General features: G+C 44.8%; 1 protein-coding gene and 1 long non-coding RNA gene across 2 annotated transcripts; both read left to right on the top strand.

Moving 5' to 3' along the window:
- The first annotated feature begins 32199 nt into the window (after positions 1-32199).
- LOC123081914 (uncharacterized) lies at positions 32200-33511 on the top strand. Its single transcript, XM_044504418.1, has 3 exons — positions 32200-32640; positions 32733-32831; positions 32946-33511. The coding sequence occupies exons 1-3, from the start codon at positions 32220-32222 to the stop codon at positions 33239-33241; spliced, it is 816 nt and encodes a 271-aa protein (XP_044360353.1). The 5' UTR covers positions 32200-32219; the 3' UTR covers positions 33242-33511.
- A 650-nt stretch (positions 33512-34161) lies between these two features.
- LOC123081913 (uncharacterized) lies at positions 34162-35367 on the top strand. The gene is made up of 4 exons (XR_006438841.1): positions 34162-34389; positions 34552-34812; positions 34938-35007; positions 35180-35367. It is a non-coding gene; the product is annotated as an uncharacterized lncRNA (long non-coding RNA).
- Positions 35368-72089: the final 36722 nt, after the last annotated feature.

Raw genomic sequence — 72089 nt, 5'->3', positions numbered from 1 at the left:
GACCTAGTCGTCTATGCCACAACCAACCTTTTGAGGATTTAGCAACAAAGCAAGTTTTAGGTTGTGCCTTTTTAGAGAAATCGACAATGTAAAGATCACCTCTACGCATACCCGTAAAGACCATTTTATGATTGTCTCGATGAAATACTTGGCAATCTACCTCAGTAAATAGGACATTCAAACCGAAATCAGCAAGTCTAGATACTGAAAGTAAGTTGTAGCCAAGAGATTCAACGAGCATGACATTTTGAATGGAACTATCATGTGAGATGGCCACCTTACCAAGGCCAACCACTTTACCCTTTGAATTATCACCAAAGGTGACATATTTTCGAGGGCCGTCATTTTCAGCAAGCTCACGAAACATCTCTTCATCTCTGGTCATATGATCAGTACATCCACTATCAAGAACCCATTCCTTTCCTCCTGATTCATATCCCCGAAGATTTGCCATAAGACCAAAATGTCTCATTGCATCATCAAGATCGAAGTCACTATCATCATCATCATAGTATCCATGTTCATCATGATCTTGTGACTCATCATTTCCTAGAGAGGGTAATTCATTAGATAAATGATCATCAAAGTGGTCACTTTTATGAATTCTTATAGCTTCGAATATGATATCACTAATGATTCCAACATCTCCTTTAGCATGCTTAAGATTGGTAAGTTCAAATAGACAATTACCAAAACTAGGATCACTAGAGTTCATCTTACTCAAGGCAATAGATTTATGGAGAATTTCATCCAAAGTTTTCAAGGAATGATCGGGAAATCGTTCCTCAAGAAATTTCCATATAGTATAGGCACAATTAAGAGTAGGCAAACTAGCAATCAATTTTTTGGGCAATCCTCTAATGATGAGCTCAACAGTTCTAAGATTGCGAATCATGTCAATATCTTCATCTAGGGTAGGATGCAAATGATCAATATGAGGTGCACAAGGACTAGCAATATACTTGTTCAAATGATATTGATTGAAGATTACAAGCATCTCATTTTTCCACTCATGAAAATACTCTCCATCAAGAATAAGCACTCTATGTCTAAGACTCCCTAAAGTAGACACATCCATCTTCCTCCAATGGTGATTAAACCAAGGCAATGGAGACCAAAGCTCTGATACCACTTGTAGGATATAGAAGTAGATGTGTCTAGAGGGGGGTGATTAGACACTTAGTGCTAAAGTTGTAATTTTTAGGCCTTTTTGGTTTGAGTGGAGTTTTAGGCACAATTTCAACATACACAATACATATCAAGCAAGCATGCAAAGAGTGTATGAGCAGCGGAATGTAAAGCATGCAACTTGCAAGAATGTAAGGGGAAGGGTTTGGAGAATTCAAACGCAATTGGAGACACGGATGTTTTTCCCGTGGTTCAGATAGGTGGTGCTATCCTACATCCACGTTGATGGAGACTTCAACCCACGAAGGATAACGGTTGCGCGAGTCCACGGAGGGCTCCACCCACAAAGGGTAACGGTTGCGCGAGTCCACGAAGGTCTCCACCCACGAAGGGTCCACAAAGAAGCAACCACCCACAAAGGGTCCACGAAGTAGCAACCTTGTCTATCCCACCATGGCCATCGCCCACGAAGGACTTGCCTCACTAGCGGTAGATCTTCACGAAGTAGGCGATCTCCTTGCCCTTAAAAACTCCTTGGTTCAACTCCACAATCTTGTCGGAGGCTCCCAAGTAACACCTAGCCAATCTAGGAGACACCACTCTCCAAGAAGTAACAAATGGTGTGTAGGTAATGAACTCCTTGCTCTTGTGCTTCAAATGATAGTCTCCCCAACACTCAACTCTCTCTCATAGGATTTGGATTTTGTGGAAAGAAGATTTGAGTGGAAAGCAACTTGGGGAAAGCTAGAGTTTGCAATCCAATCTCGGTGAGACCGAGATCTCTATCAGTAGAACCGAATTGCTAGGGTTTGGCAGTGGCTTATGAGAAGTGAAACTCGGTGGCGCCGGATAGAAAGAATCGGTATGACCGAGTTTGGCTTAGGGTTTAGGTCATATGAGGATATGGGAAAGTAATTGAGGGTTTTGGAGCATATCACTAAGCACATGAAGCAAGAGGCTCATTAAGCAACACCTCATCCCTCCTTGATAGTATTGGCTTTTCCTAAAGACTCAATGTGATCTTGGATCACTAAAATATAAAATGAAGAGTCTTGAGCTTTTGAGCTTGAGCCAATCCTTTGTCCTTAGCATCTTGAAGGAGTTCCCACAACCTTTAGTCCATGCCACTCCATTGTTGAACTTATCTGAAACATTCTAGATAGAAATGTTAGTCCAATAAGAGATATCTTGTCATCAATTATCAAAACCACCTAGGGAGCACTTGTGCTTTCAATCTCCCCCTTTTTGGTAATTGATGGCAACATACATCAAAGCTTTTCCCGTGGTTCGGATAGGTGGTGCTATCCTACATCCACGTTGATGGAGACTTCAACCCACGAAGGGTAACGGTCGCGCAAGTCCACGGAGGACTCCACCCACGAAGGGTCCACGAAGTAGCAACCTTGTCTATCCCACCATGGCCATCGCCCACGAAGGACTTGCCTCACTAGAGGTAGATCTTCACGAAGTAGGCGATCTCCTTGCCCTTACAAACTCCTTGGTTCAACTCCACAATCTTGTCGGAGGCTCCCAAGTGACACCTAGCCAATCTAGGAGACACCACTCTCCAAGAAGTAACAAATGGTGTGTTGATGATGAACTCCTTGCTCTTGTGCTTCAAATGATAGTCTCCCCAACACTCAACTCTCTCTCATAGGATTTGGAATTTGTGGAAAGAAGATTTGAGTGGAAAGCAACTTGGGGAAAGCTAGAGTTTGCAATCCCATCTTGGTGAGACCGAGATCTCTATCAGTAGAACCGAATTGCTAGGGTTTGGCAGTGGCTTATGACAAGTGAAACTCGGTGGCACCAGATAGAAAGAATCGGTATGACCGAGTTTGGCTTAGGTTTTAGGTCATATGAGGATATGGGAAAGTAGTTGAGGGTTTTGGAGCATATCACTAAGAACATGAAGCAAGAGGCTCATTAAGCAACACCTCATCCCTCCTTGATAGTATTGGCTTTTCCTAAAGACTCAATGTGATCTTGGATCACTAAAATATAAAATGAAGAGTCTTGAGCTTTTGAGCTTGAGCCAATCCTTTGTCCTTAGCATCTTGAAGGAGTTCCCACAACCTTTAGTCCATGCCACTCCATTGTTGAACTTATCTGAAACATGCTAGATAGAAATGTTAGTCCAACAAGAGATATGTTGTCATAAATTATCAAAACCACCTAGGGAGCACTTGTGCTTTCAGGTGGGTATCGCAGCATGGGCATAGCAAAAGGGCGAGCAACTAAGCAAGCAAAGATAGAAGTGATTTCGAGGGTATGATCATCTTGCCTGAAATCCCGCAAGGAAGAAGAACGCATCCATGACGAAGACAAATGAACATAGTCGAACGAATCCTCACAACATGACGTTATCAGAACCAACCCGAAGAAGCAACACCAGAAAAGAAGCACACAACATAGTAAACAACCAACACATGAACATGATATGATATGCGGGATGCGGTATGCGATGCATATGCATGATTTGACAAGAGATGAAAGAACCTGGCCTCAACTTGGAAATCCAAGTGTGCCACTGGAAAGGTGAGATGAAATCGTTTGAAAACGATATAAAGAATGCCGGAATCGGAGTTACGGTTTGGAAATGGCAAGTGATTCAAAAATGACACCGGTCTGCGATTTACAGCAAGTAGCCATCTAAATGCAATGAAATGAACATGCTACAGCACCCAAACATGCCAACAAAATACATGGCAGGGATGCATTCAAGATGCTTAACAAAAGTCTAGCACTGAGTTACGGCCAATTCATCCGTTAACAGGTCCAAACAAGCATGGCAAAAATGCATATGACAAACAGATCTCAGACTTCGGTGAAATTAACACTTGTCTGGAATTTCAGATTAGGTAGCCCACTTCGGAGCAACAAAACTACATGCTACAGGACCTGATCATGGCAAAGTAAAGCATGGCATGGAGCTACTCAAAGATCTTAACAAAAGTCCCTTAGTGACCTTGAGCCAAAAGGGATCAGAAAATACAATTGCAAGCATGTGAACATAGCAAAAACATAATCAGTTTTATACTTAGTGAAAAACTGACACATGCTGAAATATAACTCAAGTAGGCATGTTCGAGCTTGATGCACTCACTACGGTGCAAGTCATGGCAAGACAAGCATACACCCATCAAGAAAGCACAAAATGCAAGCTAGACATGGCAAGAACAATAGCATAGCATGCACGGATCAACTACAACATCACCGGCAAAATTGCAAACAAGTTGACAATCTGCCCAGATTTAAAAAGTAGCAAATGTAGAGCTCGATTGACTCAAGCTAGGGTGCTCCATAAATGCAAACAAAGACATGGATGGATAGAGCACTATAAAATTAACAAAACTCCCTTACTGATCATCCTCAAAAGAGGCACGGATCACTAGGAAACAACATGAACATATGGCATCATGAGATAAACAGCTCCAGGACTTAGTGAAATTACTAAGTCCCTGAAAACAGAATTAGCAAGTGCACCACTTTGCAAGCTTGCACAAGTCACCTCACACATCACAAAAATACATGGGTTGCACATCTGGAAAGATGACAAAACCCTTAACAAAACACATGTAGAGCATCAGGGCATATCATGCACATATTAATCATGGCAAAAATGACAAAAAGCTAAACGGAGTAGCAGATCTAACAATTATCTCAAGTAGCCCTCTTCTAACAGAATTTCGGGCATCAAGATGAGCTCAAATGAAAATGATGCAATGGTATGAAATGATGTACTCTCTGAGATGAACATTTTGATATGCTATATGGATGAATCGGAGCTACGGATGCAAAGTTACGAGGCCATGAACATGTGCATGTGGATCTGGGAAACTCAGGACTTAGAAGAAATTTACCCCGCGGAAAAAGTCAATGGCGGACGGGGATATCCAGGACGGAGCGGTGCGGGGACGGGCGAGGGCGTTTGGATCGGGGACCGGTGGATCTGGTCCCGATCCGGATCGGATCCGGCCGGAGCTCCGGCGAGCGGTGGAACTCCGGCGAGGCGCGGTGGAGCTCCGGCGGCGGGGAGCCTCGGTGGCGGCGGCGGGGCCGCGCCGGCAAAGGGCGGCGCCGGCGGGAAGGAGCGGTGGCGGGAGCAACGGCCCGGGCGGCGAGCTCGCGCGGCGGCGGCGGAGATGGCGGCGCGGTGGCGTGCGGCGGCCGACGGCAAAAGCGCACGGCAGGCAGGGCGAGCTCGGCGGCGGAGGAGCATGGAGGCGGTGGCAGCTGCACAGGGCGGCGCTGTTCGGGCCTCGCGTGCCGGATCTGGGCCGCGCGGGCCCGCGGCGGCGGAGGAGAGAGGAGGTGGTGAGGTGGCGGCGTCGGATAGGCTGGCGGCGGCGAAGAGGTGACGTGGCACGCTGCCATTGGGCGGAAGGAGGTGGCCGGCGAGATGGACGTGTCCGCCAGCGGGCGGACATGTCCGGCGGCGCGGAGGGAGTTGGATCTAGGGTTGGACTGCGCGAAAATTTCGGAGGAGAGCACATATTTATAGGTAGAGGGAGCTAGGAGAGTCCAAATGAGGTGCGGTTTTCGGCCACGCGATCGTGATCGAACGACCAAGATGATGGAGCAGGTTTAGGTGGGTTTTGGGCCAAATTGGAGGGGTGTTGGGCTGCAACACACACGAGGCCTTTTTGGTCCCTCGGTTAACCGTTGGAGTATTAAACGAAGTCCAAATGATACGAAACTTGACAGTCGGTCTACCGGTAGTAAACCAAGGCCGCTTGGCAAGTCTCGGTCCAATCCAGAAATGTTTAAACCCCACACATGAAAGAAAGGTAGAAACGACCACCGGAGGAGAACGGAGCGCCGGATTGCAAAACGGACAACGGGAAAAATGCTCGGATGCATGAGACGAACATTTATGCAAATGAAATGCACATGATGACATGATATGCAATGCATGACACGCAAGCAATGACAAGGCAACAACAGCGAATAACTGCACGACACCTGGCACATAGGTCTCGGGGCATTACAACACTCCACCACTATGAGAGGATCTTGTCCCGAGATCTAGAATGGCACCGGAGGGACAATGGAAGAGAAAGAGAAGAGGTAAGACTAAGTTGCTTCTTTGACAAACGAGTGAAACCAAAGAACCTTGAAAAGGTTAGACAAATTCGAGAAAAGAATACAACGAAGGTGAACAAGGTCGAAAACACTCCGTTAGCAAAGAGGGACAAAGAACATTTGCGAAAAACCTTGAAGTTGAAGGGAAGATATATATTGAAAACACGTCGGTTAAGGAAGGGGATCAAGGAAGACCAAATTCGAACAGCACTCCGGTTGAAAAGTGATACAAGACTAGATAAGATGAAAAGAACTTGAGCAGAGGACACGACACTCCGGTTAAATGGATAAGCACGAAAAGAACATGATCTTTGAAAAATGAGATGATGGGTTGAAAAGAGCAACATCACAATGACTCCGGAACAAAGGGAAACAAGATCTTGAGAGAGCACGGTTACAACAAATGCTAGAATGGAGTTGTTGAAAACCAACAACGAAAAGAATAATCTTGATATGGTCTTATGAAATACATCTCAAAATTATGAGGTGACAATCTGCCACTCACGGGAAAGAATTGTATTTATTTGAACAAGGAGACGAGAAAGTATTTCACCGGGAGGATAAAGAAGAGCTTGGATCATTTATGAGCACCATAGATAGCAACAATCCTTAGGGAAGGCTTTAGGTGAAATATAACCCAAGATAACTCCCATGACGAGCTTGATGGATTTAAGATATCTCAATCTTGACAACATGTGAATCATGAACCACATAGGGAAATCATCAAGAATGACATAATACCACCTCAAATGATACGGTAGAAGAATTGAACTCCGGATTGCAAGATGAAGAATGCTTGGGCCCTTTAGAAAAGAATCTCGATGAACACTTCGAGAAGGAGTATCAAACGAAAAGAAAAAGAAGTTGAAAACACAAAGTGAAACCTTGTAATGATTTAGATGGATCTCCGTGATAATTAGAGCTTGGAACTCCGGGAAAGAAAGATGAGCTATTGGAACCAAGAATAAGAATAATGAGCCACTCCGGAAAACAGGAATTAAATAAACTTGATGAAACAAGAATAAGAATTACATTATGCGTATCCTTCACCAATTAAAATTGATGACAAGCAATGGAATTGGCATACTACTTATTCTCATAGAAAGGATTATGATAGATATAGCGCCAACTTGAGAAAGTCTTTAGCAAGTCACCGGTAGGATAGAAAAACAACAAAAGAATTAGTATGACAACCAAGGAAGAGATCTTGAGAGAACCACCGTAAAAGTTGAAAAGGACGATGAGAAGAAAAAGAAACACCGGGTAAGAATTAGCAAATGAATGAAGAAGCTTGAGAGAATTTAGATGCAAGTGAACGAAAAATCGCGAGTTGAATAGAGGATATTTGAATGATGCACCGGCAAGATAGGAGAATGATAATTGACAGCTGAGAATGAATAAACCTGAATTGATGGACTCTGGATAAACAAACTGAAAAGGCTCCTGAATTACTCTGTTGTTTGAAAAGAATATCTCACAATCGCAAATAATTATGAGAGGATGGCAACAAGATAGAATCGTGAATCTTGAAGAGAATGGAGAAAGATTGAGAGAAACCAACGATGAAACACCACCAAGAATTATTGAGGCACACCGGAAGAATCAAAATGAAGAGGTTGAACCAACGATGAAAAGAATTTGGAAGATCTTGGAGAAGACATTTGACTGATGATAACTCATTCTTACGTCAAACTTTAAAAGTAATTTAGGATAGCTCCGGGAAATAAGAAGAGTCAGGTAAGATCCTGGGAAAAGACCTGTGGGTTAGGGCCCACTCAAAAAAAGCACCGTTGAAATGATTTAAAAGAGAGGTTGCACCGGTTGAATTAAATGACTTGAATGAGATAACAACCTCGAAAGAGCTTGAACGAATGCAAAGTGGAAACACGAATCTTCAAGATATCTTGAGCACTCCGGAACAATTAAATGGCGAGAAGTGAATGAATATGAGGTGCACCGGCATGAGAAGATATTTGAAACAAGGAAAAAGATATGATCAACACCGAAAGCTTGAATTGGTTCCACCAGAGAAGAAAAGAATGAAGAATGACGAACTAGTAGAACATCTCCTTGAGAACCACCGGGTAAGAATATTGACGAAAAAGAATGGAGTGACTTCACATGAATTGAATGGATACCCGATGAAGAAATCTGGGTCCTCGAAGAAACAAAAAGGGAGGGAGGGTGGGAAAAAGAAAGACAACTTGGAGATGGATGAAACAAACGTCGTTGAGAGAGCTGATACTTGATCTTGCAGATGTTGAAATGATCGGATCCACTTGAGGAGAGACACACCGGTTGAAAAGAAATTGAAATGAGAAACTCGATGATCGAGAAGGATTAGTATTCACATAGGAATATGAGAACACCATTTGGGGAAGGTATGGAATCAACATTTGACTTCGAAGCAACTCGAATACCACAACTCAAAACAAAACAAAGGATTGGCTTGCAGAATAAGCCAGAACAAACATATGATAGAGATTTCATCCGAAGTTTTCGTGGTGGGGCCTACACGGGCTCGATCGTACAGCACCATCATGTACAAGGCAGTGCACATGACATACGAAGCGTCCTCGAGTCGGCATAGCCAAGGACTCTTTAAGACACAACGAGACCACTGTAAAATCGACCGTGGATAGGCGGACCACTAGACGTCGAACCCCAATTTCGTATCATACATCTGTCGGAAAGATATCCTAAGAGGTACTTGAATTCCCACCTATGGAACTCCCGAAATTTTCCAGTTATGCGATCAGGTGTTGGGGATACAGGGGAAGCATAGTATCTCACCCAAACTAGCAAATCCTACATCCAGCTGTATCCATCCTTCAACACATAACCAAGAAACCTTCGGAAATCATCTACCTCAACTTTTGAAAAGCATCCGTTATACAAGTTATGGCAATACTCCTGAACTCCCGCCCCAGTACTGGGTGGCGTCGAGGTTATCTCACCAACGAATTGCATAAAAGAGATTTTCGATGTCGGCGTACTAAACTCAGGTATTCTAGAATTGCAACGATAAAATTATGACGACAATACCTCAGAGCTCAACTCCCCGGGACACTTCCACTAAACCCTTGACAGGAGGCACCAAGACAATGTTCTCATCATAAAACCATCGGAATGATTCCAAGATACCCGCATGATCCTAAAAAAAATTAGTGAAATTTGAGAAGAGAAGAGTCAAAACTCTACGTCAGGATGCCTTACCAGAGCGATGAGGAGACTGGGAAGTAAAAAGAATTCCTAAAATCTCCGATATATAATTCCTAAAGACTCAAAACATTTTTCTAGACACAACTCGGCCGCTAAAAACGATCAAGCAATGGGGCTCCTAAGGTCGGGGAAGGCTCTGATACCAACTTGTAATGCCCTCGATGCGGCTATATCTCCCACGTGTCGAAGCACGACTTAGAGGCATAACCGCATTGAAAGAAATGTCGCAAGTGAGGTAATCTTCACACAACCCATGCAATAAAATAGGGGAAGAAGTTACATAGTTGGCTTACAATCGCCACTTCACACAATTACAATAATAAAGCATTACATCATCCAAATACAATCAAGGTCCGACTACGGAACCAAAATAAAAGAAGAACCCCAAATGCGACACGGTCCCCGATCAACCCCAACTGGGCTCCACTACTGATCAACTAGAACAAAACCACACAAAGGACAAGATCTTCATCGAGCTCCTCCTGAGCTTGGTTGCGTCATCTGCACGGTCTCATCGGCACCTGCAAGCTGGTTTTGGAAGTATCTGTGAGTCACAGGGACTCAGCAATCTCGCACCCTCGCGATCTAGACTATTTAAGCTTATGGGTAAGGTAAAGGTATGAGGTGGAGCTGCAGCAAGCGACTAGCGTATATGGTGGCTAACATACGCAAAAGAGAGCGAGAAGAGAAGGCAAAGCACGATCGATAAACTATGATCAAGAAGTGATCCTAGAACAACCTACGTCAAACATAACTCCAACACCGTGTTCACTTCCCGGACTCCGCCGGAAAGAGAGCATCACGGTTACACACGCAGTTGATTCATTTTAATTAAGGTCAAGTTCAGGTTTTCTACAACCGGACATTAACAAATTCCCATCTGCCCATAACCGCGGGCACGGCTTTCAAAAGTTCAAATCCCTGCAGGGGTGTCCCAACTTAGCCCATCACAAGCTCTCACGGTCAACGAAGGAATAGACCTCCACCCGAGAAATTCCGATGAGACTCGGTATCCCGGTACAACAAGACATTTCGATAGGGTAAAACTAAACCAGCAACACCGCCCGAATGTGCCGACAAATCCCGATAGGAGCTGCACATATCTCTTTCTCAGGGCACACTCAGATGAGCCAGACGTCGGGTAGGCCAGCCCAGAGTTTCCCCTGGTAGCCCCGGACATTACTCAGTTGGACCAACACTCAGAGGAGCACTGGCCCGGGGGGGTTAAAATAATGATGACCCTTGGGCGCGCGACCCCCAAGGGAAAAGAAAAAGGCTAGGCGGCGAATGGTAAAACCAATGTTGGGCATTGTTGGAAGAGCTTTACTTAAGGCGAACTGTCAAGGGGTTCCCATTATTACCCAACCGCGTAAGGAACGCAAAAATCCGGGAACATAACACCGATATGACGGAAACTAGGGCGGCAAGAGTGGAACAAAACACCAGGCATAAGGCCGAGCCTTCCACCCTTTACCAAGTATATAGATGCATTAATTAAATAAGATATATAGTGATATCCCAACAAGTAAACATGGTCCAACAAAGAACAACATCTCCACGTTCCAACAAGGAACAAACTTCAATCTTCACCTGCAACTAACAACGCTATAAGAGGGGTTGAGCGAAGCGGTAACATAGCCAATCAACGGTTTGCTAGGACCAGGTGGGTTAGAGGCTTGGTTCGACAATATGGGAGGCATGATAAGCAAGTGGTGGGTATCGCAGCATAGGCATAGCAAAAGAGCGAGCAACTAAGCAAGCAAAGATAGATGTGATTTCGAGGGTATGATCATCTTGCCTCCCGCAAGGAAGAAGAACGCGTCCATGACAAAGACAAACGGACGTAGTCGAACGAATCCTCACAACACGATGTTATCGGAACCAACCCGAAGAAGCAACACCGGAAAAGAAGCACACAACATAGTAAACAACCAACACATGAACATGATATGATATGCGGGATGCGGTATGCGATGCATATGCATGATTTGACAAGAGATGATAGAACCTGGCCTCAACTTGGAAATCCAAGTGTGCCACTAGAAAGGTGAGATGAAACCGTTTGAAAACAATATAAAGAACGCCGGAATCAGAGTTACGGTTTGGAAATGGCAAGTGATTCAAAAATGACACCGGTCTGCGATTTACAGCAAGTAGCCATCTAAATGCAATGAAATGAACATGCTACAGCACCCAAACATGCCAACAAAATACATGACAGGGATGCATTCAAGATGCTTAACAAAAGTCTAGCACTGAGCTACGGCCAATTCATCCATTAACAGGTCCAAACAAGCATGGCAAAAATGCATATGACAAACAGATCTCAGACTTGGTGAAATTAACACTTGTCTGGAATTTCAGATCAGGTAGCCCACTTCGGAGCAACAAAACTACATGCTACAGGACCTGATCATGGCAAAGTAAAGCATGGCATGGGCTACTCAAAGATCTTAACAAAAGTCCCTTAGTGACCTTGAGCCAAAAGGGATCAGAAAATACAATTGCAAGCATGTGAACATAGCAAAAACATAATCAGTTTTATACTTAGTGAAAAACTGACACATGCTGAAATATAACTCAAGTAGGCATGTTTACGAGCTCGATGCACTCACTACAGTGCAAGTCATGGCAAGACAAGCATACACCCATCAAGAAGGCACAAAATGCAAGCTATACATGGCAAGAACAATAGCATGGCATGCACGGGTCAACTACAACATCACCGGCAAAATTACAAACCAGTTGACAATCTGCCCAGATTCAAAAAGTAGCAAATGTAGAGCTCGATTGACTCAAGCTAGGGTGCTCCATAAATGCAAACAAAGACATGGATGGATAGAGCACTATAATATTAACAAAACTCCCTTACTGATCATCCTCAAAAGAGGCACGGATCACTAGGAAACAACATGAACATATGGCATCATGAGATAAACAGCTCCAGGACTTAGTGATATTACTAAGTCCCTGAAAACAGAATTAGCAAGTGCACCACTTTGCAAGCTTGCACAAGTCGCCTCACACATCACAAAAATACATGGGTTGCACCTCTGGAAAGATGACAAAACCCTTAACAAAACACATGTAGAGCATCAGGGCATATCATGCACACATTAATCATGGCAAAAATGACAAAAAGCTAAATGGAGTAGCAGATCTGACAATTATCTCAAGTAGCCCTCTTCTAACAGCATTTCGGGCATCAAGATGAGCTCAAATGAAAATGATGCAATGGAATGAAATGATGTACTCTCTGAGATGAACATTTTGATATGCTATATGCATGAATCAGAGCTATGGATGCAAAGTTACGAGGCCATGAACATGTGCATATGGATCTGGGAAACTCAGGACTTAGAAGAAATTTACCCCGCGGAAAAAGTCAACGACGGACGGGGATATCCAGGACGGAGCGGTGCGGGGACGGGCGAGGGCGTTTGGATCGGGGACCGGTGGATCTGGTCCCGATCCGGATCGGATCCGGCCGGAGCTCCGGCGAGCGGTGGAACTCCGGCGAGGCGCGGTGGAGCTCCGGCGGCGGGGAGCCTCGGTGGCGGCAGCGGGGCCGTGCCGGCAAAGGGCGGCGCCGGTGGGAAGGAGCGGTGGCGGGAGCAACGGCCCGGGCGGCGAGCTTGCGCGGCGGCGGCGGAGATGGCGGCGCGGTGGCGTGCGGCGGCCGGCGGCGAAGGCGCGCGGCAGGCGGGGCGAGCTCGGCGGTGGAGGCGCATGGAGGCGGTGGCAGCTGCGCGGGGCGCCCAGGCGTGGGGCGGCGCGGTTCGGGCCCTGCGGGCCGAATCTGGGCCACGCGGGCACGCGGCGGCGGAGGAGAGAGGAGGCGGTGAGGTGGCGGCGTCGGATAGGCTGGCGGCGGCGAAGAGGTGACGTGGCACGCTGCCATTGGGCGGAAGGAGGTGGCCAGTGAGATGGACGCGTCCGCCAGCGGGCGGACATGTCTGGCGGCGCGGAGGGAGTTGGATCTAGGGTTGGACTGCGCGAAAATTTCGGAGGAGAGCACATATTTATAGGTAGAGGGAGCTAGGAGAGTCCAAATGAGGTGCGGTTTTTGGCCACACGATCATGATCGAACGACCGAGATGATGGAGCAGGTTTAGGTGGGTTTTGGGCCAAATTGGAGGGGTGTTGGGCTGCAACACACACGAGGCCTTTTCGATCCCTCGGTTAACCGTTGGAGTATCAAATGAAGTCCAAATGATACGAAACTTGACAGGCGGTCTACCGGTAGTAAACCAAGGCCGCTTGGCAAGTCCCGGTCCAATCCGGAAATGTTTAAACCCCACACATGAAAGAAAGGTAGAAACAACCACCGGAGGAGAACAGAGCGCCGGATTGCAAAACGGACAACGGGAAAAATGCTCGGATGCATGAGACGAACATGTATGCAAATGAAATGCACATGATGACATGATATGCAATGCATGACACGCAAGCAATGACAAGGCAACAGCAGCGAATAATTGCACGACACCTGGCACATCGGTCTCGGGGCGTTACAATAACATTGGCCGAAGTGTTTACGGCTTGACTTCGACTGTCGCCGAACACTACCGGGGGCTAGTAACTGGCCTCCCAAACTAAAATCCTCAATATTTTGCTCTTACATTAGAGCTGAGGTTTCATGATCATGCTTAGCATGACAACCCAAAGAAAGGGACCGATAGCGGGACTATTTTCTTTGGAAGACATTTCTTATGATAAACAGTAATATAACATATCTCTCTACGTACCTTTGTTTATAAAAACGTATGGCCAGATTGCCTTGTTCGTCGTAAATCTTTGCCCTCATAAAGGCTTTATAAAGTAGGACAAACACTCCTCGGCTACCAGCTGAGGAGGTGGAAGCCGATGGTCGGTCAACAAAGTTTTGTACAATGCGGATCCGAGCATTAATGATGTAAAGTACTTGGATACATAGAGTCATTACATATAATTTGTGATTTTACTATGGATATCGATCCTTAATTTGGCCACCCGTGCCCGCATTAAGGCTCGAGGGCTACTGGGCTTCGGGCTTATTATTTAAACATATTAAAGGGGTACATCGATCCCCTAATCTGATGTTGCCACCCGACCAGTGTCTCGGGGGCTACTGCATTGCCTGTTCAATGCAGAAAATTTTAAGTGTGATACAGTTGCTGAGGAGATTTTGATCCTTAGGTTGGTCAGCCGCACCCAACCCGAGTCTCGAGGACTGAGCACGCCGCATTTTGTGTCCCGAAGTATTCTGCCGAGCTAGGACTTGATCCTCAGGCCGATTTTGCAAATCAACCTGAGTCTCAACGGCTACTGGGATCAGCGGTCTTACGTCATCCTTCAAGTGCATCTCGGGTTTTAAACCGATACACACCTTGAGGGCTACTGGCTATATATCTCGGCAGAGAATAAATTGCACCAATCAAAAATATTGACAGAAAATCGACCCACAGTCGGGGTGGTGCACCACCTCAGAAGCAGTCTGGCATAAAGCTCGGGCGCTAGTGGCTGGCTCCATAGAGGGCATTTCCGGCATTAAGCTCGGCTAAACTCCTTCAACTTTTTTGAACCCAGGTGATATGACACCTCGGATATAGTCCTGCGTTGGAGCTTGGACACAGTCCAGCGTTGGAGCTCAGATATATTTCGGCGTTGGAGCTCGGATACATTCCGGCGTTGGAGCTCGAAAGCAGTCCGACATTGGTGCTCGGCTGCAAAAAATACCTCGAATGCAGCCCGGCGTTAGAACTCGGACGCAAGAGGACACTGCCTCCCGGGAACAACTTCAAACCCGAGGTGTGGCATAAAAATAACAAGGCATTGATAAAGGCCGAAAACTTAAAGGGGCTCCTCGGATACCCGACGTGTAAACTCATCGAATGCATTTCGGCAATCCTCAAGATCGAAGATGAGAAGATTTGTTGAACCAGTTTTCAAGACCGACAACCAAAGATGAAGAATAGTTCAAAAGAATCGAGGAGCATCCCTAACTTGAAGACCGATTCAGGGGGCTACTGACAGTGTCCTGGACTAGGGGGTACTCACCACGTCATCTCCCGATCTGTTAGATTGGGCCGAGGACCCCCATGGCTGTATACTCATAGGCCAGTTCGGACAGTTGCCGCATACATGGAAGATTCCACAAGACTTGGTGATCAAGACAAGGACTCCTCCCCACCGGCGTATTCGGCTAGGACTCTTGTTATCCTAGGCCTCTGGTACATTATATAAACCGAGGCCAGGCTAGTCGATAAAAAAACATACAATCATACCATAGGCTAGCTTCTAGGGTTGAGCCTCTCCGATCTCGTGGTAGATCAACTCTTGTAATACTTATATCATCAAGAATAAATCAAGCAGGACGTAGGGTTTTACCTCCATCAAGAGGGTCCGAACCTTGGTAAAACATCGTGTCCCCTGCCTCCTGTTACCATCCGCCTAGACGCACAGTTTGGGACCCCCTACCCGAGATCCACCGGTTTTGACACCGACAATGGGCCTTAGTGCAAATAGAGGGAAGCAAGGGGAGTGTGGGGTGTGCCCCCAAGGCCCAAACCGAATTGGTTTAGGGCAAGGGGGCCGGCCCCCTCTTTCCTTCTTCCCCTCTCTCTTTCCTTCTCCCGAATCCTATTCCAACTAGGAAAGGGGGGAAGTCCTACTCCCGGTGGGAGTAGGACTCCTCCTGGCGCGCCCTCTCCCTGGTCGGCCGCACCCCCCTTGCTCCTTTATATACGGGGGCAGGGGGCACCCCATAGATACAACGATTGATTGTTTGATCTTTTAGCCGTGTGCGGTGCCCCCTCTACCATAGTCCACCTCGATAATACTGTAGCGGTGCTTAGGCGAAGCCCTACGTCGGTAGAACATCATCATCGTCACCACGCCGTCGTGCTGACGAAACTCTCCCTCAACACTCGGCTGGATCGGAGTTCGAGGGACGTCATCGGGCTGAACGTGTACTGAATCGGAGGTGTCGTACTTTCGGTACTTGATCGGTCGGATCGTGAGGACGTACGACTACATCAACCGCGTTGTGCTAATGCTTCCGCTTTCGGTCTATGAGGGTACGTGGACAACACTCTCCCCTCTTATTGCTATGCATCACCATGATCTTGCGTGTGCGTAGGAATTTTTTTGAAATTACTACGTTCCCCAACAGTGGCATCCGAGCCAGGTTTTATGCGTTGATGTAATATGCACGAGTAGAACACAAGTGAGTTGTGGGCGATATAAGTCATACTGCTTACCAGCATGTCACACTTTAGTTCGGCGGTATTGTTGGATGAAGCGGCCCGAACCGACATTACGCGTACACTTACGCGAGACTGGTTTTACCACCATGCTATGCACACAGGTGCCTAGCGGGTGTCAGTTTCTCCAACTTTAGTTGAACCGAGTGTGGCTACGCCCAGTCCTTGAGAAGGTTTAAACAACACTAACTTGACAAACTATCGTTGTGGTTTTGATGCGTAGGTAAGAATGGTTCTTGCTCAGCCCGTAGCAGCCACGTAAAACTTGCAACAACAAAGTAGAGGACGTCTAACTTGTTTTTGCAAGGCATGTTGTGATGTGATATGGTCAAGACATGATGCTAAATTTTATTGTATGAGATGATCATGTTTTGTAACCGAGTTACCGGCAACTGGCAGGAGCCATATGGTTGTATCTTTATTGCATAAGATGCAAGCACCGCTATGCGATAGCAATAGTTGCAAGAGCAATAGTTGGTGAGACGACCATGTGACGACACATTGATATAGATCAAGATGATGGAGATCATGGTGTCATGCCGGTGACAATGGAAATCATGACGATGCTTTGGAGATGGAGATCAGAGGCACAAGATGATGATGGCCATATCATGTCACATATTTTGATTGCATGTGATGTTTATATTTTATACATCTTATTTTGCTTAGTTCGACGGTAGCTTTATAATATGATCTCTCACTAATTATCAAGGTACAAGTGTTCTCCCTGAGTATGCACCGTTGCGAAAGTTCTTCGTGCTGAGACACCATGTGATGATCGGGTGTGATAGGCTCTACGTTCAAATACAACGGGTGCAAAATAGTTGCACACGCGGAATACTCAGGTTAAACTTGACGAGCCTAGCATATAACAGATATGGCCTCGGAACACTGAGACCGAAAGGTCGAGCGTGAATCATATAGTAGATATGATCAACATAGTGATGTTCACCATTGAAACTACTCCATCTCACGTGATGATCGGACATGGTTTAGTTGATATGGATCACGTGGTCACTTAGAGGATTAGAGGGATGTCTATCTAAGTGGGAGTTCTTAAGTAATATGATTAATTGAACTTAAATTTATCATGAACTTAGTCCTGGTAGTATTAGCATATCTATGTTGTAGATCAATAGCTCACGTTTAGTTCCCCTGTTTTATTTTTGATATGTTCCTAGAGAAAACTAAGTTGAAAGATGTTAGTAGCAATGATGCGGATTGGATCTGTGATCTGAGGTTTCTCCTCATTGATGCACAGAAGAATTATGTCCTTGATGCACCGCTAGGTGACAAACCTATTGCAGGAGTAGATGCAGATGTTATGAATGTTTGGCTAGCTCAATATGATGACTACTTGATAGTTTAGTGCACCATGCTTAAACGGCTTAGAATCGGGACTTCAAAGATGTTTTGAAGAACATATGAGATGTTCCAGGAGTTGAAGTTAATATTTCAAGCAAATAGCCGAGTTGAGAGATATGAAGTCTCCAACAAGTTCTATAGCTAAAAGATGGAGAAGAATAGCTCAAGCAGTGAGCATGTGCTCAGATTGTCTGGGTACTACAATCGCTTGAATCAAGTGGCAGTTAATCTTCCAGATAAAATAGTGATTGACAGAATTCTCTAGTCACAATCACCAAGTTAGTAGAACTTTGTGATGAACTATAGTATGCAAGGGATGACGAAAACGATTCCCGAGCTTTTCATTATGATGAAATCAATGAAGGTAGAAATCAAGAAAGAGCATCAAGTGTTGATGGTTAACAAGACCACTAGTTTCAAGAAAAGGGCAAAGGGAAAGAAAGGGAACTTCAAGAAGAACAGCAAGCAAGTTGCTGCTCAAGTGAAGAAGCCCAAGTCTGGACTTAAGCATGAGACTAAGTGCTTCTACTGCAAAGGGACTGGTCACTGGAAGCGGAACTGCCCCAAGTAATTGACGGATAAGAAGGATGTCAAAGTGAACATAGGTATATTTGATATACATGTTATTGATGTGTACTTTACTAATGTTTATAGCAACCCCTCGGTATTTGATACTAGTTCAGTTGCTAAGAATAGTAACTTGAAACGGGAGTTGCAGAATGAACAGAGACTAGTTAAGGGTGAAATGACGATGTGTATTGGAAATGGTTCCAAGATTGGTATGATCATCATTGCACACTCCCTATACTTTCGGGATTAGTGTTAAACCTAAAATAAATGTTATTTAGTGTTTGCGTTAAGCATAAATATGATTGGATCATGTTTATTGCAATACGGTTATTCATGTAAGTTAGAGAATAATTGTTGTTCTGTTTACATGAATAAAACCTTCTATGGTCATACACCCAATGAAAATGGTTTGTTGGATCTCGATCGTGGTGATACACATTTTCATAATATTGAAGCTAAAAGATGCATAGTTAATAATGATAGTGCAACTTATTTGTGGCACTGCCGTTTAGGTCATATTGGTGTAAAGCACATGAAGAAAATCCATGCGGATGGGTTTTTGGAATCCTTGATTATGAATTAGCTGATGCTTGCGAACCATGCGTCATGGGCAAGATGACTAAGACTCCGTTCTCCGGAACAATGGAGCGAGCAACAGATTTGTTGGAAATCATACATACTGATGTATGTGGCCCGATGAATATTGAGGCTCGCGGAAGGTATCATTATTTTCTGATCTTCATAGATGATTTGAGCAGATATGAGTATATCTACTTGATGAAACACAAGTCTGAAACATTTGAAAAGTTCAAAGAATTTCAGAGTGAAGTGGAGAATCATCGTAACAAAAATAAAAGTTTCTACGATATGATCGCAGAAGTAAAGTATTTGAGTTACGAGTTTGGCCTTCAATTAAAACAATGTGGAATAGTTTCACAAAACTCATGCCACCTGGAACACCACAGCGTAATGGTGTATCTGAATGTCGTAACCGTACTTTATTAAATATGGTGCGATATATGATGTCTCTTACCGATTTACCACTATCATTTTGGGGTTATGCATTAGAGACAACTACATTCACGTTAAATAGGGCACCATCTAAATCCATTGAGACGACACCGTATGAACTATGGTTTGGCAAGAAACCTAAGCTGTCGTTTCTTAAAGTTTGAGGTTGCAATGCTTATGTGAAAAAATTTCAACTTGATAAGCTCAAACCCAAATCGGAGAAGTGCGTCTTCATAGGATACCCAAAAGAAAATGTTGGGTACACCTTCTATCATAGATCCGAAGGCAAGATATTCATTGCTGAGAATGGATCCTTTCTAGAGAAGGAGTTTCTCTCGAAAGAAGTGAGTGGGACGAAAGTAGAACTTGATGAGGTAATTGTACCTGCTCCCTTGTTGGAAAGTAGTTCATCACAGAAATCTGTTCCTGTGACTACTACACCAATTAGTGAGGAAGCTAATGATGATGATCATGTAACTTCAGATCAAGTTACTACTGAACCTTGTAGGTAAACCAGAGTGAGATCCGCACCAGAGTGGTACGGTAATCCTGTTCTGGAGGTCATGTTACTTGACCATGACGAACCTACGAACTATGAGGAAGCGATGATGAGCCCAGATTCCGCGAAATGGCTTGAGGCCATGAAATCTGAGATGAGATCCATGTATGAGAACAAAGTATGGACTTTGATTGACTTGCCCAATGATCGGCGAGCCATTGAGATCAAATGGATCTACAAGAGGAAGACGGACACTGATAGTAGTGTTACTATCTACAAAGCTAGAATTGTCGCAAAAAGGTTTTCAACAAGTTCAAGGTGTTGACTACGATGAGAGTTTATCACTCGTATCTATGCTTAAGTCTGTCCAAATCATGTTAGCAATTGCCGCATTTTATGAAATCTGGCAAATGGATAAACAAAGCTGCATTCCTTAATGGATTTATTAAAGAAGAGTTGTATATGATGCAACCAGAAGGTTTTGTCAATCCTAAAGGTACTAACAAAATATGCAAGCTCCAGCAATCCATCTATGGACTGGTGCAAGCATCTCCGAGTTGGAATATACGCTTTGATAAGTTGATCAAAGCATATAGTTTTATACATACTTGCAGTGAAGCCTGTATTTACAAGAAAGTGAGTGGGAGCACTACAACATTTCTGATAAGTATATGTGAATGACATATTGTTGATCGGAGATAATGTAGAATTATTCGGCAAAGCATAAAGGAATGTTTGAAAGGAGTTTTTCAAAGAAAGACCTCGGTGAAGCTGCTTACATATTGAGCATCAAGATCTATAGAGATAGATCAAGATGCTTGATAAGTTTTTCAATGAGTACATACCTTGACAAGATTTTGAAGTAGTTCAAAATGGAACAGTCAGAGAAAGAGTTCTTGCCTGTGTTACAAGGTGTGAAACTGAGTAAGACTCAAAGCCCGACCACGGCAGAAGATAGAAAGAGAATGGAAGTCATTCCCTATGCCTTGGCCATAGGTTCTATAAAATATGCCATGCTGTGTACCAGATCTATTGTATACCCTACACTATTTTTGGCAAGGGAGTACAATAGTGATCTAGGAGTAGATCACTAGACAGCGGTCAAAATTATCCTTAGTGGAATAAGGATATGTTTCTCGATTATGGAGGTGACAAAAAGGTTCGTCGTAAAGGGTTACGTCGATGCAAATTTTGACACTGATCCAGATGACTCTAAGTCTCAATCTGGATACATATTGAAAGTGGGAGCAATTAGCTAGAGTAGCTCCGTGCAGAGCATTGTTGACATAGAAATTTGCAAAATACTTACGGATTTGAATGTGGCAGACCCATTGACTAAACTTCTCTCACAAGCAAAACATGATCACACCTCAGTACTCTTTGGGTGTTAATTACATAGCAATGTGAACTAGATTATTGACTCTAGTAAACCCTTTGGGTGTTGGTCACATGTCGATGTGAACTATAGGTGTTAATCACATGGTGATGTGAACTATTGGTATTAAATCACATGGCGATGTGAACTAGATTATTGACTCTAGTGCAAGTGGGAGACTGAAGGAAATATGCCCTAGAGGCAATAATAAAGTTATTATTTATTTCCTTATATCATGATAACTGTTTATTATTCATGCTAGAATTGTATTAACTGGAAACATAATACATGTGTGAATACATAGACAAACAGAGTGTCACTAGTATGCCTCTACTTGACTAGCTCGTTGATCAAAGATGGTTATGTTTCCTAACCATAGACATGAGCTGTCATTTGATTAACGGGATCACATCATTATGAGAATGATGTGATTGACTTGACCCATTCCGTTAGCTTAGCACTTGATCGTTTAGTTTGTTGTTATTGCTTTCTTCATGACTTATACATGTTCCTATGACTATGAGATATGCAACTCCCGTTTACCGGAGGAACACCTTGTGTGCCAACAAACGTCACAACATAACTGGGTGATTATAAAGGCGCTCTACAGGTGTCTCCAAAGGTACTTGTTGGGTTGGAGTATTTCGAGATTAGGATTTGTCACTCCGATTGTCGGAGAGGTATCTCTGGGCCCTCTCGGTAATGCACATCACATAAGCCTTGCAAGCATTGCAACTAATGAGTTAGTTGCGGGATGATGTATTACGAAACGAGTAAAGAGACTTGCCGGTAACGAGATTGAACTAGGTATTGAGATACCGACGATCGAATCTCGGGCAAGTAACATACCGATGACAAAGGGAACAACGCATGTTGTTATGCGGTCTGACCGATAAAAGATCTTCGTAGAATATGTGGGAGCCAATATGAACATCCAGGTTACGCTATTGGTTATTGACCGGAGACATGTCTCGGTCATGTCTACATAGTTCTCGAACCCGTAGGGTCCGCACGCTTAACGTTTCGATGACAGTTATATTATGAGTTTATATGTTTTGATGTACCGAAGGTTGTTCGGAGTCCCAGATGTGATCACGGACATGACGAGGAGTCTCGAAATGGTCGAGACATGAAGATTGATATATTGGAAGCCTATGTTTGGATATCGGAAATGTTCCGGGTGAAATCGGAATTTTACCGGAGTACCGGGAGGTTACCGGAACCCCCCAGGAGCTTAATGGGCCTACATGGGCCTTAGTGGAAATATAGGGAAGCAAGGGGAGTGTGGGGCACCCCCCAAGGCCCAAACCGAATTGGTTTAGGGCAAGGGGGCCGGCCCCCTCTTTCCTTCTTCCCCTCTCTCTTTCCTTCTCCCGAATCCTATTCCAACTAGGAAAGGGGGGAAGTCCTACTCCCGGTGGGAGTAGGACTCCTCCTGGCACGCCCTCTCCCTGGCCAGCCGCACCCCCTCCTTGCTCCTTTATATACGGGGGCAGGGGGCACCCCATAGATACAACAATTGATCTTTTGATCTTTTAGCCGTGTGCGGTGCCCCCTCCACCATAGTCCACCTCGATAATACTATAGCGGTGCTTAGGCGAAGCCCTGCGTTGGTAGAACATCATCATCGTCACCACGCCGTCGTGCTGACGAAACTCTCCCTCAACACTCGGCTGGATCAGAGTTCGAAGGACGTCATCGGGCTGAACGTGTGCTGAACTCGGAGGTGCCGTACATTCGGTACTTGATCGGTTGGATCGTGAGGACGTACGACTACATCAACCGCGTTGTGCTAACGCTTCCGCTTTCGGTCTACGAGGGTACATGGACAACACTCTCCCCTCTTATTGCTATGCATCACCATGATCTTGCGTGTGCGTAGGAATTTTTTTGAAATTACTACGTTCCCCAATACAATTTGCTGCTTCTCAATGTACTGCAATGCCCATTCAATATCTGTGTTCTCCTTTTCGCGCACCCGTTCTCCCTGTTTCAAATTATCCAGTTTCTTCACATCAAAAGTAATGTTTCCCAGCTTCCCACCACAGAGCTTTCTAAATATGCTCATGATTCTTCTCGGTTTCACTCTGTGTTCTTGAAGCAGTTTTGACAACATGATTTCTGCCTCATTCATGTTTCTATGGCTTAAGAAAATTTTTGTAAGTGATGGAGACCTCACTAGATCATGGTTATGCTCGAGAGACATTGATGCAATATGCCACTTGTCATCCACCAACTTCACTGTTATACTCATTGGACAATTTGTCCCTTCAACAATGTTTCTCTTCCTTTTCCTCAAACCAGTGTTGACACTTGGTGTTTTCCTACTTTTGTTGCACTGGAAATACAACTTCCTGTTCTTATAATTCCTTCCTTTTATCATTGCGAAACCATTCAACTAAGCATAAACATTTACAAAGCGGGAAGCTTCATCCAGTGTTGAGAACACTTTACCAACTTCTGGCGTACTAGCATTGTATGTTTCGTCTGGTGTAGGGAACACATACTCTTCATTCACCGTACAAGCTATTGTGTCTTCATCAAAATCTTCGCTCTCAGAATTTCCTTCATAATCACAGTCAGAATTCTGAGCCAAAGAAAGTACCTGCAAAGGGAAGGAACACAACTATTCGACATCAGAATAAGAATCTTTAGAAAACAAAGTTAATATCTAGAAAGTCTTTTTTTATTCTTTTCCCAAAAATGCAGAATCTTACCTCACGGCAAATATTTTCCACTTCTTTTGTTGCTGTCAAAGGTTCACTGCACATGTTCTGTGACGCCCGAATAATTAAGCTACATCAACCCTCTGCTAATGACGCCACGTCACTTCGATTACTGTTACTAATCTCGCATTAGTTCGAAGCTGATTCAAATTCAAATTCAAAAAAACAAGCAAACAATAAAACTTTTCAAATATTAAAACTAAAATGTTCATCATGTGGCAAATAATCCCTAACTAGTTTTGGTGGTGGAGCCAACCTTTTAAAAAGTGTTTAAAAGCCCTAAACTAATTAAAACAGTGGCTAAAATAATAATTTAATTGCTTTTGAAAGTATAAAAGTAATAAACTAATTTATTTTGGGTCCAAACTAGGTTAGGCAGTGGCCTATTTTGGTGATACTAATTTAGGTGCTAACTTGGTATTTTAAAGAAACTAAAATATCATAAACTAAAAAAAGAATAAATAAATGAAAAAGGAAATAAACAAAAACCAAAAAAGGGGGAAAACCCCGCTGGGCCAACCGGCCCAGCTAGCTGGCCATCTCTCTCTCACCCACCCCCGATCCAGATCGGATCAGGCACCTCACCCCAGTGCCCTTCGCCGGTGTCCCGTCACCTGTCACCGACCACCGCCGCCCGAAACCCCCTCAACGCCGTCCCCATCGCCTCGTCGACCGGCGCCCACCTCCGCCACCATTGCCGTGCCGGCGCCTCGCCATCTCGGTCGCGTCCGTCGTGGCCCCGGCGAGCATGCTCGCGCCCAAGGGCTGCCGCCTTCGCCCCGCAGCTTCTCTGTCGTCCCCGCGTCGTGCCTCCACAAGCCTCTGCTCTGCCTCGCTCCGGTCGGCCCGTCTGGCCGCTGGACCTCATCGCCAGGGTCCATCCGGCCTTCCCGAGCCCTCCTTTGCAACGATGTGAGCCTCCGGCTCCGCCTGGATTCTCCCCTCTCCTCCCTGTACCCTCCAGTGCCGGTTGACGCTAGCTCCGCCGTAGTCGCCGCCTTCCGTCGCCCCGGTGCTGTTTCGGCCGCTCCTAGCTCCAGACGAAGGCACTGCTCGACGCGGCGCATCGCGCTTGGCCGTTTGACACCCAGGCTGGCCCTTTCGGTTGCCGGAGCCGCCGGCTCCACGCGCGCTGCCATCCGCTGAACTCCCGCACACAAACGTTCTAACACTGGGTTGATCCACTAACGTGTGGGCCCGCCCGGTTTCACCATTCCCTTAAACCACCTAATTAGAACCTAATAAAACAGTTTAGTTGAATAACTAAAATGACATGTGGACCCATTTCATTTTAAATCATGTTTAAAAATATCTAAGGTCAATGACATGTGGCCCCCCACTTAATCTGTTAACTTAATTAAAACTGTTTAATTTACCCTGTTTTTATGACATGTGGGTCCTGCATGAATAAACGAATTAAAATAAATAAACAAACTATTAGTTAGTTAGTTAGTTAAAGTACTAAACACTCACTGACCAGTAGGCCCCACCCGCTAATTAGGTTAATTAGATTAAACCAACTCTATTTATTTAGTTCAGTCAATGACACATGGGTCCCACTGGACCCACATGTCAGTTTTGACCCAGTCCACCGCACTGTTGACTGATGACCTCAGCATTGCGTCGGGATGACATCAGCGTACACTATTCTGGATAATGTTGAGTTAAATTAATTAAATAAATGCTAAATTTAAATTAAATCTTTTACAATTAATATAGAATAAACCGTAGCTCGGATGGAAAAACTTTGTACATGAAAGTTGCTCAGAACGACAAGACGAATCCGGACACGCAGCCCGTTCGTCCGCCACGCATCCCTAGCATAGCGAACACGCAACTTTCCCCCTCCAATTCATCTGTCCGAAAACGAGAAACACCAGGGATATTTTCCTGGATGTTTCCCACCTTCGCCGGTATCACCTCCTACTGCGTTAGATCACCTCTAGCATCATGTATTGCCATGTTACACTTTGTGATGCTTTGATGGCTCTGTTATTTATTGTTTCCCCTTCCGTTACTTCTTTCCGGTAGACCCCGATGCTGCCGGCAACCCCCAGTTCGACTACGGTGTTGACGACCCCTACTTGTCAGAGCAACCAGGCAAGCCCCCCCCCCCTTGATCACCAGATATCGCCTACTCTCCTCTATACTGCTTGCATTAGAGTAGTGTAGCATGTTACTGCTTTCCGTTAATCCTATTCTGATGCATAGCCTGTCATTGTTGCTCCAGCTATTGATACCTCACCTGCAATCCTAAATGCTTAGTATATGATGCTAGTTTACCATCAGTGTCCCTACATTCTTGTCTGTCTGCCATGCTATACTACCGGGCCGTGATCACTTGGGAGGTGGTCACGGGTATATACTTATACATAATATATGATACTTGTGGTGATTAAAGTTGGGTCGGCTTGTAGGAGTACCCGCGAGTGATTCCGATGTTGGGGGCTGAAGGGGCAGGTGGCTCCATCCCGGTAGAGGTGGGCCTGAGTTCCCGAAGGCCCCCGACGGTTACTTTGTGGCGGAGCGACAGGGCAGGTTGAGACCACCTAGGAGAGAGGTGGGCCTGGCCCTGGTCGGCGTCCGTGGTTATTTCAGAATAACACACTTAACGAGATCTTGGTATTTGATCTGAGTCTGGCTACTGGCCTATACGCACTAACCATCTATGCGGGGACAGTTATGGGCACTCGACGTCGTAGTATCAGTCGAAGCCTTCGTGACGTTAGCGACCGAGCGGCGCGCGCCGGGTTGGACCGCGTAACGCAACTTCCTTTGTAATGGAGGTTGCTAGGTCTGCTCACCGGCCGCGTACGCAACGTGCAGGTGTGCAATGGGCGATGGGCCCAGACCCCTGCGCCATAGGATTTAGACTGGCGTGCTGACCTCTCTGTTGTGCCTAGGTAGGGCTGCGACGTGTTGATCTTCCGAGGCCGGGCATGACCCAAAAAAGTGTGTTCGGACAAAGGGGATCGAGCGTGTTGGGAAATGTGGTGCACCCCTGCAGGGAAGTTAATCTATTCGAATAGCCGTGTCCCTCGGTAAAAGAACGACCCGGAGTTGTACCTTGACCTTATGACAACTAGAAACAGATACTTAATAAAACACACCCTTCCAAATGCCAGATACAACCGGTGATCGCTCTCTCACAGGGTGACGAAGGGAGGATCATCGGTTAGGATTATGCTATGCGATGATACTTGGTGAACTTACCATCTACTCTCTTCTACATGCTGCAAGATGGAGATGGCCAGAAGCGTAGTCTTCGATAAGGACTAGCTATCCCTCCCTTATTCTGGCATTCTGCAGTTCAGTCCACATATGATACCCCTTTTCCATTTGAAACCAATGCATACATATGTAGTGTAGCTCCTTGCTTGCGAGTACTTTGGATGAGTACTCACGGTTGCTTTTCTCCCCCCTTTTCCCTTTTCTATATCCGTTTGCTACGACCAGACGATGGAGCCCAGGAGCTAGACGCCATTGTCGATGACGACTACTACTACTCGGGAGGTGCCTACTACTACGTGCAGCCCGCTGACGGCGACTAGGAGTAGTTTAGGAGGATCCCAGGCAGGAGGCCTGCGCCTCTTTTGATCTGTATCCCAGTTTGTGCTAGCCTTCTTAAGGCAAACTTGTTTAACTTATGTCTGTACTCAGATATTGTTGCTTCCGCTGACTCGTCTATGATCGAGCTCTTGTATTCGAGCCCTCGAGGCCCCTGGCTTGTAATATGATGCTTGTATGACTTATTTTATTTGTAAAGTTGTGTTGTGATATCTTCCCGTGAGTCCCTGATCTTGATCGTACACGTTTGCGTGTATGATTAGTGTACGATTAAATCGGGGGCGTCACATGTTCTCACCAACATTGTCATGTAAACATTTATTTATGTGTTAATAGCCATATTATTTCTCAATTTACTTTATTTCCCAACACAATCACTTGCAGCTTTTCCCTTTTTTTTCTCACACTGACCTGTTTGCTCAAACTTAGCACTACTGCTGAAGATGATTCCGTAACATTGTAGTTGTTCTCATCATTTATGTCCATTGCCTGGCAAAAACAATGAAAATATACTTTCTGTTAAACACTACAACTGTAGTCAAGATCTTGCCACAATTTATGATTGAGAAAAATATATGCTAGAATTATATTTGCACTACCCAGTTTTGTAAGTACTTACAGTCTGTTCATTGTTATTTGACATTCGCAAATGTTCCGTGATGATGTTTGATGCATCTTCTTCTATTTCTTTGTCAATGCCCCCAAATAAATTGAACCCTATTTCAGCTTCTTGGCTCTTAATCAGTTCCTGGAAACCATTTTTGTGTGTTAAAATTTGTTAGTTCATATCACTTCCTAAGAAGAAATGCATTTTGAAATCACACATGCCAAACAACCAACCTCAGTTTTTTTCCTCAAACTTTGATATTGAACAAACTGATCAAATTCTTCCATCAAAGGACACCCCTAAGAGAAAAGTGAAAGGAATTTAAATGATTTTTTCATCCTAACTGAAATCCTACGTGAAGCGATGACTGAATCAAGGACAGTGACCTACCACAGTTGTAGGTTCTGCAGCACATTTGCCCGCTGTAGGTTCGAGCAGCTTGTCATCATTGTTGTTCCTTCTCTGCTTCACTTCTTTTCCATTGGATCCAGTTCTTTTGTAAGTTTGTTTCTGCATCCACAAGAAAACATCACACATTTTCTCTTTTTTATTCAGTTTTAAAATAACACACTCAACTTGTACTTTTTATAAACAAGAAATGTAGACGCTAACCTTCTTAGTAATCTCTTTCTTCTTACTCATTACTTGCTGGTTAGCAAAACTACTTTCACCTTCCATCTTGATGTACCGTAGGCTGCAACCATAATTCAGAATCATCTGTTACTTTTTTTAAACAAACAAGACAGTATGCGAAGTAAAATGAAACGGGTGACAGCAAAAGCATAACAGAAAACGTGAACCCAATTACTGTTCATCGAACTCCAAAGCTACATCTATCTCTAATTCTAACAACAAGTGCAAATCAGACCACAGGAAATTATTCACAGCATTAAACTAGGTATTTGTTCGCCAGATCAACAACAACTAACTGGCCAACGTTCAACAACTCCCCAATTTTAGCTAAACCTTAAACTAGGTATTTGTTCACCAGATCAACAACAACTAACTGGCCAATTCTACCTCTTAGTCTCCTAGAACTACAACTAAATTTTCTTCCACTTCTTCCGCATTTTCCCCCAACCAATCTTTCTTCAATGCACAATAGAATTAAGGAATGGAAAGGAAGTAGATCAAGAAGAGGGAGCGAGGTATTACCTCTGCGCTCGAGGAGCGTCGCCGGTGGAAACAAGATGGAGGTGCCCTGGCGGCGCCGCTGCTACCCTGTCGCCGCCTGTTTTGTCCACAAATTGGTGGAACAGATCGAGCCACGTACCGCCCAGGTCTTATCTGGTCGGAGCCTGTTTTTTTCCTCGTGTATTTTCTGTTCTCAGACAAGTGAGACCGTCCACTTACAACACTTTCCCCATTTCGCTTCTCTGTTCTCCCCCCTCCCCTCTGCTCGTCATCGCCTCTCCTCAGATCTGAATCCTCCTTTTCACCGGAATTTCTCCGTTGTGTTGAATAGGCTCTAAACAAAAGGTTCGATCCCTTCTCCATTCCGACCTCCCTAGGTTCTACTCACCTTGAATGTCTTCATATGTGCATATTTTTCTTTTTTTAAACGTGCGGAAGCATCATCGTGATTTACATCTTCTTCCAAGGATTGGAAGTTTTTTAGCTGGGACGACGTGTTCTGATGGACTAGTGTTAGTTTAATTCATACCTACTCCATGGCCTAATTGAGTTTCTGTACTAGGGCATGGAACAATTTTCATCACAAATTTTTTTCGTGTTCAATTCCACGTACAAGCTACATCTATAATTTGGTTATCTAACTGCATCTCTATTAGCAGCCATGTTGCATTTCATGAACAAGAAGTTAGGGGTTAGGTTTTTTGCAGCAAGCCATGTAATGCAACATGTGGTTCTGCATCATCTTCCGCCACATATATATGTGGAATTGCATTCCATGAAATTTTCAGCAGCCATATAGGGAAATTAGTACATGTCAGTACTAGCAGCCTTGTTGAAATATTGTTGTCTCGGTTGGGCTGTACACTTTTGTAGGAGCCGTTACTCAATGTCTCTGTTTTGGTCATGCCGATTTTTCTACTCCACGGCTATGTTCATGGCAATTCACATGTTTTCCCTGCTGATTTACACTAATTCCTAGAAGTACTATAAAAAGTGTGTATTACAAGATATTTTCAGTAATCCTAATTCTACCAACAGTGCTTATTTTTCCAAGTTTTTGATGAGCTCCTGTTTGTTACTAGCTCAACACAATGCTCACAATGAATGCAGATTTAGAAATTAGCATGAATACTGTTAGTGTTCGTTCCATAGCGAACCAACTGCCATGTTCTCACACTTTGAATTACTTTCGGTTACTTTCATTAGAACAATTAATAATACTGTATTCACTGTAGATGGAACAAGGATGTACAAAGAAAAGAGAAGCAGAAGAGATTGTACATGCAAACAAAGCTTAGAAGAGATCCAAGGTAATGGACTTATGCTCTATACCATTCTTTTCCCAAATGAAAAAAACATCTAATATTTCCATTTCTTCCTTTATTTTTTTCATGCAGTGCAATCAATTTGAGCATGTTGAATCATTTATCAAGCTTGCATCTGAAATGACTGACAGTCACAAACAGTGTGTACGTAGAATGGGTTTTCAAACATTCCTACAAATAACCAGCATGTCCAATATTGACTCCATTTACTTCTGGCTTGCAAACCATTTCAACACAACTTCTTGCTCCATTGAAATGCCAAATGGATTCAAATTCCCAATTACAACTACAACTGTTCACAAGATTTTTGGCATACCAATTGGTGGAGTTCCTGTCATCACGAAACCATCAGAAGCAACATATGAATTCATCAAGCATGAGTTAGGAACAACTGCACCCACTATTGAGTACCTTTTCTCAATTATCAATGATGATCTTCCTAAAGACAAGTACTGCCGAATCTTCATTCTCATACTACTCTCGCTGTTTGTTGCTCCTAATTCAAGTGGAGTTGTTACCAAGTTTGTCTACAGCGCAATAGTTGACGTAGACAGTATTTCCCAATATGATTGGTGTCTGCTATGTTTGAGCTACATGGTTTACTCAATAAAGAAAGCAAAAATAAACAACTCAAGCACCAAAAAGTTCATTACTAGAGGAAGCAAATTACTTATGGTGGTAAGCATATTTCCCATGACAAAATTTCTTTAACTTTTCTTTTTCTATGTACCATTCAATTTTTCTATGTCTTTGATTAACACTTTTCATTTTAACCCAATCTGTTTGAATTTTTTCTTCAATGTCAGATTTCCTATTTCGAGTTCCTCATAATAACTGAGTTCAAGTTGCCAACCATTGAACCAAGACTACCAATTTGGTCAGCAACCATGCTGAATTCATACATGGCTCTAGATGCACTCCATGGCGAAACTAACGGATATGGCAGACTATCGGTATATGGCCTTGTTGTTCATAGATTTTACTATTGCAAATTACATAGTTCTATTCACTGTCTTCAATTTTGATTTTGTAGTTCTAGTTCTTCTTCAAAGTGCAGTGAAACATTATATATATATATATATATTAAACACCCTCTTCTTACTCAACAGATAAAGCACATCTCCTCTACTCCATTCAATGATTCCGTTTACATTGAACTACCTGAAGAGATATCACAGTATATTGAATCCAAATTCACAGATATTAGTCTAACACAAGTAAGTTATCTTGCTGGTTTTCATTTGTTTTCTTAGCAACAATAAACTGACATTCTCATTTTTTCCATAGTTTGATTAACAAGACATGCTCCCTCATTTTAATAGGACAAGATAATTCTTCAAATGCAAGCTCAAAAATTCTACATGAATATCATTCGGAACTCAGCATCTACACTGAAGACCTATGTAGATGATATGCATTGTTCATTCATCAAGACCTTGACATCTTCCAACAGCCCAAACCTCCAATTTAAATCAACAGTTTCAGAGAATACTTTCAAAGTCCCCAAAACTGAACAATTCTTGGCTATAGAATCACCTGCAAATTTCCCAATGCTAGATGTGCCAACAATTGTTGATGAAAATGAACAAGTCACCATCAATGAAATTCTTCAGGAATTGGTCATTGATTTCACCCAGTCTGTGAACATAACAAGCTCTAATCTCTCTCTACCTTTCAATGGTAGTCTACCATCTTTCGAAGAGCTTGTTTGTCTGGAATTATTTGTGAAGACATCAAGTCAGAGAACAGCACCTCCCACTGATGTTTTAGCTCTGTTGCATCGTAAGTTTTTCTTTCATAGCTCTTCTAAGTATCTTTTGTTCTTTGCACCAAAATAGATCATGAAATAAATAATCACAACTTTTTTTCTGCAGGATACTTCTTTGAATCAAAACCCCCAATTCAAAGAGTACATGAAACAAAATTTTGCTTACCATTGTTCAGATTCTTACTACCAGGAGAGCATTTGGAAGGTCATTTATCTTACAAAATTTCATTTTATCCAAAGTAATTTTTTCAGACATGTAGATGAACTGGGCTGTTAACATTTCTTATTCTTAATGTTGTCTTCACTATTTTTCAACCAGATTTCATGGATGCTGAACTGGATAAAGGCTCATTGGTTGACGAAAATTTACTTGCAGCTCACAAAACTTTCAACAATACAATGCATGGTAATTCAAATGGAGAGGCTGGTACAGGCACTCAATATGAAGGCGCGGGTTCCCCTTCATTTGATGCAATTACCAATTCAATTGACATAGTTCAAATGTTCCATTTGTATCGCGTGCCTCTAATGAGTTCAGCCTGCCAGAAAATCAGTATAGCATGCATTGCAATACTCATGCGAACCCGAATATCCCTGGAACTCAGAGCCCAATAAGGGTAATGGACTTCCTATCACCGAAACTCTACCCAAGCAATATTGCCACACCTATTGAAGATCCGTTGCTACTTCAAGCACTTGAACAACATGAAGCACATTCCAGTAAGTTTTCAAAAGCAGAAACTTCAACTTGGCAACAACGAGTGAACAATTCTTTCAAATCTGCGACACTAGTAATTCAAGAACCGAAAAAGGCTGGTAACCAGGTCATCTTTCCCGACGAAATTGAGAATGATTTCTACCAAACATTGGTTGGACTTCTACCCAAATTAACTTACAGGTATGTACAAAAATCATATGAATTTTTATGTGATATGTCTCACATAATTTGAACATAAAATAGTTTTCATATGCGATCCATACTGTTTTCTCATGATTTATTTTTCACTTTTCTTCATGATTTTCTCATGCCATGAACAGCCAAAGGATATTTGAGATTGAAGGAGTTTGGGTGGATCAGAAAACTATAACTCCATCATTCAAGCCTGGTGGCTGGATAAACCCTCGGGTTGTTGGGTGTTTTTCAAAACTAAAGAACAAAGACCAGTTGGACTGAGGAAGAAAAGGCCTCATGCGAAACAGCGAAATACTGGGAGCACATACTTAGCATTGACGACATGGTCAGCCTATATTTTGAATTCGTCTCCTCAGTTATCGCTTTCACATCATTGATATTTCATTTTCTTAACTATCAATGTTTTTTCTGGAAACAAACATGCAGGAGAAGCTAACGAACCCAGTGCTAAATCATTCAGATCCTGCAAACCAACTAATCTTACAGGAAAGTAATGTTGGCTTCAGTTTATCGAATGCTTCCTTGGTAAGACAAGTTCTTTTGTACAAACTACTCTTATAGTTTTTCCTTCTTTAAAGAGTTGCACTAATAGATTGTAACTTTGCACAATTCCTTAGGTAAAAATGCCCGTATTCAAGGAAAAACAATGGATTTTAATCATTGCTAACTTCAGAGCCAAATTTTTTGATATCATGAACCCATACTACAGTGGTGATTCATTTCTACCAACAATTAGTGTTGTTATCCACAACTTCAAGGTTTTGTTTGCTGCTACATACGGAAATTCTAGTTCTTTCAGCATACGAAATTTCGAATCAAGATTTGTACCAGCTCCCAAGGTCAATTTCAGGTGGGTTCTCCACGGAAATCTCCCATTTTACAAGATTTAAACCAGCCACCAGCAACTTTTTGGTTCTTTCTCCAAAAAAAAGCAGATTAAAAGTAATTTAAATTCACAATAATTTTCATACTAAGTATGTAACTGATTTTTTTCATTTTTTTTCTTTGACAGGTATGACTCAGGAATTTTCCTTCTTTAGTATGTTAGCAAGTACAAAGGTCTCGGTTTGGAAGGTTTCTCTAATGTAAGTAATAGTCATATCTTTCCTTTTTTGGTCATTAATTGTAACATATCAGGAACAAAACAACAACTTTTTATAAAATACTGTAGGAGGATTTACATGCTCAACGTCAAAAATTCCTTTTCGAGATTGTAACTTGCAAGCACAATGAAATTCAGCTCCCATTAGTAACTTCTTTCCTGCAGAGACATGTAAGTCCTTTTTTTATTTTGTTTCCCAATGACATAAAAGAGTTGTTTTTTTCTTAGAGCCTGTTGTTTCTCAATTTCTTAGAGCCTGTTCTTCTTTTCTTCTAATCACGTGTATGTTTCAACAGGGTTTCCGCATATTGAAGTGAAGCTTGGAACGCCATTTTTTACTTGTTCTGCACATGACAGTAACCTCAGGTAACTTCTCAAATCAAGATGTAAATTCAATTAGCATCCTTATTCTTTCTATTCTGAAAGGTCTCATTAATCTTATTAGTTAGTCTAAAAGGTTCAAGCAAAAAGAATCTCAATGATGAAATGTTCTGCACCTGTGTTTCCAATTAACATATTTCTTCTTTCTATTCTCAAGGGTCTCATTAATACTGTCACCATCAAGGGAAGTTGCACTGCAAGATTGAACTCAAAGGAATACTTCGATGCGAAAAATGTTTCCTTAACGATAGAGTTATCTTTTTTTCTCTTAATGGTCTAGTGATAGTTTCTTTCCAAGAAATTTGGGTGTAAACAATGTCTGAAAACAGCTGAAACATTTTTGTAAACGAGCAACCAATTTCATTGGGAAACACATTTCCCTTTTTAATTCTCAAGGGTCCCAATGCAAGAATTTTTTTCAACTCAAAGGAACAGTTCCATGAGGAAACTAATCTGCTTTTTGTTTAACATGGTTCCCTAGTTATATTTTCTTGCATTACGTTCAATTTTTAATAAGGCTTAAATCTGCAAAATAAGTTTGCAAAGAAGCTCAAATATTTGTATTATTTTTTCCATGCATTTTTCTGTATGTTTTTTTTCTTATACTGATTCTTTGTTGCACATTTCGAACTCTTCTTTTACTACTGTTTGTCAAGTTTATTGGAACTGTTCTTCCTTTGACAAAGAAACAGTTATGTTTGTTGGAAAATAAGTTTGGAAAATAAGTTGTCATTATTTTTCTCTTTTATTGGAACTGTTCTTCCTTTGACAAAGAAACAGCAGAAGCAACAGAGAGAAACAGTACAAGAAAAGAAACAGAGAAACAAACACGCGCGAAACAGAGAAAGCAGGCGTCCGCGAAACAGTACAAACGGTTTTCAAAACGCGCGCCCAACAGAGAAACAGAGAAACGCAGCCCAAACAGCCCACTAGCGAACCCCCCCCCCCCTGTGCGAACGGCCGACACTTTGACGCAGAATGCGTCGTATAGGACCTCCCGCCCTGCCTGAGATCCTCAACAAAAAAAATCCCCTGTCTCTGGGTTTCTCAAAAAAAGTCCTTTGTCTCTTTTTTTAGGGAAACAGAAGGACTGTGCTTCGCATTTTTATTTTTATTTTTTAAATAGAATACAAATCTTAAAGTGCCAAACAAAAAAAAGAAAAGAAAGGAAAAACAAACAACTATACAAAGGGGTTACAACAACACACTCATGCAAGGCATGATGGAGAGAGCTATACAAATATACACTGCGTGAACCATCATCTGAAGGCCTCCACCCATTGAGGCAAGGCTGCAAAAGCCTTCCTATGTGCTTTATGGAGAAGCAACTTAAGCTTCTTCTTGAGTCTTTCCTGCAGGCATACAAACTTGGAGTGATATTGTTGAAGATGAAATCATTTCTAGTGTTCCAGATTGCCCATGAGACATGAATAATAGTATACATTGTGAATGGTAGATGTAGGCAATCACACAGTTTAGGATTTGTGCTTGAATATCATTGTTCATCGGAGACCAAGTTGGACAGATATATTTCCAGCAGCGTTGAGCAAACGTGTAGTGAAAGAAGAGACGATCCCTAGTTTTCAGAAAAAAAATCATTGCACACGACACAAGTATAATCCTCCAAAAAATAGCTCTTCCTTAGCAAAAGACCTCTTGTGTTTAGTTTGTTCATTATCAAAAACCAAAAACACATGTGCTTGAGTTGACTGTAGACCTTCCAGAGCCCGTGTGTAGTAGGTATCGTTTGGTGTTGCCCCATCCGAATTTTATACATTGTACTAACTTTGAATATCTGAACTCCATTAGGTAATCGCTAGACATCTTTAGCTTCAACTGTGACCATAGAGTGAAAGAGCTCATGCATGTCCTGAAATTATAGGAAAGCCTCTTCAGAGAGGTAGATGAAATAAGGAGGATAGATCCTGAGTTTGAATAGTCTTATGCAAAGACATTGCAGGGGTCTTAATAAAGGAAAACAATTGGGGCCATGCATTGGCTAATGGAGGTCCATTCCAGGAATCAGTCCAAGTTAGAATGGAGTGTCCAGAAGCAGGCAAACAGATAGCATGTTCCTTGTATTTAGAGATTAACTTGAAGCAATCCCTCCACCAGAAAGAGCATTGAGTTTGTTGGTCTGGTGATAGCCCAGTCTCTGGTTTGTCTAAATATAAATAAAAAGTCCCTTGTCTCTGATGTAGGGTTTTCTCATTTAAAACTGCAGCACCAACCATCACAGATGGAAAATTTTGGTCCGCTCACCTCCAGCTGTCATTTTGGAGCTGGGAGATGGGGACCTCAGATCGGGAGGTCCTATTCGGCACCGCTGAAGCGAACCGGCGCCTACAGCAACGCCTAGTGGGCCGGCCCACGGGCGCACAAAGCTATGTCTAGGGCTGCAAACGAGTCGAATTCAAGCGAGTTGGAGTTGGCTTAGCTCAACTCATATTAAAATTCGAGCGAGCTCAAACTAAGTGAAGCTCAAGATCGATCTGTAGAATATGACTCATGCTTAGCTTGTAACGATCTCGAGCTAGTTTCAAGCTAAATGAAACGGTAAAAATTATAAATCTATGGTGATTATTCCAACCAGATAAGGATACAACGCGACACAACTTTGTACGACAATCTCACCATGTTTGGGAGAGCTCACCTTGGTCTCTTGGGTGAAATAGCAATAGATGGTGGTCTTTATAGGCGAAAAACAAGAAAACGAAGGTGCATATGCTGAGAAATTTTGCCAAAAACAACAGGGTATTTAACACATAGTCGACCACGTATCATAATTAGACCTAAATCTTCTCTGCACTTAATTAAGTTTCCATGTTTACTGATAAATAAGATGGAGAAAAATCATGGATAGCGTGTATGGTAATAAATTATCTTATTTCCATTTAAATATGGCAATGATCATTTAACATAATGGTATTATATCGAGCTATCGAGCTAAAATCGAGCGAGCCAATGTTTGCTCAAGATCGGCTCAATTCTCGGTTGAGTTACATAAAGTGTTTAAACTCAGCTTGTTTCTTTTTGAGTTGATCTTGAGTCGAGCCAAAAAACGAGTTGATCTTGAGCGGCTCATGAGCCTCGAGCTTTTCTTGCAACCTTAGCAGGAATCGAACTGGCACCGCAATATTGCAGGATTGTTTCAGCTAGCCACTACGCCACCTAAACACTAGTGGTTGATAGCAATCCGAAACATTTAAGAACTATAACAGACACACTATTTATTACGCAATACCACATGGATTTTTGAACGATTCTTTTTTTAAAGTTGATTTTTAATGAAAAAAAGTTCATTGGTTTTCGAAAAAATTTTATCAATTTTGAAAAAAGTTCATTGAATTTGAAAAAAGTTCATTGATTTTGAAAAAAGTTCATCAAATTTTAAAAAGCTCATCGGTTTTGAAAAAGTTCATCAAATTTAAAAAAAGTTCACCGAATTTGAAAAAGTTCATGTAATCTGAAAAAGTTCATAGAATTTGAAAATTTGTTCATCGAATCTGAAAAAAGTTCGTCGATTTTTAAAAAGCACAAAATTCTTTTAAAAAATCACACATTAAAAATACAAAAAGAGGAAAAACCGAATAAAACAGTGCGTAAACTAAACTGCAAACTGGGAAAAAACGGTTTGAGCTGCTTCCGGAAGCTTCCCAAAACCGGGCTTTCGCGAACCAGAAGAAACGAAATAAGATCAAGAAGCGAATGAACTTAGCACACACAATATGTGAGTTGGCGTGGCGTGGTGGTTAGAGCTCGCGACCGTAACGAGTCCGGCCTGTGTTCGAATCCAAGTGTTCTCAACTTTTTAATGTTGCTGCAAAACAAAATAAAAAGAATGGGCCGGCCAAGCTTGGACTGCTGCAGGCGCCCGTTTACAAAATTGCATTGGCGCCTGCAGCGCCAAATAGGGTTTGCCAATCTTCAAGAGTTCTATGTTCTTCGTTAACATAGTGCGCAAACAATCGCATGTATGGGACCAGAGAAAAGAGGTGAAAAGGGGGGGATTCGAGGCATCCGTCGTGGGTCCGTTGGGTGAAGTGCAGGACTGCTAGCCAATGAGGCACGGTTGGGTTCGTGCTAAACTGGGAGGCGTGACCAAATTAAGGTAAAAGGGCCAACATTCGTTGTAACATTCCACGGACAAAAACTGTTTGTTCCCCGGGTTTTCTAGTTTTCAATCAGTTATTTAGTTTCTTCTTTCCTTTGTTTTTTCATTTTCATCCCTTTTCTATTATTTTTGTTTTTGATTTTCCTTCTCCATTTTTCCTTTTCTATTTTTACATTTTAATTCTTGATGTTTTTTCTAATTTGTGAATATTTATAAATTCCTGATTTTTTCCAAAGTAGTAAAAAAATCATATAATTACGAACAATTTTTATATTTGCGAACATTTGTCAAATTCAATAAATTTTTCCAAATCCGTGAACATTTTTATTCGCAAATATATTTTTCATTTTGTGAACATTTTTTATTCATGATTTTTTAAATTCGTGAAATTTTATTTATTTGCAAACAAATTTTGAATTCATCAACGTTTTTTAGAATTTATGAACATTTTTTTGATTCACAAACGTTTTTTTAATACACAAGCAATTTTTTAGTTCGCAAACACTTTCTTGAATTTATATTTTTTTTAATTCATGGCCATTTTTTCGAATTCATGAACATTTTTTCAAATCAGCGAGCAACTTTTGAATTCGTGAACATTTTTGCAAATTCGTTAACATTTTTTTAATTCACAGACATTTTTCAAAGACACAATTTTTTTCATTTGTGATATTTTTTTGAATCCACAAATAGTTTATGAATCCGCAAAGACTTTTAAAAATATATGAAGATTTTTTGAATTCATGATTTTTTTCAAATCCGTGAACAATTTTTGAATTCCTGAGTATATTTTTGCATTTGTGAAAATGATCTGAATTCAGGAAAAAAATCAAATTCAAAAACATTTTTTGTATACTGATTACTATATGTCCAGGTGATTGTTTGCATGGTGATAGGTCGTATGTCTTTTTTCATTTCTTAACTAAGTAGGCACTCTTGTCCGATGAATGTGATGCACTCCACAAGAAATGGCCAGGTGCATCAGGGTTGGCTACTTTTTCTTTACTTCCAAACATGGTAGCCCATTGGTAGCGGCATGTGAAGATTTCATTAATGCACAATGTATGCAATCTACTGTTTACTATCCGTCTTGGCAGTATCGACTAGTCGTATCTACCATGTGCATTCTTGTGTACATTGTCAAACCAAGCGATTTTTCATTTGTGAACCTTGCTTATAACAATCACATATGAGATTTCCCTCAGTTACCGACTAATTCATGGTTGTATTTAGTGATCTAAACAAACACTCTTATGTTTATTTATAGAGGGGGTATGTTTTATTTGTTCATATATTTATGAGTATTCCTATTATTATTCTAATGTTCAAGTAGATGGACGCGGCAATGCTCACCGCCGACGGTCTCGTCTTCATTAGAAGGTAGAAGGAAAAGAAGCACCGCTATCCTGAATCCGTGTGAACCAATTCCCATGGACCGTTGTCATGTTCACAGCAAATCGCGCGCACAAACTAACACACTACACACGCAGAATGTGAAGCGAGTGGGTGCGTTAGAGCAGCTCTAGCAGATTCGTATACCCCGTCCCGTAAAAATTGGTTTAAAGGATACCGCAAAACATTTTGTTTCGCATTTTTACAGTACGACTTTTGTTCCGGCGGAATAGATCTCGTAAAATATTTCATTGTTCCGGTAAAATTGCACAAACCCCCTAAAGACGTCTGTGAAATTACAATTAGATCTGTCTCCACTGCTCCCACCGCGAGGAGGAGCACGCATCTTGCCGGTGACGCCGCCGACATGGAGCAAGACGAGGACTATGGGAACGGCCGCGACGAGCAGATAGCAGCACCTAGCTCGTGGCGGCGGCGATGAGATTTGGCGGAATCGAGCTCGAGAAGCCATGGCACCGGTTGCAAGAAAAACGTTGGGGTTGAAATTTTTCCCCCGCCAAAGGAAAGGGGGCCTCCAAAACCGGGCGAAATTCCATAGATATAGAGAAAATGGGCTCGTGGATTCGGAATCCAACAAAATATTGTAACAGCCGGGTTTGAAGGATCTGTTCGAGATGGGTTTACAAGATACATCTAGTAAACCGTGAGTTATTATACCAGATGACCGGATTTACGGGATCTGCTAGAGATGTTTTTATCGGTTGGGTTTCCGGCCACATGAGTTTTTTTTAAATAAACATGTACTTTATTTATTAGAAATAATTGTTACATCGTCAATAAGTAAATGTACAATGTCCCTCACAGGCTCCTCAAACCAGTCAGCAGTAACTGAAAATTTCACTAGCCTAGCAATTTCATGAGACATCTTATTTGCTTCCCTAGTACAATGTTCAAATCTAACAAGCGGAAAATCACAAGCTATGAAATAGCAATCATCGAACCCTGCCATCGCCGCTTTCACCGAATGTCCTCCATTTTTTATTATTTCAATCACCTTCATATTGTCAGAATTAACAGCAAGACGATTACAACCCGCCTTTTCCGGCCGCATGAGTTGCTTCGGGACAACGCTGGGTATTTTGCTTTGCCGATGCCCTGAGTGTAAACTTCCCTTGCACGCTAGTACACGGCCGCATGTAAACAAGCCAGGTTGTGTCGGTGCATCATCCGTTCACGAATCACACGCAACGCAGCAGAATTTAGTGCTAGGATGGATACGTAGTGCGTAGGCGCTCTCATGGCGAAGGATTGCGCTGACCCCGCGTGCAGAGCATGCAAAGGAGCTGCTTTCTTATCGCGTACGCGTCCCGTGGCAGGTCACAACTGCAACCACCGTCCATGGGTGAGTGGTGGCTCGGTGCACGCTCGATGCTGCAGAGTTGTAGTACGTGTTTGCTTTCCGCTTTCCGCTTTCCGGGTGGCAGCAACCAACAGGCCAGTCATGCACAGATCTTTTCTACAAAATTGTCAAGAGATAGCTCTCGCACACCTCGCGACGCGCTGCCGTCGGGATGGGCCGGGGCAGAGGGCGCCACAGTGCCTTCGCGCTATTTCAGACGTTCGCCCGGCTATTTTTAAGTTTTGAGGGTGATTTAGATCTCAGCCACGCTCTCAGATGAGCGTCATAAATTATAACTTGTCCATTCCCATTATCCAAGAAACATCACAAGTCCGGCGATCAGCGCCACAAAGTCCCGGCGATCAATAAAACGTTCGGCGTGCAAAAGAAAGGACGCGTAGGCAGTGTAGTGCATCAAATGGCGACGTCAGCCTCCGGCGTCGGACTGGCAGGAGTCAGCGCGCGCGGGAAGGTCGGCGTCAGCGCGGCTTCTGTGCTAGGCGTCGTGGAGGCATCATCGCTCAGACTTGGCGGCGGCGTTAGGGTCGGCGTGGGGGTTGGCGTCACCGTCGACGATATCTGGTTCAGGATGAGGCCACGATCCGCCAGGTACCACGCCTTGACCTGCTCGTCCATCGCCGACATGTCCGCCCCTTCCTCCTTCCCATCAGGAAAGCCAGATCGGTGTTCCTCTTTTTCGCGGAGACGTTGGTCCGAAGCAGGTCGAGCTTGACGGCGATGTTCGTCATCAACGCCGACCATCGCGCCTCAGTTTTCTCTTCCCTCTGGGTGGCGCTGGTCTGGGCGTCAGCGATGCAGTACCCGATGGACTTTTCAGGCGCGCGGTGTCCTTCATCGACTTGGCTCACTTGTTCCCGTCCGGGCGCCCATCGGACGCTCCCGGCGTCGACGCGTCTGACTTGTACGTCTCCTTGGCCTTGGCGAGGGTGCGCCGGACTTCCGCCCATTTCTTGCACTTCTCGGTGCGGGAGAACACGTGGAGGTACTTGAAAACTTGGTCGGTGCTGCTGTCCTGGCGATACATGGCGAACATCTGCACCATATGCGCCGAGAAACAACAGTCGGCGGCGCACCAGGGCGAAAGAACGAGCGAGAGACCGGTGTGTCATACATGACCCTCGATGTTGGCGCCGCTCTCCGGACGAGCCGTGATCTCCTCGACGATCCCATGCCATTTGTTGCACGCCGTTTGGATGAGCGCCGAACGATTCTCCATGGCCTTCGAGCCACGCTGCATGTGGACGCCCTTGAAGTAGGGGTCGACGAGCTTGCACTCGTCGAACTCGGACTTGATGCGCTCCCAATACGTGTCGACGTTCTGGTTCGTGCCGGTGACCGGGTTGAGGCAGACGATTTTCCACTCGACTAGGCACTCGTCCTCTTTGGACGCCAACTTGACGCGCGGCTCGCCGGTCCTGGCCGCCCGCTTCTTCTTTTTCCCTTTCCTCACCGGAGCAGGCGCCGACTCCTCCTCCTCTGGCTCCTCCTCACCGTAGTCGAGCTCGTCCTCCATGTCGCCGTTGAGGTCCACTGTATCATCTTGGGCAGTGAACCCGGGGGAGGCGGCGGCGTCGGCCAAGCCGGTCATGGTGATGTCGTCCATGTTGACCTCCATCACGTCGGTGTCGCCGGATGCAACGAGGAGGCTTGTGAGAAGAGCAGCGCGCCACAGCGCAGAGATGGCGTCGGGGAGGATGCGTAGGCCGGCGGCGAGTAGGTGTACGGGGGTACTGGACGCCGGCGAATGCGGGCGAGGGCGTGCGCTGGGCCGAGTGGTTGGGGTTGAACCCGCCGTGCGCGTCGCTGTCCACGTAGCCAGGCGAGGGAGTGCAACCCCAGGGGTGTGGCGACGACGAGAAGCCGCCCGGAGAACCGACGCTCTGCTAGCTTCAGGACGCGTACGGGTCGTAGCCGCCAGGTGGATTCACCATCCCCGCGCGAGATGCCTCGGCTTGTTCGGCCGCGCGATCTGCCTGCTCCGCCACTGCCGTAGTTGCCACCGCCGTCAGTGCCGCCCTGTCCCGGGCTTTTTAGCGTTGGCCCTATTCCGCCGGTTGGTGGTGACAGCCTCCCGGCGCTAAACTTCCGCCTTCCAGTTGGCGTTAGATATGTCTGGGGGCTTGGACGGTGGCGCCCTCTGCTTCCTCTGCTTCGGCTGGGTGGTGGCGGTGGCATTGGCATCGGTAGCGACGCGGGGGCATGTACTTTTTCGGCGGCATGGCGGCCGAATGAAGGGAGCGGGAAGAAGAATGGCGGGAGGAAGGGAGAATGGAGGGAAACGAAGGGAGGAAAACGCGGAAAAAGGGCCTTCTCTCGCCGACAGAGCGGACCCACACCCCTTTTCGCTTCGGTCGGCACCCCCAGGCAACATCCGGGGGTTTGGGTTCGGCTCGGGTTTGCCGGATGTTATTTCGACTCAAACCGGCGATAAACGAGATTTTGGGGATGCTGTTAGAGTTGTGTCAAATATTATTGTACAAGGTAGGTTACAGTTGGACTTGGTTTGGGACTGTGTGTAGACAGGGTAGAAGTCGTGTCCAAGTAGAACACTTGTATCCTAGACCTCTCATATATTGTAACGCCCTCGATGCGGCTATATCTCCCACGTGTCGAAGCATGACTTAGAGGCATAACTGCATTGAAAGCAATGTCGCAAGTGAGGTAATTTTCACACAACCCATGTAATACATAAGGGAAAGAGATACATAGTTGGCTTACACTCGCCACTTCACACAATTACATGAATAAAGCATTACATCATCCAAATACAATCAAGGTCCGACTACGGAACCAAAATAAAATAAGACTACCCCAAATGCTACACAGATCCCTGATCGTCCCGACTGGGCTCCACTACTGATCAACTAGAATGAAACAACACAAAGGACAAGATCTTCATCGAGCTCCTCCTTGAGCTTGGTTGCGTCATCTGCATGGTATTCTCGGCACCTGCAAGCTGGTTTTGGAAGTATCTGTGAGCCACGAGGACTCAGCAATCTCGCACCCTCGCGATCAAGACTATTTAAGCTTATAGGTAGGGTAAAAGTATGAGGTGGAGCTGCAGCAAGCGACTAGCATATATGGTGGCTAACATACGCAAATGAGAGCGAGAAGAGAAGGCAAAGCACGATCGAGAAACTATGATCAAGAAGTGATCCTAGAACAACCTACGTCAAGCATAACTCCAACACCGTGTTCACTTCCCGGACTCCGCCGGAAAGAGACCATCACGGTTACACACGCAGTTGATGCATTTTAATTAAGGTCAACTTCAGGTTTTCTACAACCGGACATTAACAAATTCCCATCTGCCCATAACCGCGGGCACGGCTTTCGAAAGTTCAAATCCCTGCAGGGATGTCCCAACTTAGCCCATCACAAACTCTCACGGTCAACGAAGGATATTCCTTCTAGCGGGAAGACCCGATCAGACTCGGAATCCCGGTTACAAGACATCCTCGACAATGGTAAAACAAGTCCAGCAAGACCACCCGCTGTGCCAACAAATCCCGATAGGAGCTTCAAAAATCTAGTTCTCAGGGCACACCGGATAAGCTAAGCGTACGGGAGCCAACGTAACCCAAGTTGCCAAGGGACGGCCCCGCACGGTGCTCTGGGTTGGACCAACACTTAGACAAGCACTGGCTCGAGGGTTTAAAATAAAGATGACCCTCGGGATGAGCGACTCCCAAGGAAAAAAGGCTAGGTGGCAAATGGTAAAACCAAGGTTGTACCTTGCTGGAGGAGTTTTATTCAAGGCGAACTGTCAAGGGGTTCCTATTATAACCCAACCGCGTAAGGAACACAAAATCCGGGAATATAACACCGATATGACGGAAACTAGGGCGGCAAGAGTGGAACAAAACACCAGGCATAAGGCCGAGCCTTCCACCCTTCACCAAGTATATAGATGCATTAATTAAACAAGATATATTGTGATATCCCAACAAGTAAAACATGTTCCAACAAGGAACAACATCTCCATGTTCCAACAAGGAACAAACTTCAATCTTCACCTGCAACTAACAACGCTATAAGAGGGGCTGAGCAAAGCGGTAACATAGCCAAACAACGGTTTGCTAGGACAAGGTGGGTTAGAGGCTTGGTTCAACAATATGGGAGGCATGATAAGCAAGTGGTAGGTATCGCAGCATAGCCATAGCAAAAGAGCGAGCATCTAGCAAAGCAAAGATAGAAGTGATTTTGAGGGTATGGCCATCTTGCCTGAAATCCCGCAAGGAAGAAGAACGAGTCCATGAAGAAGATAAATGGACATAGTAAAACGGATCCTCACAGACACGACGTTATCGGAACTAACCCGAAGAAGCAACACCGGAAAGAAAGCAAACAACATGGTAAACAACCACCACATAAGCATGGCATGATGCACAACCAAGTATGATGCATGACCGATTTAAATATGCATGGCATGGCAAAGTGCACCAACAAAACTACAAATTAAGTGGAGCTGAATATGCAACAAGTTGCATATTGACGGACACCACAATAATTATTTAGTTCTCTCTCGTTTAGGTACCCAACAATATTAAATGTTGATTAACATGGCAAGAGTGAGGCATAACAAAACTACACCATCTAAACAATTTAAATGGGGCTGGATATAACAAATAACGAGTCGGTAAATCCCCATATGCATTAGTAATTTATTGCAACAACAATTTAAACATTTTAATTGTTGTTATCATGATGCGGATGACATGAACAAGCTTATGCATTTTTTTATTAAAAGTTGACATGAGCGTGATGAGAGCATTTGTCATCATGGCGAAAACGAAAAGGGGAGCCACGAGAACGAATCCAAAAATGATGCCACGACAACATCTCAGTTTCCGGTAACTCGATTGAGATGCCAGTGCAAAAGGAAGTGTGAAGGGAGCATGTCGTGCAAGATGGTGGGGTGATCCCGGTAACCGGGTTCCCCACGAATTGGCGGCAGAAGAGGAGGACCGAGCAAGTGACAACTCGGGCACGGTGCAAACATAGGGTGCAACTCATACAACACATGCAAACATTCTCGGACGGTCGTCTTGGGGTTATACCTTCGAAGCGTATCGGTTTGGTGCAAAGTAGAGGAAGTAGACGTTCTCGCCACGTTCGTAGTGGTAGTAGTTGTCTCATGCCGTAGTGGAAGTAGTGGTTCGCGTCGATGGTAGTGGTACATAGCAACCGTGGACGAACTTGAGGGTCATCGTTAGATGTTCATGGTTCTTCGGCGATGGTTGTGGTACACGTTCCATAGATGTTCGGGCGGCAGAAGTGGTATACGTTTCGAAGGCGTTCGAGCCATCGGTAGCGGTACTTGGTGAATCCCGAAACGGTCTTGGCATCTTCGCGCGTAGGGGTACTTGGCGTTTTCATGTAGTCGAACTTGAGGGGTCTCGACATCGTGGTACTTGGCACAATCCGCATAGTCGTGCACTTGTCGGAGAGGATCTTGGTGCCTCCAAAGCGAAGCAGCAAAAAAAAGCCTCGGGTCTTGGCGTGGCTGACAGCAGGCCGGAGCTGATGGTCAACGCAATCGCAGGGTCGCGGGGAGGGCTCGGCGACGCTCATGTCGCTGCTCATGATGAAGAAGGGAGGACCATGGGCGTGCAAGGGGGCACTGCCTCGTGGCTGGAAGGACTTGGTGCTGCGGAGGTCGGCAGCGGCAGCGGTGGCCGGTGAACTTGGAGCTCCGGGCGAGGCGGAGAAGCAGTGGCGCGGGCACGTTCCACGAGATGGTGCGGGGCCGCGGCCTGGTTATGAGGGATCTATGGCAGCATCGGACGGGATTCGGCGACGCAGCTATGGCTGCTCGATGCAGTGGCGCGCCGAGGGAGGCTCGGTCGTCTCTGGCGGCTTGGAGGGGATTGGGCGCTGGGGCTCCTCCCCTGGCTCGAGTCGGACGAGAGGAGAGGGAGACGAGGGGAGGAAGGGCGAGGGGAACGGGCTCCTGCTGCTGCGAGCGCGTGCGGGAATGAAGGAGGAAGAGATCGAGTGGGAAGAGAGATGGGCATCGGGGAGGAATCGAGGGAGATGGTGAGAGAGAGATCGAGGGGATAAGGAGGGGATCGGGAGCGAGCGCTCTATCCCTGTGTCCCTGGCGGCGCGAGAGGGAAAACGGAGGAAGGGAGCGATCGGGCTAGGGTTTGGAGGGGATCGGCCAGGCCTAGGGGGAGGGTGCCGGCTGGGCCTTGGGCCATCTCAAAGGAGGGAAAAAGTAGGAGGCCTAGCAGGCTGGATTAAAAGAAAAGAAGGAAAAAATGATTTTCCTTTACTATTTACAGAAAGGAGATAGAAGCAAAATATTTATTTGGAGGGCCAAATAAATACAAGTTGAGTTGGAAACTGGCATGGAGATACTTTGACAAATTTCAAAGTGCCACAACTGGAATTGAAGTATTTGGAGAAGGATCAAGGACTTAGAATATTTGAAAAAAATTAGAGAGATTTGAAATGCAAGTTTGTTTGGGTTAATCCCATACGAATGGAATATTTATTGTAGCTCCCTAATAATATTGGGAGACTTTGAATATGTTATAAAGAGAAATCACCATTGTGAATATCCCTCGATTTAAATAGATCAACGATCTATGCAATTTATTAGTTGAGTTGAGATGCAAAGATTAATGACATGATGGCATGATGACATGATGCAATGCACAACATGCAAGCAATGACAAGGCAACAACAGCGAATAACTGGAGGACACTTGGCGCAACGGTCTCGGGGCGTTACAACACTCCACCACTACGAGAGGATCTCGTCCCGAGATCTAGAATGGCACCGGAGGGACAACGGAAGAGAAAGAGAAGAGGTAAAACTAAGTTGCTTCTTTGAAAAACGAGTGAAACCAAAGAACCTTGCGAGGTTGAATAGACTCGAGAAAAGAATACAACGAAGGTGAACCAAGTCGAAAACACTCCGTTAGAAAAGAGGGACAAAGAACATTGCAAAAAAAAACCTTGAGGTTGAAGGGTTAGATATATATTGAAACCACTCCGGTTAAAACAAGATAGAGAAGGATTAAGAATGATATAATTTGGACAGCATTCCGACTGTAAATGGAAGAAATTGAACATGAATTTGACAAGATGAGGGGATACTTGATGAAAACAACAATACACTGCCTCCGTAACTATTGAAAGAATGGCACAAAGGGTAAGAACAATTTCAGGCGGCACTCCGGGTTGAGAAGGGAGGCAAAACTTGACAGGATGGGAAGAACTCGAAAAGCGGGCACGACACTCTGGTTAAAAGGATAAGGACGAAAAGAACACGATCCTGACAAAGCAAGAAGATGGGTTGGAGAGAGCAACATCACAATGCCTCCGGAACAAAGGGAAACAAGATCTCGAGGGAGCACGCTTACAACAAAAGCTAGAACGGAGTTGTTGAAAAAAAAACAACAATGAAAAGAATAATCTTGATATGGTCTTATGGAATACATCTCAAATTATGAGGTGACAACCTGCCACTCACGGGAAAAGAATTGGATAGATATGAACAAATTGATGAGAAAGTATATCGCACCAGAAAGGATAAATGAAAAAATTGGATCATTTATAAGCACCATAGATAGCAACAATCCTTAGGGAAAGCTTTAGGTGAAATATAACCCAAGGTAACTCCAATGACGAGATTGATGGATTTAGAATACCTCATTCTTAATAACATGTGAATCATCAAACATGAACTCAAATTATCAAGAATGGCATAATACCACCTCCAAAGATACGGTAGAAAGAAATTGCACTCCGGATTGCAAGATGAAGAAATACTTGAGCTCCCTAGAAATGAATCTCGATGAAAACTTCGAGAAGGAATTAATTCCTTGATGAAACACCATGTCGAGCCTCCATGAAGAACTCCGGTAACAAAACAAAGAGAAATAGAAAACACAAGGTGAATCCTTGCAATGATTTAGATGGATCTCCGTGATAATTAGAGCTTGGAACTCCGGGAAAGAAAATATGAAAACAAGTGAAACCGAGAATTTGGTTAACCTCCGGAATAAGGAATTAATCTCTTGGATGAAACAACAATAAGAATTACATTATGCTTATCCTTGACCAATTTAAATTAATGAAAAGCAACGGATTTGGCATACTACTTATTCTCATAAAAAGGATTAAGATAGATATTGCATAAATTTGAGAAGGTCTTCGACGAACCACCGGTAGGATGAAAGAACGAATGAATCGATACAATAACAAAGGAAGAGAAATCTTGAACGAGCCACCGGTAAGAATTGAAAATGAACGAAGAGAAGATAAAGAAACACCGGGAAGAATTATAAAATGAACGAAGATGCTTGAGAGAATTTAGATCCATGAGAACGAAGAGATTACGAGCTGATTAGAGAGTCCTTGATTTAAACACCGGTATGATTTAGAGTAAGAGAGCTGAAAGCTGAGAATGAATAATTCTGAATTGATAGACTCCGGATAATCAAACTGAGAAGACTCTTGAATTACTCTAGATGGGTAAAAAGAAATTCTCACAACCGAAACAATTATGGGAGAATGGTAGAGAATGGGGCAAGATTTAAAAGAAACTCTTCTTCGGCCTTCAAAATCTGAGAATGACGATGAGAAACAGCACCAAATTGTTGAGACACTCCGGAATGATTAAAAGAGGAGAGGTTGAGCTAACGATGAAAAGAATTTGAAAGAATTTGGAGAAAACGTATGACTGATGATGAATCATTCTTACGTCAAACTTTGAAAAAAAATTGAGGATAGCTCCGGGTAAATAAGAAGAGTCGGGTAAGATCCTGGAAAAAAACCTGTGGGTTAGGGCCCACTCAAAAGAAACACCGTTGAAATGATTTAAAAGATAAGTTGCACCGGTTGAATTAAATGACTTGAATGAGGGAGCATCCTCGAAAGAGGTTGAACGAATGTAGAGTGGAAACACGAATATTTGAGATATCTTTAGCACTCCGGAATAATAAATAGCGAGAAGTGGAATGATAATGAGGTGCACCGGCATGAGAAAGCATTGAAACGAGGAAAAAGGTATGATCAAAAAAACTTGACTTGAATCCACCGGAGAAGAGAAAGAACGAAGAACGATGAACTTGAAGCTCCGTTAGAATCTTTCTGAGAATCACCGGATAAGAGCATTGATGGAAAAAAAATGGAGAGACTTCACATCAATAACATGATAAATGATTAAGAATTCTGAGTCCTTGAAGGAAATAAGGGAGGGAGGGCGGGAAATAACAAAAGCAACTTGGAGACGGATGAAACAAACACCGTTGAGAAGAACCGATGCTTGGTCTTGCGGATGTTGAAATGATCGGATCTACTTGAAGAGAAGCACGCCGGTTAAAAAAGGATTGACAAAACAATCTTGATGATCAAGAAGGATTAGTGTTCACATCGGGGTATGAGAACACCGCTTAGGAAAAGGTATTGAATCAACATTTGACTTCGAAGCAACTCGAATACCACAACTCAAAAAAACAAAAACAAAGGATTGGCTTGCAACATAAGCCGGAACAAACATATGATAGAGATTTCGTCCGAAGTTTTCGTGGTGGGGCCTACACGGGCTCGATCGTACAGCACCATCATGTACAAGGCAGTGCACATGACATACGAAGCGTCCCCGAGTCGGAATAGCCAAGGACTCTTTAAGACACAACGAGACCACTGTAAAACCAACCGTGAATAGGTGGACCACTAGACGTCGAACCCCAATTTCATATCATACATCTGTCGGAAAGATATCCTAAGAGCTACTTGAATTCCCACTTATAAACTCCCGAAATTTTCCCGGTTATGCAATCAGGTGTTGGGGATACAGGGGAAGCCTAATATCTCACCCAAAACTAGCAAATCCTACATCCTGCTGTATCCATCCTTCAACACATAACCAAGAAACCTTCGGAAATCGTCTACCTCAACCTTCGAAAAGCATCCGTTATACAAGTTATGGCAATACTCTCGAACTCCCGCCCCAGTACTGGGTGGCGTCGAGGTTATCTCACCAACAACTGCATAAAAGAGATTTTCGATGTCGGCGAAACTAAACTCAGGTATTCCAGAACTGCAACGATAAATTTGTGACGACAACACCTCGGAGCTCAACTCCCCGGGACACTACCACAACCCCTAAATGACAGGAGGCACCAAGAACAATGTTCTCGTCACAAATCCATCGGAACGGTTCCAAGATACCCGCGTGATCCTAAATTTTTTTAGTGAAATTTGAGAAGAGAAGAGTCAAAACTCTACGTCAGGATGCCTTACCAGAGCGATGAAGGGACCGAGGAGTAAAAAGAATTCCTAAACTCTCCAATATATAATTCCTAAATGACTCAAAACATTTTTCTAGACTCAACAACGGCTGCTAAAAACGATCAAGCAGTGGGGGCTCCTAAGGTCGGGGAAGGCTCTGATTACCAACTTGTAACACCCTCGATGCGGCTATATCTCGCACGTGTCGAAGCACGACTTAGAGGCATAACCGCATTGAAAGCAATGTCGCAAGTGAGGTAATCTTCACACAACCCATGTAATACATAAGGGAAAGAGATACATAGTTGGCTTACACTCGCCACTTCACACAATTACATGAATAAAGCATTACATCATCCAAATACAATCAAGGTCCGACTATGGAACCAAAATAAAAGAAGACTACCCCAAATGCTACACAGATCCCCGATCGTCCCGACTGGGCTCCAGTACTGATCAACTAGAACGAAACAACACAAAGGACAAGATCTTCATCGAGCTCCTCCTTGAGCTTGGTTGCGTCATCTGCACGGTATCCTCGGCACCTGCAAGCTGGTTTTGGAAGTATCTGTGAGCCACGGGGACTCAGCAATCTCGCACCCTTGCGATCAAGACTATTTAAGCTGAAGGATCGAAAGTATGTCTAGAGGGGGGGTGATTAGACTACTTGACCAAATAAAAACTTGACCTTTTCCCAATTTTAGTTCTTGGTAGACTTTAGCTATTGTAGGACAAGTCAAGCAATCATCACAGAATTCAAGCAAGCATGCAAAGAGTATATTGGCAGCGGAAAGTAAAGCATGCAACTTGCAAGAATGTAAAGGGAAGGGTTTGGAGAATTCAAACGCAATTGGATACACGGATGTTTTTCCTGTGGTTTGGATAGGTGGTGCTATCCTACATCCACGTTGATGGAGACTTCAACCCACGAAGGGTAACGGTCGCGCAAGTCCACGGAGGACTCCACCCACGAAGGGTCCACGAAGTAGCAACCTTGTCTATCCCACCATGGCCATCGCCCACGAAGGACTTGCCTCACTAGAGGTAGATCTTCATGAAGTAGGCGATCTCCTTGCCCTTACAAACTCCTTGGTTCAACTCCACAATCTTGTCGGAGGCTCCCAAGTGACACCTAGCCAATCTAGGAGACACCACTCTCCAAGAAGTAACAAATGGTGTGTTGATGATGAACTCCTTGCTCTTGTGCTTCAAATGATAGTCTCCCCAACACTCAACTCTCTCTCATAGGATTTGGATTTTGTGGAAAGAAGATTTGAGTGGAAAGCAACTTGGGGAAGGCTAGAGATCAAGATTCATATGGTAGGAATGGAATATCTTGGTCTCAACACATGAGTAGGTGGTTCTCTCTCAGAACACATTAGTTGGAATTGTGTATGTGTTCTGATGGCTCTCTCCACGAATGAATATAGCCTCCACACAAAATCCAACTGTTACACACAGTTTTCCAATCTCGGTGGGACCGAATCAACAAACTCGGTCGGACCGAAAAGGTAAACCTAGTGGCCTTTAGAGATTTTCGGTGGGACTGACATGCAACTCGGTAGGACCGATATGGTTAGGGTTTGGGCATAACGTAATCTCGGTGAGACCGATTACACAAACTCAGTGAGACCGAGTTTGGTAATAAGCTAACCAAGGAGTTGGTCAGGCAAACTCAGTGGGACCGATTTGCTCTTTCGGTGAGACCGAAAAGTTACAAAAGGGAAACAAAGAGTTTACATTGCAATCTCGGTGGGACCGATTCACTCTTTCGGTGAGACCGAAAAGTTATGAAAGGGAAACAGAGAGTTTGCAATCCCATCTCGGTGAGACCGAGATCCCTATCGGTAGAACCGAATTGCTAGGGTTTGGCAGTGGCTTATGACAAGTGAAACTCGGTGGCACCGGATAGAAAGAATCGGTATGACCGAGTTTGGCTTAGGGTTTATGTCATTTGTGGAAGTGGGAAAGTAGCTGAGGATTTTGGAGCATATCATTAAGCACATGAAGCAAAAGGCTCATTAAGCAACACCTCATCCCTTCTTGATAGTATTGGCTTTTCCTAAAGACTCAATGTGATCTTGGATCACTAAAATATAACATGAAGAGTCTTGAGATTTTGAGCTTGAGCCAATCCTTTGTCCTTAGCATTTTGAGGGTTCCACTTTCACATCCATGCCATGCCAATCATTGAGCTTTCCTGAAATAGTCATCTTGGAATAGTATTAGCTCAATGAGCTATATGTTGTTATGAATTACCAAAACCACCTAGGGATAGTTGCACTTTCATAAGCTTATAGGTAGGGTAAAAGTATGAGGTGGAGCTGCAGCAAGCGACTAGCATATATGGTGGCTAACATACGCAAATGAGAGCGAGAAGAGAAGGCAAAGCACGATCGAGAAACTATGATCAAAAAGTGATCCTAGAACAACCTACGTCAAGCATAACTCCAACACCGTGTTCACTTCCCGGACTCCGCCGGAAAGAGACCATCACGGTTACACACGCGGTTGATGCATTTTAATTAAGGTCAACTTCAGGTTTTCTACAACCGGACATTAACAAATTCCCATCTGCCCATAACCGTGGGCACGACTTTCGAAAGTTCAAATCCCTGCAGGGGTGTCCCGACTTAGCCCATCACAAGCTCTCATGGGCAACGAAGGATATTCCTTCTAGCGGGAAGACCCGACCAGACTCGGAATCCCGGTTACAAGACATCCTCGACAATGGTAAAACAAGTCCAGCAAGACCACCCGCTGTGCCGATAAATCCCGATAGGAGCTGAACAAATCTCGTTCTCAGGGCACACCGGATAAGCTAAGCGTACGGGAGCCAACATAACCCAAGTTGCCAAGGGACGGCCCCGCATGGTGCTCTGGGTTGGACCAACACTTAGACAACCACTCGCCCAGGGGTTTAAAATAAAGATGACCCTCGGGATGCACGACTCCCAAGGGAAAAAGGCTAGGTGGCAAATGGTAAAACCAAGGTTGGGCCTTGCTGGAGGAGTTTTATTCAAGGCGAACTGTCAAGGGGTTACCATTATAAACCAACCGCGTAAGGAACGCAAAATCCGGGAACATAACACCGATATGACGGAAACTAGGGCAGCAAGAGTGGAACAAAACACCGGGCATAAGGCCGAGCCTTCCACCCTTCACCAAGTATATAGATGCATTAATTAAACAAGATATATTGTGATATCCCAACAAGTAAAACATGTTCCAACAAGGAACAACATCTCCATGTTCCAACAAGGAACAACATCTCCATGTTCCAACAAGGAACAAACTTCAATCTTCACCTGCAACTAACAACGCTATAAGAGGGGCTGAGCAAAGCGGTAACATAGCCAAACAACGGTTTGCTAGGACAAGGTGGGTTAGAGGCTTGGTTCAACAATATGGGAGGCATGATAAGCAAGTGGTAGGTATCGCAGCATAGGCATAGCAAAAGAGCGAGCATCTAGCAAAGCAAAGATAGAAGTGATTTCGAGGGTATGGTCATCTTGCCTGAAATCCCGCAAGGAAGAAGAACGAGTCCATGAAGAAGATAAACGGACATAGTTGAATGGATCCTCATAGACACGACGTTATCGGAACTAACCCGAAGAAGCAACACCGGAAAGAAAGCAAACAACATGGTAAACAACCACCACATAAGCATGGCATGATCCACAACCAAGTATGATGCATGACCAGTTTAAATATGCATGGCATGGCAAAGTGCACCAACAAAACTACAAATTAAGTGGAGCTGAATATGCAACGAGTTGCATATTGACGGACACCACAATAATTATTTAGTTCTCTCTCGTTTAGTTACCCAACAATATTAAATGTTGATTAACATGGCAAGAGGTGAGGCATAACAAAACTACACCATCTAAACAATTTAAATGGGTCCGGATATAACAAATAACGAATCCGGTAAATCCCCATATGCATTAGTAATTTATTGCAACAAAAATTTAAACATTTTAATTGTTGTTATCATGATGCGGATGAAATGAACAAGCTTATGCATTTTTTATTAAAAGTTGACATGAGCGTGATGAGAGCATTTGTCATCATGGCGAAAACGAAAAGGGGAGCCACGAGAACGAATCCGAAAATGATGCCACGGCAACATCTCGGTTTCCGGTAACTCGATTGAGATGCCGGTGCAAAAGGAAGTGTGACGGGAGCGTGTCGTGCAAGATGGTGGGGTGATCCCGGTAACCGGGTTCCCCACGAATTGGCGGCAGAAGAGGAGGACCGAGCAAGTGACAACTCGGGCACGGTGCAAACATAGGGTGCAACTCATACAACACATGCAAATGTTCTCGGACGGTCGTCTTGGGGTTATACCTTCGAAGCGTATCGGTTTGGTGCAAAGTAGAGGAAGTAGAGGTTCTCGCCACGTTCGTAGTGGTAGTAGTTGTACTCATGCCATAGTGGAAGTAGTGGTTCGCGTCGATGGTAGTGGTACATAGCAATCATGGACGAACTCGAGGGTCATCGTTAGACGTTCACGGTTCTTCGGCGATGGTTGTGGTACACGTTCCGTAGATGTTCGGGCGGCAGAAGTGGTATACGTTTCGAAGGCATTCGAGCCATCGGTAGCGGGACTTGGTGAATCCCGAAACGGTCTTGGAATCTTCGCGCGTAGGGGTACTTGGCGTTTTTGTGTAGTCGAACTTGAGGGGTCTCGACATCGTGGTACTTGGCTCAATCCGCATAGTCGTGCACTTGTCGGAGAGGATCTTGGTGCCTCCAAAGCGAAGCAGCAAAAAAAGCCTCGGGTCTTGGCGTGGCTGACAGCAGGCCGGAGCTGATGGTCAACGCAGTCGCAGGGTCGCGGGGAGGGCTCGGTGACGCTCCTGTCGCCGCTCACGACGAAGAAGGAAGGACCATGGGCGCGCGAGGGGGCACTGCCTCGCGGCTGGAAGGACTTGGTGCTGCTGAGGTCGGCAGCGGCAGTGGTGGCCGGCGAACTTGGAGCTCCGGGCGAGGCGGAGAAGCGGTGGCGTGGGCGCGGTCCATGAGATGGTGCGGGGCCGCGGCCTGGTTCTGCGGGATCCATGGCAGCATCGGACGGGATTCGGTGACGCAGCTATGGCTGCTCGATGCAGGGGCGCGCCGGGGGAGGCTCGATCGTCTCTGGCGGCTTGGAGGGGATTGGGCGCTGGGGCTCCTCCCCCGGCTCGAGTCGGACGAGAGGAGAGGGAGACGATGGGAGGAAGGGCGAGGGGAACGGGCTCCTGCCGCTGCGAGCGCGTGCGGGAACGAAGGAGGAAGAGATCGAGCGGGAAGAGAGATGGGCATCGGGGAGGAATCGAGGGAGATGGTGAGAGAGAGATCGAGGGGATAAGGAGGGGATCGGGAGCGAGCGCTCTATCCCTGTGTCCCTGGCGGCGCGAGAGGGAAAACAGAGGAAGGGAGCGATCGGGCTTGGGTTTGGAGGGGATCGGCCAGGCCTAGGGGGAGGGTGCCGGCTTAGCCTTGGGCCATCTCAAAGGAGGGGAAAAATAGGAGGCCTAGCAGGCTGGATTAAAAGAAAAGAAGGAAAAATGATTTTCCTTTACTATTTACAGAAAGGAGATAGAAGCAAATATTTATTTGGAGGGCCAAATAAATACAAGTTGAGTTGGAAACTGGCATGGAGATACTTTGACAAATTTCAAAGTGCCACAACTGGAATTGAAGTATTTGGAGAAGGATCAAGGACTTAGAATATTTGAAAAAAATGAGAGAGATTTGAAATGCAAGTTTGTTGGGTTGATCCCATACGAATGGAATATTTATTGTAGCTCGCTAATAACATTGGGAGACTTTGAATATGTTATAAAGAGAAATCACCATTGTGAATATCCCTCGATTTAAATAGATCAACGATCTATGCAATTTATTAGTTGAGTTGAGATGCAAAGATTAATGACATGATGGCATGATGACATGATGCAATGCACAACACGCAAGCAATGACAAGGCAACAACAGCGAATAACTGGAGGACACCTGGCGCAACGGTCTCGGGGCGTTACAACACTCCACCACTACGAGAGGATCTCGTCCCGAGATCTAGAATGGCACCGGAGGGACAACAGAAGAGAAAGAGAAGAGGTAAAACTAAGTTGCTTCTTTGACAAATGAGTGAAACCAAAGAACCTTGCGAGGTTGAACAGATTTGAGAAAAGAATACAACGAAGGTGAACCAAGTCGAAAACACACCGTTAGAAAAGAGGGACAAAGAACATTGCGAGAAAAAACCTTGAGGTTGAAGGGTAAGATATATATTGAAACCACTCCGGTTAAAGCAAGATAGAGAAGGATTAAGAATGATATAATTTGGACAGCATTCCGACTGTAAATGGAAGGAATTGAACATGAATTTGACAAGATGAGGGGATACTTGATGAAAACAACAATACACTGCCTCCGGAACTATTGAAAGAATGACACAAAGGGTAAGAACGATTTCAGGCAGCACTCCGGTTGAGAAGGGAGGCAAAACTTGACAGGATGGGAAGAACTCGAAAAGTGGGCACGACACTCCGGTTAAAAGGATAAGGACGAAAAGAACACGATCCTGACAAAGCAAGAAGATGGGTTGGAGAGAGCAACATCACAATGCCTCCGGAACAAAGGGAAACAAGATCTCAAGGGAGCACGCTTACAACAAAAGCTAGAACGGAGTTGTTGGAAAAAAACAACAACGAAAAGAATAATCTTGATATGGTCTTATGGAATACATCTCAAATTATGAGGTGACAACCTGCCACTCACGGGAAAAGAATTGGATAGATATGAACAAATTGACGAGAAAGTATATCGCACCGGAAAGGTTAAATGAAGAAATTGGATCATTTATAAGCACCATAGATAGCAACAATCCTTAGGGAAAGCTTTAGGTGAAATATAACCCAAGGTAACTCCAATGACGAGATTGATGGATTTAGAATACCTCATTCTTAATAACATGTGAATCATCAAACATGAACTCAAATTATCAAGAATGGCATAATACCACCTCCAAAGATACGGTAGAAAGAAATTGCACTCCGGATTGCAAGATGAAGAAATACTTGAGCTTCCTAGAAATGAATCTCGATGAAAACTTCGAGAAGGAATTAATTCCTTGATGAAACACCATGTCGAGCCTCCATGAAGAACTCCGGTAACAAAACAAAGAGAAATAGAAAACACAAGGTGAATCCTTGCAATGATTTAGATGGATCTCCGTGATAATTAGAGCTTGGAACTCCAAGAAAGAAAAGATGAAACAAGTGAAACCGAGAATTTGGTGAACCTCCGGAATAAGGAATTAATCTCTTGAATGAAACAAGAATAAGAATTACATTATGCTTATCCTTCACCAATTTAAATTGATGACAAGCAACGGATTTGGCATACTACTTATTCTCGTAAAAAGGATTAAGATAGATATTGCATAAATTTGAGAAGGTCTTCGACGAACCACCGGTAGGATGAAAGAACGAATGAATCGATACAATAACAAAGGAAGAGAAATCTTGAACGAGCCACTGGTAAGAATTGCAAATGAACGAAGAGAAGATAAAGAAACACCGGGAAGAATTATAAAATGAACGAAGATGCTTGAGAGAATTTAGATCCATGAGAACGAAGAGATTACGAGCTGATTAGAGAGTCCTTGATTTAAACACCGGTATGATTTAGAGTAAGAGAGATGAAAGCTGAGAATGAATAATTCTGAATTGATAGACTCGGGATAATCAAACTGAGAAGACTCTTGAATTACTCTGGATGGGTGAAAAGAAATTCTCACAACCGAAACAATTATGGGAGAATGGCAGAGAATGGGGCAAGATTTAAAAGAAACTCTTCTTCGTCCTTCAAAATTTGAGAATGATGATGAGAAACACCACCAAATTGTTGAGACACTCTGGAATGATTAAAAGAGGAGAGGTTGAGCCAACGATGAAAAGAATTTGGAGAAAACGTATGACTGATGATGAATCATTCTTACGTCAAACTTTGAAAAAAAAATTGAGGATAGCTCCGGGTAAATAAGAAGAGTCGGGTAAGATCCTGGAAAAAAACCTGTGGGTTAGGGCCCACTCAAAAGAAACACCGTTGAAATGATTTAAAAGATAAGTTGCACCGGTTGAATTAAATGACTTGAATGAGGGAACATCCTCGAAAGAGCTTGAACGAAGGTAGAGTGGAAACATGAATCTTCGAGATATCTTTAGCACTCCGGAATAATAAATAGCGAGAAGTGGAATGATAATGAGGTGCACTGGCATGAGAAAGCATTGAAACGAGGAAAATGGTATGATCAACAAAACTTGACTTGAATCCACCAGAGAAGAAAAAGAACGAAGAACGATGAACTTGAAGCTCCGTTAGAATCTTTCTGAGAATCACCGGATAAGAGCATTGATGGAAAAAAATGGAGAGACTTCACATCAATAACATGATAAATGATTAAGAATTCTAAGTCCTTGAAGGAAATAAGGGAGGGAGGGCGGGAAAAAACAAAAGCAACTTGGAGACGGATGAAACAAACACCGTTGAGAAGAACCGATGCTTGGTCTTGCGGATGTTGAAATGATCGGATCTACTTGAAGAGAAGCATGCCGATTAAAAAAGGATTGACAAAACAATCTTGATGATCAAGAAGGATTAGTGTTCACATCGGGGTATGAGAACACCGCTTAGGAAAAGGTATGGAATCAACATTTGACTTCGAAGCAACTCGAATACCACAACTCAAAAAAACAAAACAAAGGATTGGCTTGCAAAATAAGCCGGAACAAACATATGATAGAGATTTCGTCCGAAGTTTTCATGGTGGGGCCTACACGGGCTCGATCGTACAGCACCATCATGTACAAGGCAGTGCACATGACATACGAAGCGTCCCCGAGTCGGCATAGCCAAGGACTCTTTAAGACACAACGAGACCACTGTAAAACCAACCGTGAATAGGCGGACCAGTAGACGTCGAACCCCAATTTCATATCATACATCTGTCGGAAAGATATCCTAAGAGCTACTTGAATTCCCACTTATAAACTCCCGAAATTTTCCCGGTTATGCAATCAGGTGTTGGGGATACACGGGAAGCATAATATCTCACCCAAAACTAGCAAATCCTACATCCAGTTGTATCCATCCTTCAACACATAACTAAGAAACCTTCGGAAATCATCTACCTCAACCTTCGAAAAGCATCCGTTATACAAGTTATGGCAATACTCCCGAACTCCCGCCCCAGTACTGGGTGGCGTCGAGGTTATCTCACCAACAACTGCATAAAAGAGATTTTTGATGTCGGCGAAACTAAACTCAGGTATTCCAGAACTGCAACGATAAAATTGTGACGACAACACCTCGGAGCTCAACTCCCCGGGACACTACCACAACCCCTAAATGACAGGAGGCACCAAGAACAATGTTCTCGTCACAAATCCATCAAAACATTTTTCTAGACTCAACAACGGCTGCTAAAAACGATCAAGCAGTGGGGGCTCCTAAGGTCGGGGAAGGCTCTGATTACCAACTTGTAATGCCCTCGATGCGGCTATATCTCCCACGTGTCGAAGCACGACTTAGAGGCATAACCGCATTGAAAGCAATGTCACAAGTGAGGTAATCTTCACACAACCCATGTAATACATAAGGGAAAGAGATACATAGTTGGCTTACACTCGCCACTTCACACAATTACATGAATAAAGCATTACATCATCCAAATACAATCAAGGTCTGACTATGGAACCAAAATAAAATAAGACTACCCCAAATTCTACACAGATCCCCGATCGTCCCGACTGGGCTCCACTACTGATCAACTAGAACGAAACAACAGAAAGGACAAGATCTTCATCGAGCTCCTCCTTGAGCTTGGTTGCGTCATCTGCACAGTATCCTCGGCACCTGCAAGCTGGTTTTGGAAGTATCTGTGAGCCACGGGGACTTAGCAATCTCGCACCCTCGCGATCAAGACTATTTAAGCCTATAGGTAGGGTAAAAGTATGAGGTGGAGCTGCAGCAAGCGACTAGCATATATGATGGCTAACATACGCAAATGAGAGCGAGAAGAGAAGGCAAAGCACGATCGAGAAACTATGATCAAGAAGTGATCCTAGAACAACCTACGTCAAGCATAACTCCAACACCGTGTTCACTTCCCAGACTCTGCCGGAAAGAGACCATCACGGTTACACACGCGGTTGATGCATTTTAATTAAGGTCAACTTTAGGTTTTCTACAACCGTACATTAACAAATTCCATCTGCCCATAACCGCGGGCACGGCTTTCGAAAGTTCAAATCCCTGTAGGGGTGTCCCAACTTAGCCCATCACAAGCTCTCACGGTCAACGAAGGATATTCCTTCTAGCGGGAAGACCCGATCAGACTCGGAATCGCGGTTACAAGACATCCTCGACAATGGTAAAACAAGTCCAGCAAGACCACCCGCTATGCCGATAAATCCCGATAGGAGCTGCACAAATCTCGTTCTCAGGGCACACCAGATAAGCTAAGCATACGGGAGCCAACGTAACCCAAGTTGCCAAGGGACGGCCCCGCACGGTGCTCTGGGTTGGACCAACACTTAGACAAGCACTGGCCCGGGGGTTTAAAATAAAAATGACCCTCGGGATGTGCGACTCCCAAGGGAAAAAGGCTAGGTGGCAAATGATAAAACCAAGGTTGGGCCTTGCTGGAGGAGTTTTATTCAAGGCGAACTGTCAAGGGGTTCCCATCATAACCCAACCGCGTAAGGAACGCAAAATCCGGGAACATAACACCGATATGACGGAAACTAGGGCGGCAAGAGTGGAACAAAACACCAGACATAAGGCCGAGCCTTCCACCCTTCACCAAGTATATAGATGCATTAATTAAATAAGATATATTGTGATATCCCAACAAGTAAAACATGTTCCAACAAGGAACAACATCTCCATGTTCCAACAAGGAACTACATCTCCATGTTCCAACAAGGAACAAACTTCAATCTTCACCTGCAACTAACAACGCTATAAGAGGGGCTGAGCAAAGCGGTAACATGGCCAAACAACGGTTTGCTAGGACAAGGTGGGTTAGAGGCTTGGTTCAACAATATGGGAGGCATGGTAAGCAAGTGGTAGGTATCGCAGCATAGGCATAGCAAAAGAGCGAGCATCTAGCAAAGCAAAGATAGAAGTGATTTTGAGGGTATGGTCATCTTGCTTGAAATCCCGCAAGGAAGAAGAACGAGTCCATGAAGAAGATAAACGGACGTAGTCGAACGGATCCTCACAGACACGAAGTTATCAGAACTAACCCGAAGAAGCAACACCGGAAAGAAAGCAAACGACATGGTAAACAACCACCACATAAGCATGGCATGATGCACAACCAAGTATGATGCATGACCGGTTTAAATATGCATGGCATGGCAAAGTGCAATGACAAAACTACAAATTAATTGGAGCTGAATATGCAACGAGTTGCATATTGATGGACACCACAATAATTATTTAGTTCTCTCTCGTTTAGGTACCCAACAATATTAAATGTTTATTAACATGGCAAAAGGTGAGGCATAACAAAACTACACCATCTAAACAATTTAAATGGGGCCGGATATAACAAATAACGAATCCGGTAAATCCCCATATGCATTAGTAATTTATTGCAACAACAATTTAAACATTTTAATTGTTGTTATCATGATGCGGATGACATGAACAAGCTTATGCATTTTTTAGTAAAAGTTGACATGAGCGTGATGAGAGCATTTGTCATCATGGCGAAAACGAAAAGGGGAGCCACGAGAATGAATCCGAAAATGATGCCACGGCAACATCTCGGTTTTCGGTAACTCGATTGAGATGCCGGTGCAAAATAAAGTTTGATGGGAGCGTGTCATGCAAGATGGCGGGGTGATCCTGGTAACCGGGTTCCCCACGAATTGGCGGCAGAAGAGGAGGACCGAGCAAGTGACAACTCGGGCACGGTGCAAACATAGGGTGCAACTCATACAACACATGCAAACGTTCTCGGACGGTCGTCTTGGGGTTATACCTTCGAAGCGTATCGGTTCGGTGCAAAGTAGAGGAAGTAGACGTTCTCGCCACGTTCGTAGTGGTAGTAGTTGTACTCATGCCGTAGTGGAAGTAGTGGTTCGCATCGATGGTAGTGGTACATAGCAATCATGGACGAACTTGAGGGTCATCGTTAGACGTTCATGGTTCTTCGGCGATGGTTGTGGTACACATTCCGTAGATGTTCGGGCGGCAGAAGTGGTATACGTTTCAAAGGCGTTCGAGCCATCGGTAGCGGTACTTGGTGAATCCCGAAACGGTCTTGGCATCTTCGCGCGTAGGGGTACTTGGCATTTTCGTGTAGTCGAACTTGAGGGGTCTCGACATCGTGGTACTCGGCACAATCTGCATAGTCGTGCACTTGTCGGAGAGGATCTTGGTGCCTCCAAAGCGAAGCAGCAAAAAAAGCCTCGGGTCTTGGCGTGGCTGACAGCAGGCCGGAGCTAATGGTTAACGCAGTCGCAGGGTCGCGAGGAGGGCTCGGCGACGCTCCTGTCGCCGCTCACGACGAAGAAGGGAGGACCATGGGCGCGCGAAGGGGCACTGCCTCGCGGCTGGAAGGACTTGGTGCTGCGGAGGTCGGCAGCGGCAGCGGTGGCCGGCGAACTTGGAGCTCCGGGCGAGGCGGAGAAGCGGTGGCGCGGGCGCGGTCCACGAGATGGTGCGGGGACGTGGCCTGGTTCTGCAGGATCCATGGCAGCATCAGACGGGATCCGACGACGCAGCTATGGCTGCTCGATGCAGGGGCGCGCCGGGGGAGGCTCGGTCGTCTCTGGCGGCTTGGAGGGGATTGGGTGCTGGGGCTCCTCCCCTGGCTCGAGTCAGACGAGAGGAGAGGGAGATGAGGGGAGGAAGGGCGAGGGGAACGGGCTCCTGCCGCTGCGAGCGCGTGCGGGAACAAAGGAGGAAGAGATCGAGCGGGAAGAGAGATGGGCATCGGGGAGGAATCGAGGGAGATGGTGAGAGAGAGATCGAGGGGATAAGGAGGGGATCGGGAGCGAGCGCTCTATCCCTGTGTCCCTGGCGGCGCGAGAGGGAAAACAGAGGAAGGGAGCGATCGGGCTAGGGTTTGGAGGGGATCGGCCAGGCCTAGGGGTAGGGTGCCGGCTGGGCCTTGGGCCATCTCAAAGGAGGGAAAAAATAGGAGGTCTAGCAGGCTGGATTAAAAGAAAAGAAGGAAAAAATGATTTTCCTTTACTATTTACAGAAAGGAGATAGAAGCAAAATATTTATTTGGAGGGCCAAATAAATACAAGTTGAGTTGGAAACTGGCATGGAGATACTTTGACAAATTTCAAAGTGCCACAACTGGAATTGAAGTATTTGGAGAAGGATCAAGGACTTAGAATATTTGAAAAAAATGAGAGAGATTTGAAATGCAAGTTTATTTGGGTTAATCCCATACGAATGAAATATTTATTGTAGCTCCCTAATAATATTGGGAGACTTTGAATATGTTATAAAGAGAAATCACCATTGTAAATATCCCTCGATTTAAATAGATCAACGATCTATGCAATTTATTAGTTGAGTTGAGATGCAAAGATTAATGACATGATGGCATGATGACATGATGCAATGCACAACACACAAGCAATGACAAGGCCACAACAGCGAATAACTGGAGGACACCTGGCGCAACGATCTCGGGGCATTACATATATAGCGAGGGTAGACACACGATGTAACCTATGCCAACATAATAGCACGGGCACGCGGGGGAGCCGGCGGCGTGTGCCGGCGCCCGGGCGGCCGGGGTGCGGTATTGTAGCGGTGGCATGAGGAGGAGCACCCGTAGTCAGGCCCCGGGAACGTAGCCATGATGGTGAACCTCGTTAACAAATCTCAGTGTCGTGCTGGTGTGATTGCTTGGTCCTCGGTAGATTGACGGTATGACTCGGATTTATTCTAACAAGTGGTATCATGAGCAAGGTTCGATTTGAGGCTGCGGTTGTTGATCTAGAGGTGATGATGCCGAAGGCTGCGAAAGAAATTAGTTCAATCCATGGTGTGTTAGGCGATCGGGAGCAATCTCATGGTAATCGACGGAAAAGCCAGGACGATCGATGGAATTTTCTGAAGCAGCAGAAGTTGGCGAGTGCAAGAAGCAATCCGGAGCGGGAGGCAGATCGATTAGCAGCTGGAGTTCTCGGCGACGCACGGGTGTACGACAAGCAGCGGGAATCTTGGTCGGTTCCGTGCAGAAGATCTGCAGCATGGCTCGCGTGGTGGTCCAGGAAGCTGCGTCAGGCGCGTACGTGGCGCGGTCTGAGGCTCGGCGTGCAGGAGGTTCGATCACAAGTGCGCGCGGCGGCTGGTATGATGCTGGAGACGAGGACCAACAGCGCTAGGGCATGCGACAGCTGAGTGTGTCGTTGCACGATGCACTGATGGGTCCGTGCGACCTGTGAGCGAGAGGCCCAAGCGTGCCTGGCCTAAGGCCCAGGTGCAGCCAAGGCCTCAGGAGCCGAATGGCTGAAGGAGGCCTGGTGTGCAAGTGTGGCATGCATGCGTTTGCTAGGATTGAGATGTGCGTTGCTATGGTCAGGTGTGAGATTTGTTTGGATAAAAAAAGGCGTCAAATGTGGTGTGCTTGCCATCGGGTGCTTGAGAGAAAAAAGAAAAAGGAAAGCTTGGGTCAGTTTGTGCCATGTTTGGGCACGGGAGGCTGCCACTGATATGTCGTTTTTGGGTGTTTTCTATGTGTTACATGATGGCAGCGGTCAATACACTGCAGAAAATAAGGACGCGGAGACGCATATCCATGGGAGATCAATGTCAATTGGTAGCTGGATCGATGTTTATTTTGCGGAATGCCAAGTTGATCAAGATGGAGCACATGCGACGAGGATGGCGGCATGCGTATATGGCTCGGAGGAGTCTGGAGCTCGTCGTGGCAGGGATCATGCATACACGGGGCGTCAAGCAGTGCATGGAGATGTGCGGGCGTACACGACGCAAGATGGAGTATGGTTGCAGTCGGATAATTTCGGCTGGGTCGGACTGGACAGTTTGGTGGATCGACGTGGATGTTGGTCAAAGCAGAAGACGGTGGTGATTTCAGCGACGACGACGTAGGAGCATGATGCTGATGGTGACCGACTTCTGGGGCGTGGAAACACGTGGTGCAGGTCTAAGGGCTTGTGCGGCTTCGACAAGACTATGGCGTAGGGTTGATTCAAGGCGATATACACATGAGAGAGCTTGAAGTCGGCAGGGCGCAGGGTAGCGTGGCCAGCTACATAGAGTCATGTTGAAGGTGGAGTTGGAATCTGATGGACGACTTCACTCTGTGCTGATGGAGGGGCTACGGCGTAAATGCATAAGAGTCGAAGCCTATTTCAGCGAGATAGCGAGAGACACGTGGATCGGACTGGGTACCAGTGGTCCGAAGGAGACGTGATACTCGGCATCGGTCGGTGATGATCGATGGTTCTCTGCAGTGAGGGTTGAGGCAGTGGGGCCTAGCTACCCGGAAGACTCGACCAGGACAGCAGAGGCTCGACGCAGTGATAGCGGCGAGGCGTGCGGTATACACGGGACACAATGACAGGCCAGAGCACCGGTGGTCTGATATGTTGTTAGATAAAGTGTGCAGGGGGTGCTGAAGCAGTGTTGACGAGTATCGGATTCAAGTTGGTGACTGGGTCTATCGGTGCCGGAAGATGGACATGAGTTGACCATGGAGAATCTGAGAAAGTGGCGGAGGGTCTGAAATTGTCAAAAGCTGAGAGAGTACATGGCCGTATATTCTATGGTGTTCAGTGCACATGGCAAAGTGCGGATGACAAGACAGAAGGAGGCGGAGTGCTATAGCGATGAGACATGTCAGAGACTATCCGAAAAAAGGATGAGACAACTGTGAATTTGACTCAGGGTGACACATGACAACGGTGAAATTCCTTCAAGTTTCAGACAGACGGTCAAGAAAGAGCGGTGATGTTGAGTTCAGGTAACTCTTGTATGTGACATCTAATATGCGAGTTGTTCATTTTATCGGTGTGTGATGGCGTTGAACGAAAACTCCGGAAGTTGGAAGCACAAAGTAGAGTATTGAGGAACTTAATTTTGCTCGAGTATTGACTGTGAGGAAGATGAGAAGGGACTACAGTTGTAGGTGGAGTCATGTGGAGTCTGGAAGTAGCTGTGGTGTTCATGACGTATCTCAAGTTCAATGTACATAGAGGTTTGACGCACGAACGAATCCAAAGTAATGGAGAATATTCGTCAAGGTGGAGTTTATTAGAGTTGTGTCGAATATTATTGTACAAGGTAGGTTACAGTTGGACTTGGTTTGGGACTGCGTATAGACAGGGTAGAAATCGTGTCCAAGTAGAACACTTGTATCCTAGACTTCTCATATATAGCGAAGATAGATACACGATGTAACATATGCCAACATAATAGCACGAGCACGCGAGGGAGCCGCCGGCGTGTGCCGGCGCCCGGGTGGCGGGGTGCGGTATTGTAGCGATGGCATGGGGAGAAGCGCCCGTAGTCAGGCCCGGGGACGTAGCCATGATGGTGAACCTCGTTAACAAATTTCGGTGTCGTGCTGGTGTGATTGCTTGATCCTCGATAGATTGACAATATGTCTCGGATTTATTCTAACCGATGCGATTGGGCCACGTCGACAGTAAAAAAATCGTTGGCGTAGTTGGAGGCGTGGCTGGAGTTGCTATAAGGGCCATGGTCGCACGCGCAGTCGGCGGGCCGCACAACGGCGCCGTCGCTCGAGCTTGGTCGAGGAGCCGCCTTCGCCACGAGCTCCCTCGGTAGGAGCCTGCCAGGTCGTGGGCGTCGTCTCCGCTGCAACTTGTTTGCCGGCCAGCCGAATCCCGCTCCGCCGCGCCCTGCTTTGAGCCCGTGCAACAGCCACGCAGTTGTCCTTTAGCTGCAACTCCATGGGCTCGCGTCGGGGCGGCCGATGGACTGGAGCGGAGCACGGTAGGTTGAAGAAAGAGATGACAAGTGGGTCCAACTTGTATGTGTGAGAAGAAAAGAAAGAGATCCATGTGTTGGTTGAAATTTGAGGTGGGCAGAAGAGTCTTTCCGCGTGCTACGTACCGTAGGTATTTGACACCGTTAGCTGAAAGAGAAATAAGTCTCTGAGTCCGAGTGATCCACACCCAATTCCCTTGTTTCTTTTGAGGGAGGGCACGTGCATGTTGCGTGGACAGTCATATGAGATGCGATTCTTAAATTTGATGGGGAATATATTTAAGGCTAGGCTAGGCAAGACAAGAGCGTCTATCTAGCAGGAGCCGGTTCCCATGGAAGCGCAGGACCACTGGACGATATGGTATGGAACCAATATACTACTAGTAAACAACAATGTAAAATCGACCCTGAAGCTGGAGCTGGAGGGCACGAGCAGTCTGAAGTAAAGATATTCGCACACAAAAAAAAAAAGGTCTGAAGAAAGATTTCATCTGCCAAGGGAAACGACGCCTGTTGGGTTCCAGATAAAACCCCCCACCCTGCGGTGGATGCGCGTAAACGAAGAGCGAAACATGGCATGTGCGCTGCGCAGGACCTGCCCACTTCACGCCCGGAGTCCCGACGGTGGATTTCCTAATCCTATGGCTGTCTTCATATTTTTTGAGGGAATTCCTATGGCTGTCTGCAGGTTCTTCTTTGCGTACTACTACTACTACTACCAACTCGCCTTTACTTCTCTAGCAGCCTTGTTGGCAAGGTGTCCTGTCGTGATCCAGCGAGTCACGGTCTGTGACCATCAATCGGGCGAGGTGGAATGCCACAAAGTCCGTTTTAGTGCGCCTAGCCTAAGAAAACGTCACGGGCCGGGCATGACGCCGTGGATGTACACTGCACACCCAACAACCTCCTCGGCCCGGTTCGTGGAGTGTTGATTTAGTGCTGGCAGACGATACTAATCCGGCCGGGCCACGTTAACATGGGTAGTACGTACTCACGTTTGAAGCGGGGCCAGGGAAGTTAACCCACGCAATCACCGTGGTACCACAGACAAGGCAGGTGAGCCGCACGGACCAACATTTACAACCAGAAAGAAAGAATTCCACGAGCCAGGACCGACAGAGACTTTTTGCAAAGCCAACCCCTCCCTACGGTACCCGACCCTGGCTGGCCTGGGGTGCGGTTAGGCGGCAGGCACATGGGCCCGTGCGTTGCGAGCTGGACGTGGTTCGGAAGGAAACTGGCGCCCGGCACGTGGGCCGGGGCGCGCACAGTAGCTACGGCGTGGCGGAGACCGGATTCAGCAGGTGGGGGCGAACGTGGCGTCTCGTCCTTGAGTGACGCGTCGTATACCGTTACTACCAAGCTGACGGCGGCGTCGCCCGTCCTTTCCGTGGAGACCCACCAATCATGGCAGCCATGGTTTTTTTCTTTCCTTTCGAAAACAGCTTTTATTTTATATTTACCCGCCCCATCTAGAACATTCGGTCCTGGATGGAGTTTGGGCAACACCGTTCATCAAATCAGTGAAAAACAACCAAATACTGAAACGGCTCCAAGACGTTCTCCTTTTGTTTGTTCCGTTATTAGTATCTGGTGATGGCGGAACCCGATCAAGTTCCGATCTAATGTGATCGCATGGGCAGGGGAATACGTAAAAACGGACAAAAATGACCATTTTTTTAAAGTTTAGCACAAAATAAACCTATTTTCAACAAATTTCATAAAATAACCTTTTTTCAGGACGTCCGACCTTTGTGTGTGATGCGTCAGCGCTGACCTGCCACGTTGGCGCAGTCTGGCCCCAAGCAATGGAGCATGATGCCCCACGCGAGGCGTCATGCGTCGGCGCTACACGGGGGCGCCATCCCAGGAAACATTACGACTTGGCCCGGGGTGTCAATGCCCCTTCGCTGGAGAAAACAGCTAGGGCCGAGCACGACGTCTCACAGCAAAGTCAGACCAACTCAGTTTCTTTCTCTCCCGTTTGTCTTCTCACAACCGTCGCCCTCTTACCTTCTCCCCACCCTCCCAAATTAGTCGCCAAAAGGTGGATCGGAGGGGGGGAGGGGGAAGGTGGATCTTCTTCCCCTTCCAATCCTCCAGTTATTCTCCTCCCTTTTCCCTCTTTTTATTGGTTAAATTAAAATCACATTGAGCCGATTTGGAAAAAACCTAGTTCATTCACTTTTTTCAAAATTCATTGATGCTTGCACTTGTATTTGTTAAGTATGGTTAAGGATTTGGATTGTATAATTTGTGATTTGGTACATATTGTTGGTCTTTTAGTTTTATTTAGGTATGTGTTAGGGTTTGTAGCAAATTTGGCATGACACTAGTAACGATATTTGTAAATGTGTGTATCTATGTACACTTGTATGGATATTGGCGCCTATGTATTTATTTGCACATGTATGTATCCGTTTAATGTATAGAAATTTTGATGCGTGGATATGGATATTTGCACATGTATGTATGTATGTGCACTAGTACAGATATTTGCACAATAACAACAAGGCTTGGCAATCTGTTCATTGGTGAAGGGATGAATTTATTCCAGGTTTCAAAGTCTTTAGCTCATCAATCATATCTTTATTATTTTTTAGAATCTGGCCTCTTAAATTCCTCACCAATCCTTTCGAATATTTTCTTGCTTTCTTGCGTTTTTATTTTGCATGACATCCAGACTATCCTTATCAATAATAGGTTCATTCCATATATTTTCCCACTAAGTTCAAGAAACCCTCTTTAAGAATTCAACTGGTTTAAATCCGAAGGATTTGTTTTTTACAACATTATCTTCTAAAATGATCGATATGGTTGACTAGAATAGGGGAGGGGGGGGGGGAGTGAATAGGCAACTACAATTTTTATCTCTTTTTAACAAATTAGGCTTGACAGTAAACTAGGTTGTCCACATATGCAACTAG

The sequence above is a fragment of the Triticum aestivum genome, chromosome 4A (genome assembly GCF_018294505.1).
Source record: "Triticum aestivum cultivar Chinese Spring chromosome 4A, IWGSC CS RefSeq v2.1, whole genome shotgun sequence".
Lineage (NCBI taxonomy): Eukaryota > Viridiplantae > Streptophyta > Magnoliopsida > Poales > Poaceae > Triticum > Triticum aestivum.
Note: the sequence above shows the minus strand (reverse complement) of the source record. Positions and strands in the feature narration are given on the sequence as shown.

Excerpts from the sequence above, each read along its gene's own strand:
- LOC123081914 (XM_044504418.1), top strand. The coding sequence starts at position 32,220 with ATGAATATCATTCGGAACTCAGCATCTACACTGAAGACCTATGTAGAT. Across the intron at positions 32,641-32,732 it reads TGTTTTAGCTCTGTTGCATC|GATACTTCTTTGAATCAAAA; the intron begins GTAAGTTTTTCT and ends TTTTTTCTGCAG. Across the intron at positions 32,832-32,945 it reads ACCAGGAGAGCATTTGGAAG|ATTTCATGGATGCTGAACTG; the intron begins GTCATTTATCTT and ends TTTTTCAACCAG.